The sequence below is a fragment of the Perognathus longimembris genome, chromosome 12 (genome assembly GCF_023159225.1).
Source record: "Perognathus longimembris pacificus isolate PPM17 chromosome 12, ASM2315922v1, whole genome shotgun sequence".
In the NCBI taxonomy this organism is placed as follows: Eukaryota; Metazoa; Chordata; class Mammalia; order Rodentia; family Heteromyidae; genus Perognathus; species Perognathus longimembris.
The window spans coordinates 6767002-6836790 of NC_063172.1; the positions used below are offsets into that span (position 1 = coordinate 6767002).

General features: G+C 53.1%; 2 protein-coding genes across 5 annotated transcripts in view; one reads left to right on the forward strand and one right to left on the reverse strand.

Moving 5' to 3' along the window:
- Positions 1 to 23611: 23611 nt before the first annotated feature.
- Ndrg1 (N-myc downstream regulated 1) lies at positions 23612 to 59978 on the forward strand. Of its 3 annotated transcripts, XM_048359231.1 has the most exons (17): positions 33222 to 33245; positions 33557 to 33634; positions 34226 to 34261; positions 44651 to 44756; positions 46340 to 46460; positions 48648 to 48710; positions 49463 to 49523; positions 51138 to 51224; positions 52889 to 52945; positions 54024 to 54127; positions 55657 to 55713; positions 56266 to 56317; positions 56994 to 57041; positions 57327 to 57362; positions 58048 to 58099; positions 59650 to 59724; positions 59785 to 59978. In XM_048359231.1, exons 1-17 carry the CDS (start codon positions 33240 to 33242, stop codon positions 59892 to 59894), a joined length of 1149 nt encoding a protein of 382 aa, XP_048215188.1. In that variant the 5' UTR covers positions 33222 to 33239; the 3' UTR covers positions 59895 to 59978. The 3 variants fall into 3 exon arrangements, with proteins under 3 accessions (XP_048215187.1, XP_048215188.1, XP_048215186.1); XM_048359230.1 differs by lacking the exon at positions 33222 to 33245 and adding an exon at positions 23612 to 23729 and having other exon boundaries at positions 59650 to 59978; XM_048359229.1 differs by having other exon boundaries at positions 33223 to 33245; positions 59650 to 59978.
- A 6659-nt stretch (positions 59979 to 66637) lies between these two features.
- The window catches only part of Ccn4 (cellular communication network factor 4), a 22216-nt gene continuing 19064 nt past the window's right edge, over positions 66638 to 69789 (reverse strand). For both annotated transcript variants that reach the window (XM_048359232.1, XM_048359234.1), the window contains one exon: positions 66638 to 69789. This exon is cut by the window's right edge and continues 499 nt beyond it. The gene's annotated coding sequence lies outside the window, so the exon portion shown is untranslated.

Genomic DNA, 69789 nt, shown 5'->3' on the forward strand with positions numbered 1-69789 from the left:
ACACGGGCCACCACCCAGGAAGGATGCAATCTATCCATCCTCCTGCTACCTCTGATTTCTTCTATTCTATCAGACGTCACGCATTTAAACAAATACTGGATTTCAGAAGCCATCAAAATAGGTCGCCACTCACAAGTCGCTCGATACTATTTCATCAGAAAGAAAAGCCGCCGATGTAGGACAAGTGACTCCCGCTCCCGGGTACCTCCTGTGACGTTCTGCGCGGTTGGAAACACGCTCTCAGCTTGTGACCCGCAACCCTTGGCAGGAGCATGGCGGTTGTGGTGACCAGGCCTGTGCTGAGTGTGGGAATTCCCAGCCGTGCAGGGAACTGCTGTCCTGTGAAATGTTGTTTCTGACACTCTTTAACGTAGAACTGTCTTTCCATGAAAATATAGTGCTTACGAATCTTGAAACAGAGACCTGATTTACTGCCTGGCAGAGTCGATTTTACCTGTTGACTTCTAGTTCCCTCAGAAACCACGAAAACATTTTTTTTCTTTTTTTTTTCTTTTTTGCCAGTCCTGGGGCTTGAACTCAGGGTCTGAGCACTGTCCCTGGCTTCTTTTTGTTCAAGGCCAGCACTCTGCCACTTAGCCACAGCGCCACCTCTGGCTTTTTCTATATATGTGGTGCTGAGGACTCGAACCCAGGGCTTCCTATATATGAGGCAGGCACTCTACCAGTAGGGCATATTCCCAACCCACCAAGAAAACATTTTTACCTACTAAGGTCTTTGTAAATGAGGACCTTTCCCGTCACTCTCTGAACCAATTCGCCTTTCTCTTACATTTTACTTAACCCCTAATTAACTTGGCCTTCTTAAATTTGTACATCCATTGCTGAAACATCATGTTTCTTGCCCTGGAAAAGAGTTAATCAAAGTAAATGTATTTCTGGAGTTGTTTCTATGATGTACATTGTGATCATTGTTTAAGAGGTTAACTCCTGACCTTGAAGTGATTTTATACAGCCATCTATTCATTGCAAATATGATGCTGAGGTCATTTCTTGGAACACAGAAGGAGTAGGGCAAATTTTTATGTCATTTTTCCAGGTTCTGTAAGCTTCTAGTTTCTATAATTAGAAGAAAATGAATTAATAGGGTTTATATTTACGTTCTCTCAACACGTAATCTGTATTACTCACCCTATGAGTGGATCTGGAGCTGTTTGTTATGCGAAATCATTGCGGTGTAGTTGACAATATTGCAGACTGTGTTACTTCATCGAATCCATTGTTTGATGATTGTATTCTTTTCCCATGGGTTATCTTGCGATTAACACGTTAGCATGGCAATATTTTCAAGTAGTGTTTTGTTCATTGGGAGTTTGGGTAGAATGGTTAGTGCTTTGCATGACACATCAAAAAACAAAAAAAAGCCAGTCTTTTTTTATTGTGACAGGGACCAGGGCTGAGGAAGAGCACTCCTGTAGCCCTTGAAGGGGTTGCCCTTCCTGCCGGCTGTGCCAGCCCGACTCCTCTCAGTCCGATGACTACATAGGACCACTACTGGGGAAGGAAAGGAACAGAGAAGGTTTGGTAAGTATCTACTGTTTGCAGGAGGATCTTACTTCATCTCTCCTCAGCACCTTTTGAGGTACGCATCACAGTCTCCCTTGTATGAGAGACAAAATTAAGGCTCGGAGTTTTCTCCCCAAGGTGCTATAACAGGTAGAGAGACTGAGTGAGTGAATCTCTTGCCTGCTGAGATCGCAGACATTAAGCTCCACGATCTGACTTCTGCTGTCACTATGACTTGAAGACTTGGAACTACTCAGGAGCGCAGGGTGGTGGAACTGCTTACTGTGAATGCCCATGGTTGTGGGACTTTAACTTCTTTGGCTCTGATCCTTCTAACATGGTGAAAAGTCAGCCCAGAGCCTTGTGGACTCACATGCCTTTCCAGAAACTTCTCCAAGCTGACAAAGGCTAGACAATCAGGAAGTTCCCATGTGTCGTACAGGGCAGCTCTGGGACCCACATGGCTGGCATCCTACACCAAAGCGGATTCCATCCATTTCCCATGATGGGTCCTGGAGGGACGGGCAGGATCTGTGCTGGGTGTTGTGCTGACCGGCCCCACTGTGAGCTGTGTGCTCACCACGACCTAGCCCGCATCTACCTCATGGGGCAGATGCTATTTCTAACCCCACTTTTCAGATAGGGAAACAGAGACTCCAGGGGGTGAATGTTACTCACTTCCTGTTACTATAACCAAATACCCGCGGCAATCAAGTTATAGAGGAAAGGCTGTTTGGGCCCAGCGATTTCCCATTCATAGCTGCCTGGCCTGTTGCTTTGGCCCTGTGGGGAGGCAGCTGGTCGCAATGGGGTATACACACTGGAACAGAATAGCTCCCCCCACGGTCCAGACATAAAAACAAGAGAACACAGGGTAGGAGCCAAGGTTCCATGCCCCCTCAATGCCTGGAGACCTTCCACTAGGTCCTACCCCCTCCCAGAGGCGCCATGAGATGAGGGGCATGTTTCTAACGCGTGGGCTCTGGGACGCGCTGGGTCCAGATTAGCACAGTGTAGAACCCGGAGCTTAGCAACCGCTTCTGAATGCACATCCTTGCCTGTGGGCCTTTGCTACCAAATGCAGGTCTTCACTAAAATATCTCAGTGAAGCCAGGCACCAGTGGCTCACGCCTATAATCCTAGCTATTCGGGAGGCTGTGATCTGAGGGTCACGGTTCAAAGCCAGCCCAGGCAGCAAAGTCCCGGAGACTCTTATCTTTAATGAACTACTCAGAAGAAGCCAGAGGTGGAGCTGTGGCTCAAGTGGCAGAGTGCTAGCTGTTAGCAAAAGAAGCTCAGGGACAGTGCCCAGACCTTGAGTTGGAGCCCCAGGACCAATAAAAACAAACCAAATCCAACCCAAACAAAAAACTCAGGTATCTACTTCCAGTAGATTATGCCCAATGGTAATATGAACGCCAAGAAAGCTGCCGTTCAAGCAACATGGATGTGTTTTGCCTCTCGTGTTCCACGTACCCTGAGGAGCTCTCGGGGCACCTCGGGTAGCCTGGAATCAGCGGACTGTGTTCCTTGTCTGCTGTTCTGTGGCGCACTGCTCTGCTACCCCAGGTCATGTCGTGACCCACCGTGGCTGTACGAGCTCCAGCCATGGCATTCCATCCTTGCCAGCTGTAAGGAGGAAGCCAATTAACTTGTGTATGAGTATGATCTTGCATTCTTGGCCTAACCCCTCCTAATTAGATCCCCTTGGCTCAAACTTAAGTCACATTCGAGAAAAGCCAAAGAACATTTATCTTGGCTTGTTATAAATTAAAAACAAAATCTGGCTCCCCATTCTGGAGCATGAGGAGGGCAATGAATGGATTAGGGCTACCTTTCCTTAAGTGACTCGGGCCTGTAGCTAGGGCCTGGGTTGGGGGCCCATTTAGTCTCTTATTCATTAATTCTTAAACATGTAAGAAGGATTTGCTCTGAGCTCCTGTGATTCTTCCACCTCCCCCCCCCCCAGACTCAGGACAATAGATCAAAGGGTCCCTGTCCCCTCAGCTCCAGGTCTAGGTGGGCATCTTATCTCTGACCCAAATGGGTCATCCATTTTCTGAGCGTCAAGTTTCCCATTGTCCAGTTGTTGGCTCTCATCATGGAAGGACTCTAGAATACTCTCCAGAATAGCTAGAATACTCTCTCATGGGTCATCTCCAAACGTGGGGGTGGAGGGCAGCAGGATGACAGAGAACCCGGCTTCCATGTGCGCCCCTGGGCATGCCCGCCCCTGAGTGCCACGCTCGGTCCTTTCCCTTGAGTGGCTCTCTGGGGAAGTGCTCAGCCAGTGCTTGATAGAAAGTGTGAGGGGGGGCCCTTCGTCTCTAAATGTTCACCTGTCACTCCGCTGGGGCGGGGGGAGCAGAGAGAGTCTTTGGCACTAGAAAGTGAATGCATTGTGGGGTTGATCCCTTCAGGGAATGGGGGTTACCCAGAGTTTAGGAGGACACCCATGCTGTCCTGCCTGCCTCTCTTGGGAGCCCCTGCTCCCTACTTCCTTGGCTGGCACCCTGGTCCCGTGGGGTCCTGTGGGGTCCTGTGGCTCTGTCCTCCTCTGTGAGAGACTCTGTGGACTAGCAAGACTCCATTCTGGGGCATACCTTACCTCTGCCCCGCATGGGCTGTGGTGCACCTCAGACTTTGCTCCTCAAGTCACATGAGCAAGTCCAAGTCACGACGGCCCGCCCGGCCGATGGTGACTGTCTGAAGTCATAAAAGGGGTAATCATTAGAGCAGACTAATCCAGCCTCCAGGGTGTCTTCACAAAGGAAACTCGGACCCACACAGGCTCAGAGGGAAGACCGTATGAGGACAGGGACTCTGCAGGCTTTGGGAGAAGCCAGCTTGGCTGACACATTGACCGTGGACTTTTCAGCTCCACAGTTGTGAGCAAATACATTTCTGTTGTTTACCCCCGCTTCCCCTCCCCACCCCCACAGTGCCTAGTCACACCTGCCTAGGCAAAGTGACATAAACTTTGTGACACTTTTCCACTTCAGCTCTCCGCCTCCTCTTTCCTTGTGTGTAAAATAAGGATCATAATAGTCCACCCTCCTGAAACACATTGAGGCTTTGCTCTAGAAAGCACTTGGAGCAGGGCCTGGCCCAGAATTGTCCTCCATGAGCCTAAGCTGTAATTATGATGATTGCTCCCTGCCTTCCCTGTTGGACCTCCTTACCTGGCCAAGTTCCACCTCTGTCCTCTTACCTGTAGCATGCAGAAGGACAGAATTCCGTGCTCGGGCAGGGGACACCATTGGTCGTGTCTGTGAGCAAGTGAATACGTGGTGACTGGGTGCAGGCTGCTGCCGATGCTAACGTGAAGAAGCAGGGACAAAGCAGGTGGCTGGCAGCTCAAGTCTGTAAGTCTAGCTACTCTGGAGACTGAGATCTGAGCCTAGTGGGTTCCCACCAGCCTGGCTAGAAAAGCCCTGCAATTAACCAGCAAAAAGCTGGAGATGGACATGCGATTAAAGAGGTGGGTGGCCATGATACCTCAAGCCAAAAAAAGCTGAGAGTGCAAGCCCGGCGCTGAGGCCCCACTGCCTTCACGTGTGTGCGTGTACACACACACACACACACACACACACACAGAAGCTGGGCTGAAAATCTGATGGTAAGTGTGAAAGACAAAGGCAGCGCTGACAGTCATGGTCCACAGTGTGAAGATGATGCATTTCTAGGGGAGGGGCAGCCACAGTCACAAGGTACCCTGCCCAGGAGGCAGGCTGAGTCAGGGCCACCTGCCACGTGGATCTCAGGAGACTGCAGGGACTGCGTGGGGAACCAGGCAGACGAGGGAGACGTGAGAGAACACCCGGGCAAGCCTGAGCACGGTTGTGGGGCTCCCAGAAATGCAAGCAAGATACCTGGTGGGCTGGGCTCCAGGAGAACAAAGCCTGAAGCCGGGGAGCGGGGCAGCTCAGCCGGGGCTGAGTAAAGTCCTTGACTGGAGTGACAGTTCTGGGCCTCCCTCCAGGGCTGACCCCAACCACACGGAGCCAGCCACTCCTCCAGGGTGGGGCTGCCCCCAGGGCCTGAGATCTCCTCTTGGCTCCCCCTTCCACCCTCCCACGAAGTCTCCGTTGTGCAGTTTCCCCAGCACTTACCTGTAGCGAGCTTCTCAGATAAAGACCCTTGTGTAATAGTTCCGTGTTCGCACAGACTTTTGAAAAGGGCTGAGGAATAAATAGGTATTGCTGGAGGGGGTGGGTGGAGGTCTAACCCCGTGACACCAGGGATAAATCCTTGTGATAGCAAGGCCCACCTGCCCCAGTGCCCCAGGTGGGGAGGGGGGAGGGGGGAGTATATTCTCTTCCATTTTCCTGTCTTTCATCCCTCAGCTCTCCTACGGGAGACAGTGAGATAACCAAACCAGGTCTGGAGTTTTGCTCAGCCCAGCCAGCTTTGCACACAAGCACAGGCCACCCCCTCTCCCAGGAAAGTAACCCACACAGATTATGACTGTATCTGACTTTGGGGGCTACAGTGCACAAAGATCTATCTCCTAGAGAAGATGACGTTAATGCCCAGCTATATTGGAGACCCAAGGCACCCCACCCAAGCCAGTGATTCCCTCCATCCTGCCACCCTTTCCTAAGCCACTTGCATGTGCAGCCAGCCCACAGAGAGTGGAACACGATGGTGAGCAGAGCTTTTCCCAAGGAGCTGGTGCTCCCAGAAAGTCCCAGTGGAGGAGACACAGGGGGCGGGGGACATCAGCCTTCTGGGCATTCCAGGAGCTCTCTGAAGCAGGGACCCATGGATCTATCTCTGTGGTCCAACAGACTAGAGAAAGGTTTTCTTTTCCTAGGGAATGGTCCTAGGCCACTGAGTCCACATAGAACTGTGTGGGCCAAAGAACCAGCAGACCAGATGGAGCTCCTTTGATGATGAAAATGTGTGTTGGCCAGGCCAATGGCCATCAGACACAAGGATTATTGAGTACTTGCAACAAGTACAATAATTAAAATTCCATTGGCTCCTAATGATTCATAGCACAGTGGATGCTGACCATTTGATGAGAGAACACAGGTCCAGGATTGACTCGGAAGGCAATTCCCTCTCAGTCATAGCCACTCGTTGTCACTGCCAAATGTCACGGGTATCGACCTGTGCTCTGAGGCAGCTAAGCATTGGGCAAACCAAGCCTCCTCGGGGAAGAGGTGCTGCCTGTGTCCCAGGGTCCCCAGAGAGGAGACCTAGTAGTCACCTTCATTCTCTGAGGCAGATGCAAGTAAGGTCTCTCTTGCCAATAGTACCCAAGAGCCCACCCCATTGTAGCACTGAATTGTCTCTTTCCACCTCCAAGAACGGCTCTTCCCTTTCTGGTGCTCTTAGCATGCGATCCTCATGCCTAAGGCCTTCTTAAAACAAAATCCAGCCGTAGCTGCGTCTTGCTTTGTGTTTAGTAGCTTGAATGTCTGGATGGATGTTTCTACTCCTGGGTCATGTTGAAGAATAACAAACCCAGCTCTCAGCTTGCTTGCTTAGCTGGCCCTCTATTATTTAAGCTAGGCCTCCAGCTCGGCTTTTTTTCTGGTTAATTGGAAACGGAGTCTCTCAAACTTTTCTCTCTGGGCTGGCCTTGAACTGTAATCCTCCAGGTCTCAACCTCATAAATAGCTAGGAATGATAGGCCACTGACACCTGGTTTAAAAAATAATCCATACCTACCATTGCACTATATTATCCTTCCTCAGAGGACTCTCAGTTTCCATGTAGAGAGAAGGGGGGAAGATCAGGAAAAGACATTTTAAACAAAAGAACAGTCTGGGGGGGGGGGGGCTGGGACCAGCCATTCACCCCAGAAGCCTCACAGATGCAATGATTGGTTGCATTGCATTGGATGCAATGGTTGGACAGCTCACACTGGGTCTTCTAGGGTGTCCTTTGGTGCATTCATGTCAAAGATGGACATCCTGAGGTTCTGAGGGCTAGACATTGTGGTCCGGGTCTGAAGTCAGGTTTCGGCCTGGGTCTTTTCAGTAGCAGCAGCAGCAGCTTGGGAAGAGATGACATCACGAAGCAGGAGGGACAGGAGAGGCAGTGACTTGCCCTGTGACTCGGACATCAGAGGAATCCAAGCTCCCAGCGGGAAACAGCGAGAGGTGATGACCTAGATCCTGACTCATACAGGTGACTCCAGAGATCCAGAGACCCATCCAGCCCCGCTTCCCAGACCTCCAACCTGCTGCGGAACACATACACACCTCTCCGTTTCTATTTGTGAGCAGCTTCAGGAAACCTCCTAGGCTTACTCACCTCATGGTTAGACACACCATCACTCCTGCAGTCTAACCCAGGGGCCAGGGAGGAGGTGAGATCAGCCAGAATTGCGAGCCAACTACATTCAGAGTCAGAAGACTCAGGCTCTGGGGGCCGGCTTAGATCTCTCTTTCTCTGTGGGAACCAGCTTCCTCACATGTAGGGTGCTGGCTGCAGGGATTTCCCCCACCTCAGAAATGCCTGCAAGAATACGTGATGAGCCCCTTGTCTGCGGAAGGTGCTGGGTGGGTTTGGAGAGCCAACGTAGGTTTGAGCGTCATCCGGACGTGCATCCGGACGTGGCTAGGGACTAGAGGAAAGAACCTCGCAGCCTGGGTGGCAGGGCCAGCTCTGGCTAGCTGGGCTGTAGTGACCAAATGACCTCACGTTTCCTGCCTTGACATGTCCGTCCACAGTCAGGATGCTGCCTCTTAAGTCACATATAGATTGCCAGTGGCTCACGCCTGTAATCCTAGCTACTCAGGATGCTGAGATCTGAAGATCTAGGTTTGAAGCCAGCCCAGGCAGGAAAGTCTATGAGACTTATCTCTAATTAAGCAGTACCAGTCTTAAGCAAAAAAAAAAAAAAAAGCTAAGGGGCAGTTTATGGCCCTGAAGTTCAAGTCCTAGTACCTATATATACAATAATAATAATAATAATAATAATAATAATAATAATAATAATGTTGCAGCCCTATGAAAATGGTTTACAACTGCCCTTGGCACTATATGTTACTAAGTGGGTCTCAGGGGCCATAAAAACCTCCCATCCAGGGCCTTCCCTGCCTGCCTCTCAGCTCCCAGACCCTCACAAAGGCGATGTGGAAGTTCCTTGGAGGCTGGGTTGCATGAGATTTGGGGTAGGGCTCCTGCATCGACTTTCAGGCTCCATAAACCACCCCCCTCACCCTTTACTCCCAGGAACCCTTCAATTTGGACCCTTTTAGTTCTCGTCAAGGAGGCTCACTGCCCAAGAGGGTCTGAAAAGAGAGGGGCAGGTGGGAGGTGGAAACCCCAGGAGCCAGAGACTACAAAGGCAGTCAAAGGAGGGCTGGATGTGGTGTCATCTTGGGGTGCTTGACTAATATGGGCCCTGACTGTGGGGAAGAAAGAGCTTTGAAGGGAGCGTAGCCCCCCCAGTTCTGAACGCAAAGAACAAAACAGTAAAGGAATTCATGGGAGAAAGGCAAGATCCTTCAAGAACATTCTGGAAACAAGAATCTCTAGATACTGTGCAGCAGTCGTCCTTCTATTCCCATGCAAACATGCTGATGGTATGGGGCCCTGGGACTCTGCCAGGCTCCTCAGCTGGGAGGCCTTGGGCAAGTCCATCTCCCTTCTCTCCATGGGTTTTCTTTTTCCTAAAATGGGGCTGGTACTTTCTCTGTAGGGTTGTTGTAGAAAGCAGATGGAAATTGCACAAAGTCTCCAGCACGTGCTAGAGGTACACGAGCAGGAGCTTTCACAACCTTCCCACTTTCAGTGTGATGTCACTGGCCCAGCCCTTGAGGAATAAAAGGCTCAGAGAAGGGAGAGACTTAACCCAGTTCCCATAGCTCCTCCCTGGCAGGGAGAAATACTTGGTAATTAGCCAGCCACAGTGGCTTCAAGTCTGGAGCTGAAAAAAGGCATCCAGGTCTGTAGATTAGAGAGAGGGGTGGGGTAGGATTTTGACTCCTATAGGCGGGGCATGGTCATAGGACAAGTTCTTGAAGTGATAGGGTTTGGTAAGAGGCCTTTTCCCACGTAATCTTAGGAGGCCAAGTGTAAACACTTGAGAGGAATGGCACCATTGAGCTTTTCCAGAGGAAAGGACACGTCGGTGGACAATGCTATTCTAACTCTCCCCTGTCCTGTGGGCAGGGAGACAAGTTGTGAGCACCCTGGAGGGATCACCCTTCCTATGAACCGGAAGTCACCTTGCAATGATATCTCACACTTGGACTTAGAGATTTCCCTTTTATTTACCCGACCCCAAAAAAGTTATTGACAGAGGTGGGGAATCTCCAGCCCTCGAGGTCCATAGACCCACAAGACCATTTGGTACACCGCAGAACAGATGCGCATGCTTCTCATGGGCTCCCTGTGACTCTCTCATTTCCTATGACCTGTGAGTGCTCTTATAATATCCCAGTGGCCCTTGGCAGAAGAAATGGTTCTCCACCCCTGCATGGGTGTGCGGCTGCACACAGGGAGCTGGGAAGAGTCCAACAGACAGACACACAGACAGTGAATTGCGGGCCATTCCTGCGGTGGAACCAATGCTCTGGGTCCTGAGCAAAGAACTTCTGTGGGCTGTTTCTCTGCCTGCCCCATGCCAGGCTGTTGCTATGGTCTTATGGGTTTATCACACAATGATTGCATTTTACTGCAACCCTGGCATTGTGCAATACATAATATTAAAAGATAATAAGAATAAATACGTGAAAATGTGTGGGTAGTGTTTGTAATGCAAAGATTTAAAAAAAAAATCATGTATGGCTGCAGAAAAAAAGTAAGGTATAAAGAAGTCAATATTGTAGGGTTGGCCCTGGGAGGGCTCTACGCAGATGCCCCCCCACCTGGTTAAGTCTCCACCTGGTTAGTTACCTGGGTAACCGGCATACCTGGAGGCAGTTACTTCCCCCTTCCTTGAGGCCACTGAAAATCATACCAACTCCCCTCTGCCCAGACACTGTGCCCTGCGTCCATGTCTGTCCTCTGAGTCTCTGCAGCTGGCAGGAGGTCACCCAGGATGAGGGGCTGGAAGTCAGACAGGCCCTCTCCCTTCAGTGGCCCCAGTGGGAGTCAAAGGCACAGACGACTGGCATTCCTGAGTGGGGAATTCCAGTCCTTGTCCAGGAGGAAGAAACCAAAGGACGCTGTGCCCAGCTATGGTGAGGAGGGGCCGACTGGGGTGGGGAGCATCTCAGAGCCATTTAGTTGAACTTCAGAAAAGCATGGCAAGGGAAGACAAAGTAGGGGAATATTAATGTCCCTAATTCCAACAAATTCAGCAGGATAGAATTCAATCCTCAGTCCAGCAACCGTCAGGCCTGTCTGAAATGGAGTTTAACACAAGGCATGTCAAGTCAGGGGACATTTCTCCTGTAATTTCTCCTGTAATCGGGGTTGCTTCAAGATCACTTTGCATGTCTTGGGTCAGGTCCCAGTTGAGGGCAGCAGAAACTTGGTGTTTGAAACCAGGTAGGAAATCCAATCAGTGTAGGGCTAACTTTTCTGATGACCAAGACAACCATTTGCATTCTTGGGGATGGCTCAGAGGCAAAAGGATCAGATTAAACATTAAGAAATGCCAAAGAGCCATTCCATCTCTAGACCTGGATGAGTGAGGGTAGTTCTAAGCCAAACGTGTGAGCGGAAAACTCGTTTCTTCATAAAACTCCTCCCTCCATCCCTCAATTTTATCTTCCCTTGCTCCCTCCCTTCCTCCCTCCATTTCTTCCCTTCCTCCCTCTTTTCTTTTCTCCCTCTTTCCTTGTCTTCATTCTTCATCTGTTCCCTTCTTCTCCTTTGCTCTCTTTTCTTTTCCTTCCTTTTCATCTCCTCTGTTCTCCTCGCCCTTCCTTTCCTCTCCTTCCTTCATCTGTCTCTTCTTTCCTCATTTCTTCCCTCCCTCCTCTCCTCTGCTCTCTTCTCCTTCCCCCCTTTGCACTGGTACCATCAAAGCACAGGGGTATGTTGGTGCCAGCCTGACTGGCTTTGGCAGGCGGGCAGGTTCAGCCAGAAGGTGCAGTTGCTGTCACCGTTGGCATCAAGTGGTCAGGTGAGGTAAGCAAGGTGGGCAGAGCATAGAGAGTCAGCAATTTCAAGTTGAGTTCCTGCCAGGTGGACTCCTCAGTGCTCACCAAGCCTCTCGAAGGAAACAAGGGGAACTTCTCCTGGCCCTTCCTTCCTCAGAGTCAGAGGCCCCTCACTGACTTAAATGTATTGGATATTCATGTGATTCCACTTGAGTGCAAGGACAAAACCAAGTAAAAGTGATCTGAAAAGTACAACTGAAAACTGGAGAAGCAGAGACCTAGAGGTACGAGAGCCCCTGCATCCAACCACAGTCGAAGAGAACCCTCCTCTGGGCTTCTCTGTTACATAAGTCAGTAAGTATCCTCCCCATTATTATTCAAGATATTTAACACATAGATTCTAAAGATAGCCGATTAAGAAAAGAGAAGGGAAAATGTAGTACCCTGGAATCACAAGCTAGCAAGGCCATGCCCATCCATGCTCAGCCTAATTAAAGAATGCCAAATACTATTTTATTCCTGAGGGCTGCTCCAAGCTGTCTAGAGTAGGTTAGATTCGTGGATCCTGTATTCCTACCAAGCCCTGTTGTGTTATTTTAAAACACTTGCAGGAGGAAGGTAGATGATAGGTTAGACACCTAGCATTTCCTAAGCCTTCCTGTGTCTGAAAGAAAACATCAAGCTTGTGTCTGCAGGGAGCTGAGGGTAGTGTGGAGGGGTTAAGGGAGGGCAACAGGAAACAAGGCACTTAGAGACCAGGTGAAATGCAGAAATACTACACTGGAGATTTCCAAAAGAAACACCAGACCCTAACATGGAATGTGCTAGGCAAAACAGTTCCAAGTGGGGACAGACCTCTCTCCCCTCCCTAGAGGGCTGCACAGCAGAGCAAAGGACAACCTGGGGCAAATCCATGGGTGTATGAGCTAGGCCACACTCTGAAAATTTGCCTGTGAAAATTTCACTCTGTGAACATTTGCCTGGAGCAATCTGTTCAGCCAGCAGATATAGGAGAGGGGAGTCCAGGTACTTCCCGGCTTGCTCACTGGGGCTATGGAGGGAGGTCATCTGAGAACAGGTCCCACAGTCAAATCTTTTGTCCAAGAGGACCAGAAGACTTAATTACCGCAAATCCAAACCCCAAGGACCTTCCCCCTTTCCATTGGTTAAACAAATGGTCACATTGAGAAGCGCTAGGAACCCAGGAAACTGATTGTGACTTACACTCAGACTCACAGATGTACAAGCTACAAGGACAAATCATGACAGAGAAGTCCAGATCTAACACACTGAGAGAGCTGTGGCCCAATTGAGGTAAGAGGAGATAGGCCAACTGCTAGTGGGGAGGAGCTGGGACAGAGAGCTGCAAGTAATCCCAGCCCAGGCTGCATTTGCTGCTTTGGGGTGACTTCTGCTCTGTCTTAGAAGGAAGGAGAGAATGGGGGAAATTATTCACTAGTAGGGAAGAGATTCTACCCAGCAGGGAAAACAAACAATCGTTTCTGGCCAAACTTGTTTGGATTTCAGAGAAAAACAAAACCACACAACCTTGTCCCCCAAGGAAACAGAAAAGATAAGCCTGGGGATAAAATCTGGGCTCTTTCCAGCCAGGAGGAAGTATTGTCCTGCTTTGTTTGATTATACTTTGTTTTGTACTTACCGTACAGTGTCCTTCCTCATGGTTATTTTTATAGAAGCATGCTATATACTTTACTTTCCTAACTTTATTAGTCCCTCTCTCTCTTTTTTTTTACTTAATTATTCATGACTTTAGGTTTTGTTCGTTTTAAGGTTTTCTGTATTTTCAATTGAAATCAGGACTGTACATGTGGTAAACAGCTCTCTACAACTTGAGACACATGCCTAACACCTTTAGTTTTCGTTGGGTTAAAACTTAACTTGTCATATAATGGTTTGAGTTCCTTTCTTTTACAACATTACTGGGGATATAATGAGGTTTCCAAGTATTTATTTATTTACTGCATTTGAATATATGGCTTAGTTTTTTAGTCTGGTCATTTTTATTGCTTCTGGCTGCTTTCTCTTCTCTGAGTGGTGATTGTGATCTTAGTATCAAGAATAGTCTAACTATTAAGAAACTATCAATAAAACTAGAACAAAGTAATATCACAATTACTCCCCAATAACCAAACTGAAGGTATCAACGTGATTGAAATGCTGAACCAAGCATTCAAAGGTCTGGTTCTAAAATGAATCAATGACCTCAAAGAAAATTCAGACAACAGATGGAAGAGTCAAAGAAGTTAATTCAAGTTATCTCTGAGAGAAAAAGCCAGCAAGGTGAATGAATCGCTATTCAATAAGGTGACAGAGCTCTGGCAGGGGGTCTGGAACAGAATAAGTGTTTGAAATGAAAGACTCAAGAAACCAAGTTAAAAAGTACACCGAAAAACATCACTAATAGATGAGGCCAAGCAAAAGAAAAAAATGTTAAAGAATATTAAGGATTTAAATATGAGGTTTCAGAAATATTACACACAATAAAAAGAATCACAAATAAACAGGCATGACAATAATTTTCAAGAGCTCTGGGTATGGACAAGAGACCAAGCCTCCAAATATGCAGTAGAAGAAGGAGCTAAGATACAAACTAAGGGCATAGAAAATCAATTTAATGACGTTATAGCAGAATTTCCCCCAAATCTAGGGAAGATAGGGACATACAAGTACAGGAGGGCTTTAGAACCCACAAAGAGATATGACCAGAAGAAAAAATTCTTAGTCCATCACATTATAGTGAAAATACCAATACTGCCGAGCACCAACAATGAAGGGATATTAGGATATACAAGAGGATAACACCAACTTAAAAAAGCAAAAACAGACATGCACACAGAAACCCTAAAACCAGGAAGTTGTATAGTTATATATTTGAAGACCTGAGAGTAAATATCTGCTAAGCAAGATGAATACAACAAGCATGCCAATCATTTAAGTCAATAATGAAATAAAAACCTAAAAAAAATCTGAACATACACAATGTAAAATGATTTTGACTACTAAATTAGCCTTGTAGAAAATTCTTGGAAAACATCAAGCATGACAAAAAGAACATGAGAAGAAGGAGGAGAAGGCAGAAGAGGAGGAAGAGTTCACAAGCATGAGAGCTTAGGAAAGAATAAATTTCATAATAGGAATAGCAAGGAAAAAATGAGAATTACAATGTATCAAACATGTGCAGCTCAGTTAACCAGCAATCTCTTAAGGAAAGTAAATAAGAAAGAAAACAATGAATAGCATTGGAATAAACCAGGAAAACAACAACAAATTACAGGAATCAGCAACTACTTAATAATAACTCTAAGTAAAAATGCTCTTTACTCTCTAATTTGGAGAAGCGGACTTGCTGATTGGATTAAAAGACAAGATCCAATTGCTTGTTGTCTGTAAGAAATACACCACATTGGCAAAGACAGAGTGTGAAAGTTAAAGACTAGAAAGTGCCATATCAGGGAAGTAGAAACCCCTCCATCACCAGAGAAAAATTTCAGGAATACATCTGCAATTATTTGATGAGCAGACAGCAAGATGAAATCAGTCAGAATGGACACAGATGGGTCAGTATCTATTGACAAAGGGAAAACCCAAGAAGATGCTCTCATCATTGTAAATGTCTATGCACGGAATGTAGCCACTTGATTTCATTAAAAAAAGTACTTCTAGGAATAAAAGGACATGTAGGCCCCAAGACAACGGTGTATGGCTTCATAGGCCACTCTCATCAAAACATAATCCAGACCAAAGATAATTTTCAAATTTCAGACCGATGTTGATGTTCATGACTCATGCCTATAATCTCAGCTACTCAGGTGCTGAGATCTGACCACTGGAGCCAGCATGGGCCAACATTAGAATGACTCTTAACCTCCAGCACGAGGCTGGAAGTAGAGGCATAGCTATCATGAGAGAAAAAGCTATTACGAACATGAGGCCTAGAGTTCAAGCCTCAGTGCCAGTAAAAGACAAAAGGGAAAAATCAGGCTTAAACTATACCATACTTCATATAGAATTAACAAACATCTACAGATATTCTACTGAACAGCATTATAAGACACAATTTTCTCAGCTACCCACGGAACTTTACATGAAGCAGATCACCTTCTAGGCCATAAATCAAGTCTTAATAAGTACCAAAAAAAACCAACCCTGAAATAATTATATGTATCTTATTAGATCATGATGGAATAAAATTAGAAATCAATAACAAGATAAATTATGGAAAATGTACAGACATAGAGAGACTGAACAATAAAAATTAGAACTTCAGTAGGTCATTAAAAAGTCAGAAATTCTTAAAATTTCTAAGATCAAAGGTTAGAGGTGTGGCTCAAGTGATAAAGCATTTGCCTAGCAAGCACAGGCACTGGGTTCAACCTCCAGTATTAAAAATAAAATTCTAGAATCAAAAACACAACTTAGAAGAAGTTGTAAAGGCAGTTCTAAGAAGAAAGTTTATAGCTATAAGTTCCTACATTAAAAATCAAGAGAGATACTAAACAAACAACCCAATGAGTACCTAAAGGTCTTAGAAAAACAAGAATAAGCCAAACTCTAGTAACAAACTGTAGAAATGATCCCTGAAAGTACAATCTTGCCAAATTATAAGATGGAAAAAATATAACGATCAGGATAGAAACAAATAGAAGGGGATAAAAAAGACTCAATAAAATAATGAGCTGGTTCCTTTGAAAATATAAACAAGACAGATAAACCCTTAGCCAAAGAAAAAGAGAAAAAAGACTATCTACAAAAATTAGGGATGAAATGCTACAAATATCATTCAATGAAGCTATGATTTCCTGGACACTAATACCAGATAAGAACAAACATCTTCATCAACAACAACAACAGGAACAACACTAGTGGGTGGCTTTAGTCTCTCACCCCCATCCAAAGATAGATAGCCCAGAGAGAAAATTAACAAGTTCTAGAATTAAACTGCACTAGTTTTTTTGTTGTTGTTGTTATAAAAGCTATGTAACAAAAACTATGGACCAAATTACCTTGATGGACATATAAGTAAAAATTTGAAATAAAACACTATCCAACCGAATTCAACAACATATCTTTAGAAAAAATATCACATACCCTGATCAAGTTGGTTTCATTCCAATCATGAAAGGATGGTTCAACACATATAAATTCATAAATAGAATATAACACATAAACAGAACCCAGAACAGTAATCACATGACTATCTCAATAGAGGTAGAAAAAAACTGACAAAATTTTCAACATCTTTTTATCACAAACACCCTAAAGTAATAAGTCCACCTCAACAAATGAAGTCTAACTACATATGACAAACCTAAATAGGGAAATTCTTTGTTATAATCAGGAATGGGACAAGGGTGTTCACTCTTTCCACTAGTATTCAATTTAGGGCTTGAATTCTGAGCCAGATCAACAAAGCAAAAGAGAGAAGTAAAAAGGATATAAGAGAGGGAGCAGTCAAAATCTGTTTGCAGATGATAACAATCCCACACTTCAGAGACTAAAAGACTCCACCAGAAACCCCTTAGATCTGATAACACTTCCAGCTGAGAGGCAAGATACAATCAACATACAAAGAGTTACATGTGCATTAGCATATACCAAAAACAAACACGCTGAGAAAGAAATCAGAAAAACAATCTTAACGTGTTTTCCTGTAGTACTTTTGAAAATGTAGGTCTTATATTAAGGTCTTTGATCTATTTTGAATTGATTTTTATATAGGCTGAGAGAATGCAGTTCACAATAGGCTCAAATAACCAAACCCAAACAACAAAACCCCTTAGAACAGGACAGTAGTGTTTCACAGTTGTAATCCTAGCTACTCAGGGGCTGAGGTTTGAGAATCATAGTTCAAGACCAGCCCAAGCAGAAAAATCTTATCTCCAACTAACTAGGGAAAGGGCCAGACTTGAGGTTTGGCTCAAGTGGTAGGGCACCAGCCATGAATGCAAAAGTTTAGTGTGAGCTGGAGACCCTGAACTCAAGCCTTCTATTAGCACAGACACATGTGTGCATACACACACACACACAAACACACACACACACACAGAGTCCTAGGAATAAATGTATTCTAGGAGTTAAAAGACTTCTGCACTGACAGCTACAAAACATAGAAAAAAGGAATGGGGGGAGACATTAGACCACAGAAGGTCTGCCATGTTCGTGGATAGGCAGAATTCATACTGTGACTATGGCACTATTACAGAAAGTGACCCACAGAGTCAATGAAAACCTCATCAAAGCCCAATGACAAACATTAAATATTTTCTCTCCTAGGTGGAATCTACATTTAAGGGAAAAAGATGATAAATAAAACGAAAGCACAAGGAGGAGTATTGGGGAGAAGGCGTAGCCAGTAGGAGGAGAGGAAAGTACATAAATGGGTGCAGAGCAGGTGGATATACCTGATGTAGATAGTGAACACGTTGTTGCTTGGTGCAATCTATATACAATAATAAAAATAATCTCAAGTGGAACCTGATTTTAAAAAACAACAACAACAACAACAAAACCTAGCAGAGTCTAAAGCCTCAAATGAAGCACTTGCTGCAATTGTGTCTGGGATAAATTGGAGGAAGACACTCCTTTTATTGTGCTCGTGATAGAGGACAACAAAATTACTCCTTACCTATCTTAGTCCTGGCTGCACTAAGAACTGGGTTTCTTTGGCACGGCAGACAGAAAGTTGTTGCACACTGTTTCTGAGGCTGGGGAGTCTGAGATCGAGGTGCCAGGAGATTCGGTCTCTGGGGACATCTATGTCTGAGACAATGTCTCTGGGACTCACGTCGGGGCTGGGCCTGGGGCCTCTCTGGGGCCTCTTTATAGGGCACTAATCTCATTCCAGGTCACCTAATCGCCTGCCCAGGCCTCTGCTCCCGCCACCTGCGGGAGATCAGGTTTGCATATGTGCATCCAGAGCATCCGGCATTCCCCACTTGCTATGCCCATTTGGGGGGCCATCTGGGGGTGGGGGGTCCACTCCATGATTCCTCCCTCTGGGTTGCTGGGAGGGAGCCTCCCCTCTCTGGGAAAGCACGGCTGGCTCTTGTGGCTGCAGAAAAGAAAACATCGCTAACAGGAGCCTGCTGAGGAAGTCCCGTTCACAGTGACAGGTGACTTCCTCTCTCTGGGACAGCAGGAGTCACACCCACCAGCTGACTCACAGGAGGGAGGGACAGGAAGTAGCAAGGCCTGGATGGGTGGTGACCATCCTATGTGTTTTCCAGGTGAGTGAGGTTCACGAGGAAGGTTTTCTAGGAGAAGGACACAAGTGTCCCAAGGGTCAGGGGAGGAGGTGACAGGGATGCATTTGGAGCAGGCAGGACATAGTGCCTAGGGTAGACTGTGAGATGGAAGAGAAAGGCCTGGACTCGCAGGGGACCGCCGCATTGGCGCCTCAGGGAAGGGGTGGTGGACTTGGCAGGTGAGTTGAGCTGTAGGGAGTTGAAGGCTGATCGCGGATGGTGAGCCGGGGGTCACGGCACTGACGCAGGCAGCTGGCTTCAGAAGCCAGGAAAGCCGGCATGTCCCAGCAGGGCTTCCCGCAGATTCACTGCAGGTATTTGCTAATCCATATTACCCCACCCCATCTATGTCCACCCCAAAGCTCAGGCCATACTATCTTTAGAGGGAGATTTTTGAGATGTAATTAGCTGAGAGGAGGTCAAGTTGAAGACTTCACGCTGAGGAGGGGGACGCACAGTCCCAAGATAAGGACATATAATGACAGAGCATCTCCAGGTCAGGGAACACCAAGGACTGTGAACAACACCAGAGCTAGCCGAGGTCAGGACAGAATCTTCCCCGGAGCTTTACGGGAGGCAGGGCTGCCCACACCTTGATGTTGGACTTCAGGCTCCCGAAAAGTAGAACAGTATGAGAACAAACTTTGAGGTTTTAAGCTCCCAGTTGGTGGGGCTTTGTTCTGCTTAACCATCCGTGAATGCTCGGACAAGCTGGGAGGAGTGAAGAAAAGTGCTCTGTGTGTGTGTGTGTGTGTGTGTGTGTGTGTGTGCCAGGACTGGGGCTTGAATTTAGGAACTGGGACTTGTCCCAGTTTCTTTTTAAGGCTGGTATTCTACCAACTCCACTTCTGACTCATTTTGCTTTTTTTTGTTGGTGTTACTGTTTTTTTGCTGTTTAATTGGAGATAAGTCTTACAGACTTTCTTTTCCTGCCCTAGCTGGCTCTGAACTGCGATCTTCATACGTCGGTCTCTGAGGAGCTAGGATTATAGGCGTGAGCCATCATTGCCCAGTCACACTGTCTTTTGATGAGCAAACGTTGCCTCATCTTCTTTGCTGCCTCAAGGACTCATTCTGCGTCTGGAACCTGGCCAAGCGCCTTCCTTCCTTTGGAAATGATTCCCTTTCACTGCTTTGCCCTTGGCTCACAGCTGTTATGGAGAACTGGGGTGACACATACAGGTAACGAGGTCTACCTGAAGGTCTGGAAGTGGACTTGGGATCCAGAGGCAAGCAGAAGATTCCTATACTCCGTCCAGCAATCGCGTCCTATTCTGGATCTGGGAGGGCCATGTCCCAGGGAACACTTACATTTTCCTTGCTTCTTCAAAGGTCTCCAGGCATGTGGGATTGTGTAAGATAACTGGAGGGCTGCTGCAAGACCCCTTCTACTGTGGGGGTGGCTGACATTTTCAAACCAAGCACTCCCTGTATACAAGGCTTTTTGCATGACCCAATGACCCTGTGAATTACCTCTAGTATTAGGTGTACCTTAGGAGTAAGAAGGCTGTGATGGAAAATGAACTCACCCCAAAATGTAGAGCTTGAGGCTGGCAGAGATAAGACACACATGATCCTCAAAGAGATGGCAATAGTTAGTAGCTTTTAGAGAGAGGGACTCAGGGAAGTGAGAGCTGTTGTTTTTCCTAAAAGGTTGTGTAAGATTATTCAACCTGGTCCAGGAGGAACTTGCTAAACTAGACAGTACAAAGGAAAAGGAAGAGGAGATGAGGAAGTGGGACTGTGTATAGGGACACTGGTTTGGAGAAGTTGGAACCAGAAAGGGTGAGAAAGATTGGGCCACAGTTACTGGAGGGGGTTTAGGATCCGGATAGGCCTGGTTTAGGATCCGGATAGGCCTAGTTTAGGATGAGCCATTTCATTCATGATCATGCTGGCCTGAATAATCAGAGACATTGCAGGGTAGGAGGAGAAAGAAGACCCAGAGCAAGCCCAAGGGCAGAGCTGGAGATTCATGGCCTTTCAGGGACTTCCTCATTGTATCCAGAGGGGGAAAAAAAACCTGAGGTTCTATGAGTCTGCTTACTAAATTTTGGTTGGAAAGCCCATGGACTTCTCTCAGCCATTTCCTCCCTGCACAGAGAGCTAGGGTGCCCTGTAAGGGGTAAAACCCAGCACATGAGCTAAAAACTCTGTGCTCTTCCTTGTGGATCTCAGCTGCTCCTTCTCTCTCCCAATCCAAAGCCCTCACAGATTCTAAGCAAGAGGGTTGAGAACAGAAGATCCCCATGGCGATTAAGAAATCGAATGCGTAGCCAGACGTGAGCGGCTGTAATCGTGGAAGCTGAGATCTGAGGATTTGAGATCTGAGGATCCAGCCCTGGCGGGGAAGCCCATGAGACTCTCGCCTCCAATTATCTACTAAAAAGCCAGAAGTGGAGCTGTGGTTCAAGTAGTAGGGTAGCCTTAAGCTGAGGGACTGTGCCCAGGCTCTGAGTCCTGAGTTCAAGCCCCAGTACTGTCACACACACACACACACACACACACACACACACACACACACTAAGGTATTGCTAAACAGAATATTCCAGGGGGCACGAGAGTAAAAAAAAACAACCTAATCTCACTCTGGGATGGATTTGCAGTGTATGTGCATTCCCTCAGCAAATCTAAGCCCATTGCTGACCAGTGGGAAATGACTTCCACAGCTCAATGTGGTTCCACGCACATTCGGCGCTGGGAGCTTCTGCTGCTTCAGCTGGCTGGGGCAATGCACAGCTCCCGCCTGACCTCCCAGTCGGCGAGGTCAATCTCCCACCCTGGCTGTGCATTCAGGATCGCAGATGTCAGTCTTCTCCCAACTGCATGGCCATCTTAGCCAGGCCTAGACCACAATGTCACCCTGTGCTCAGCAGATGGAGAACTCAGAAGACAAGGGAACCTTGGCAGGGTTTGCCTCTTGAGAGAAGGAGTGTGGATCCAAATGGCACTTTCCTCGCTGGCTTCAAGTTTCTTCCTTCTTGCTGGTCTTCTCCCTCCACTCTTCTCTTTCACTTCTCTTTCTCTTTCACTGACCCTTGACTTATTCAGTGTTGAAGATCTTCTAGAAGGTAGATTCCAAACCCAGCAATCACTAGCAACAACCTCAGGCTTCCGTGGCTGGGCAGGGCTGCTGAGTGCCTTCTGGGAAGGAAGACTTCCTCAAAGGGACGGGAACTGCTGTGTCCTGGCAAAATGCTCTTCCTCAACCAAAACACCAGGTGTCCATTTGTTCCTGGAGAAGTGGGCACCCTCCTCCATACTCTCAAACTTAGTGCTCTGCTCCTTTGGGAGACAGCATGCTCTAGGTGCTCAATAAGTGTTGGTTGAAAAACCAAACAGGGAGGGTACAGGACAATGGACATATAGAAGTGGGAGCCGGCAACATGGTCTGATAGACTGGCTACAAAGGATGCCAACTGTTTACTTGTTTGTTTCAGTCCCTCTGGGTCTAGAGTGGTGACCGGACATAACTGAGGAATGAATGACCAAGTCTGCTCTACTCAGGATGGAAGAGAGTTTGCCTTTCAGGCTTCTCTATGGGGCTGAGCACAGACCAGGCAGGCTCAAGCAAAGCTCATTGGCTGTTCTTGGATGATAGACTAAACAAAGGCCAGGGCCTACAGAGGGAAACAAGAGTGAAAGAGGGAAGAACAGTCCTGTACCTTTGAGTCTTCCTGGGCCGGATGAGGAAGGATGTTCACAGTTCAGTGGATGGGGAAAGAAGAGGCCTTCAAGATGACCCTGGGCACAGTGGCAGATTTGGGGCTGGGTAGGTGGCATTGGGAACAACAACTGAGCCTAGCTGTGAGTCTGCCTCTCCAGTTATATTTCTCCAATGTTGTGATTCTCAACGTGGCTTTGTGTTAGAATCCACCCAGGGAGCTTTTAAAAACCAGGGCATGTGTACACCCTCCTTGAGACTCAGATGAAAGTGGCCTAGGGTGGGGCCCTGTCAAAGGCGAAGTTTCTGTGGAGTTTCTCAGGTACAGTCAGGGCCCAGAAAGGCCGCCTTCTTGGGTCTGGTGAGCTCTGGGTGGAAGGCAGTAGTTACACAAAACCCCACCCACAGGACTGGTTGGAGAGGGAGCTCTGGGCCTTTCTGGAGACTTGCAAGGGGCAGGGGAAGGGTCCGGTGGTGGGTGGGATGCCTTGTGGGTGTGCTCAGAACCCAGAGGTGCGGGGAGGGGGCTTGGGAAAGGGGGGCGGGCAAGATGGCAGGGTGAAAAGGGAGTCAGGATTTCCGGGGGTGGTGGGGAGACACGGCAGGGGGCAGCCCTGGGAAAGCTGCGCCAAGAGGCAAAGACCTGGAGACCTGGAAGAAGTCTCAGCTCAGGGCTGTCAGGAAGGGCGGGCCGGGGCTGAGGCCGGGGCCCGGGAAGCAACTCCAGGCAGCGGTGGGGACCAGAAGGCCACAGGGAGTGCACCAGCGGCCAGAGCACAAGCAGGGTCGTGCACATGGACACACACACACATACACAACACGCGGGAGGGAGCGTGCACGTGGACACGCACACAAACATCGGAGCGCACGAGGGAGGGAGACGCGCGGGCCAAACGTCCCAGCCCTCCGGACGCGGCGCTGGGGGTGGGGTAGGGGGTGTGGACCGCCGAGCTGGGCCGGGCGCCTAGTCCCGCCCCGCCCCGCCCGCCGCGTCCCCACCGGGGCTTGCGCAACAGGCGGCGGCTCGGCGGGCGGGCGGCGGGCGGCGGGCGCGCGGCGGGCGGCGGGGCGGAGCGGGGAAGGGGTGTGTCCCTGCGCCGGGTGGGGCGGGGCGAGGCTCCGGGGCGGGGCCGCGGCGGCTATAAAGTGGCCCTCCGCCCCACGTAAACAAACCCCGCGGGTCGGCTGTCCGCCTCGCCCTCGCAGCCCCACCTGTGCGCCCTGGCCAGCTCCACCGCTCCTTTACCTTCTCCTCGGCGTTAGGTAAGCCCGCCCCAGGCTGTCCTTCTCCGGGGGTCGAGGAGGGGTCGTCGTCCTCGTCGTCGGGGTGCAGCCGGACCGCGCCCCCCCGCCCCCGAAGCTGCCAAGTGTGCTGGCCGCGATCCCCCTCCCCTCCCCGCCCCCCGCGCCCGCCCCAGCTCCCCAGCGCACGAGCGCGGGAGCCGAGCCGAGGGGCGCGCCGGCCTCGCCGCTCTCCCGGGGCGAGCCGGGGCGCGGGCGGGCCGGGGGGTTGGTTGTCGCTTAGAGCAAAGGAGGAAGGAAGACAGGTCTCCGTTCACGGCACCCTCCTCGTTCAGATCGGGAAGTGGGGTTCTGAGGGCTGGGGAGGAGTTGGCCAGGCAGTCCAGCAGCAACACCTGCATCTCCAAGATTCCCGGCCGGCGCGCCCCCCCCACCCCCCGGCACACCTGGTTCCGCCGGCCAGTGGACGCGGCGGGGAATTAGGGGTGTGTGTGTGTGTGTGTGTGTGTGTGTGTGAGGGCGTCTGGGAGGGAGCGATCGCGCCGTGGCGGGCGTGCAGACAGGGTGGTGGTGGGGGGGTGTGAGCGCGTGCGCGGCGCTCGGCCAGGGGACGTGGGTGTGTCTGGTTTCCAGCCGGGCTCCCCCCCCCTCCCCACCCCTGGGCACGGTGGCCCCTCCGCCGGCGGCGTGCGCGCGTGTGTACGTGTGTGTAAAGCCCGGGGTGCCTCGCGGCGCGTGCCGCGCGTCCGGGCGCCCAGTGTCTCCGAGCGTCGCCGGGAGGGGTGCGGCCCCGGGTGGGCGCTTGGAGGAGCGGCCGGGGGGTGGGGGTCGCGCTGGGCGGCGTCGGGGCGCCACGGCGCTGGCTGCAACCCGGAGTGGCGTCATGCTCGCCCCGGCCCACCCCACCCTCCTCCGTGCTCTCCTTTCCATCCCCAGAGTCTCCAGCCAGCCCCTCCTGCGGCCCCACCGCGGGAAGACCCGCCGCGGTCTCCCACTCAGCCCCAGGAGGAAGTTTCTGGTTGGGCCTGTGGAATGCTGGCGGGCTCTGGTGGGGGGGGTGGGGGTGGGATGGGAAACACGCTGTCATCGTCTCCATCAAATTAGCTGCTGAAGCTGGGATGTGTGGCTCTTTTTCTTATCCTGCCACCTCCCCTCCTCTCCCGTCTGTTGCCCCTGCTGTCAGCCTTCCCGCAGGTCCCCACAGCGCAGACCGCGTGGGTATGTGTGTGTGTGTGTGGGGGGGCTGTCTAGTTATTGAGTTATTGGCTCCCAAGAACAGCTCTTCCGCACGAGTCTCCTGGGTACATGAGCTTGTTTGGTCCCTTGAAGCATTTGGCAAAGGCAGGAGGTTCACAGGTCAGCCAGGGGGTTGGTGGTCCAGAGGGCCGTAGACATCCTTGCAGTGCATCTCTCACCAAGCCTTCTCTTTCCTCCACCACCCCGCATCGGCATTATCCGAATCCAAGCTGGGTTCTTGGGTTTCAAGGCAAGCCTGTGTGTGCTTCCTGTAGAGAAATTCTCAAGTCTTTTTTATTTTGTGCCAGTTTTGGGGCTTGGACTCAGGGGCTCAGGGCCTGAGCACTGTCCCTGGCTTCTCTTTGCTCAAGGCTAGCACTCTACCTCTTGAGCCACAACTTCACTTCTGGCCTTTTCTGCTTATGTGATGTTGAGGAGTCGAACCCAGGGCTTCAGGCATGCTAGGCAAGCGCTCTACCACTAGGCCACATCCCCAGCCCCAATTCTGGATTGAGCTTCACACTGGGAAATGGAAAAAACAAGGTACACCGAAGGGGATATCTCGGTGCCTGCTTCCAAAGGGGTCACCAGCTGCAGGAGGCAGTGGCCCAGAAAGCACAGGCTTTGTGTGTGGTGGCTCTGCCATCCCAGTTCGGGAAGGGAGAGAGAGTTTCCAGTGGAGGCTGGCAAACTTCCAAATAGAGTGCTCTGGGGTAGGCAGTGGCATGGGGATTGTCCTAGACCTGTGCCTTCTTAAGTGGGCCCTTGACTGACTGGAGCGTAGACTGTGCCAGGGTGAAGTGGAGGACTTTGCTGCTCTGCCTGGAGCCTTGGCATCTGGCCCAGGACCCAGCCCATAGGAGGGGTTCAAACATATGCATGGAGCAGCCTGAACAGACCTGGCCTTCTGTGCTTCTCCTCTCCGATCCAGGGTGTAGCTCCAAGTACACAGCGGACCCTCTTGGTACAGGCGTGTCTTAAGATCTCCTCTCCTGGTGAGTTCTTTCCCAGTGGCAAGCAAACCTGGGAGCCTTGCCATTGGTTGGGTCATTTGGAATGGAATGAAAACTCAACCCAGGACCCTGTCCAATCTCTGAGAATTGAGACCAGATCAGGGAGGCCCGTGCCCAAGGCAAGAGGAAGCAAGGACTCGGGAGCATCCCGGTGGGGATAGAACTTCTATTTGTCTACTCTAAAGGATAGTCGTTGTTTTTGCATCTTGGTCATGTTTCTGATAGAGCCACTGGAGGCAGAAGGCAGGTGAGCTTTTAAATGAGGTACTTATAGATGAAAGATTCACAAAGTCAATTGGCTGGGCACAAGTAGCTTAAGCTTGTAATCCTAGCTAGTTAGGAGGCTGATGTTGGGAGGATTGAGATTGGAAGCCAGTCCGGACAGAAAAGTCTATGAGACTGTGTCTCCAAAATAACCGACAAAAAGCAGGGCTGGAAGTGTGGCTCAAGTAGTAGAGTGGCAGCCGTCAGTGCCAGCAAACCCAGTGAGTATGAAGCCCCGAGTTCAAATCCAGGTACCACCTAAACCAAAAATCAGCAGACTCAGTTTAGTGTGAGATTAGGTGTTAGTGGCGCCACTGAGATGGCTGCCCTCTTCAGGATAACCCCACATCTGAACAGAGCTGACACCTGCCGGCCTGAGCTTGTCAACCAGCATAGCCCGGGAAGGAGGCACTGTGTTCTTCTGATAAAGCTCTTCCAGCCAAGGTGTGACTCAAAGGTCCTGTGGCACAGTCTGGCACAGCCAGCAGGTTGCCTTGGCATGGAAGACTCCGGCAGGGACCAGATCATCCCAGGTGGGGGCTTGGCTTCTCGCATGCACTGCAGGCTGCCCCTGTGACCGCATCTGGTCCCTGCTGGAGTCTTCCATGCCATGAAGGGGACCCCTGGCAAAAGGGGTGGCGCCGTGGAATCGCAACCCGTTCACAGAATGGGGTTCCCAGACAGCCTCTTCGGACCCGGAGGTCCTTGAATTTTTCTAACATTTTGATGACCTACTCACCCCTTGCCCACTCCCTGGTCTGGGTGCGAACTCCACACCTCTTTAGGGGAGCCCATGTTCCCCAAGCTGGGGGGTGGGAGGTGTCTCGCGGGACTTGAGTACCCTGCTCTTGAGCCTATCTTTCACAGAACCCTCACACGAGTGTTCATTTGAAGCCCCTGGAGAGCTCTGCAGGCAGGCCTCCCTCACTTCCTTCCCCAGCGACACCCCCTTGCTTCTGAGTAGTTTCTGGGGATCCCTCTCCACTATGTATATGAATAGGATTCTGAGGACATAGGTGATTCTGAGCACCTCTCAGAATTCCCCGGGAGCCCTGGACTGTCGGGCCTCCAGTCCTCTTCCCATGTGTCCTTCTGGGATCCGGCTGGGCTGTGTTTGTCGCTGCTTTTCTGTTGCCCTCTTCTACCTGAGAGCCCGAGGCTGCGGATCATCTGGAGGCCTCTGGCGACCGGGGATTCTTGTGCGGTGGATCTGGGGGTGGTGGAAGCCGGTGCGAGGATCTCGTGGGTGTGCCAGCGAGGGCTCTGTGTGAAGATCCGCTTCCCCGTTCTGAGCTGACCCGGTGCTGTGTGATTGCAGTCACTCGTCCCAGACCTTGCAACGCATCTGCCCCTCAGATTCACAGGAACCTCCTCCAGGGTGACCAGTGTCCTCTGGCCTTCCAGTCACCCCATCTGTCCCCTCTGACAGTCTTTCTGTGCCATAACCACTGGCCAGGACACCGCCGAACACCTCTAGGAAGGTGTAGTGTGGCGTGGAGAGGGCTGGCTGGCGATTCCCCACGCTCCTGCTTCCTGCAATTGTGTGGCGGCCAGCAGCTCTGCTCCCCTGACCTCGCGGTGAGTTCTGGGCTCTAGCTGACCACACAGCAATTCCTTTCCAGCTCCAGCTGGTCCCCAGAGGACGAGGGCAACTTTGGTAAGCCCAGGGTGGGGCTGGGTTGGCCTTCTCTTAGTAACCCCTTTGCTTCCGTTCCATGTGGGGTGAGATAGTGGGACCCGCCATACTGGGGCCTGAGGTCCTAATTCTTCACGCAAGTCTCCTGCACGTGACGTTCATACCGCTAGAAAGTGATTTCGATCACTGTGGGATTCAAACGCTGTTCTCCACCTCCCCTCCCCTCATCCGGAGAACTTTCTGGAAGGGCCAGCGAGTCCACCCATTCTGTTTGCGAGGTTGATTATGTAAGAAAAGGGCTGTGAGCTCAGGCACACCCTCCCCAGAGACCTGACTTTCGAAAGGTCCAGAAAACACCCAAGAAGCCCATGAACTGCCTCTTGGCCTGACTTGAGAGTATTTTTGGCAAAATGCTGAGGAAAGATAATATTGGCAGTAGGGGGGAGCGTCCAGGCATATCCCGAGGCCATTTTTCTCCCCAGTTTGCTGCAGACATGGAGCTTTTTGGGCCCGGGTGGGGGTGGGGTTTGCTGGATGGAAGAGTCGCCACGCCACCCGGCAGCAGCGCACATCCATTCCCCGCGCTCTCCTCGGAAAATGTGTCTGTAATGAGCTCAGAGGAATGGGCAGCCGGCTGGCTTTTGCGTGTTTCCAGGAGGGGCAAAGTCGGAGCCAGCGGCCGACGCTAACCGTCCTCACGAGCCTGCTTCGTGGTTCCCTCTGGTCTCCCCTTCTCTGCTTTGCTGGAGAACCCCCCCGGGAGGGGATGCTGCGGTCCACCATCCCCGGAGCTCCCCACCTGAGTCCCCACACGGAGCAACCAGGTTGGCTTCCTTCCTTGGGAAGAAGCCAGGTGTGTGGGCTTTTGTGTGTGTGGGGGGGGGGGGAGCCTCTGGCTGCCAGTCTGTGAAACGGACGTGCCAGGTTCCCCTTCCTCCACCTCCCCGACCCCCTCGAGCGACTTTCCGAAGCCGATGAAATGATAGCCCGTGTCGACATGCCACAGCCATTTGCCAAGGCGGGAAGGCACTGCGGAGAGAACGTAGAAACAGACCTTTCTCCGCAATGCGGATTTGGCCCAGAGCTGGGGCTATACTCATCACGGCTTAAGAAACACGGGGCGACGCTCCCCAACGTCTCGCACGCAGCAACATTGTCATTCTCGGGGGCATGGTGTCTAGACGAAGGGTACGACTGAGAGAGCTCTGTGTGTCTTTCGGACACTGTGAAGCCATTGCTAATCTGAGACACACAAACCTCTCTGTGCCTCAGTTTCCCTATCCTTCTTATAACAGAGAGCTGCTGGCGCCTCAGTTAGTGCTATCGAGCTGCCTGTAGCTGTGCTGCTGGCGAGTGGCTCCCCTCGGTCCCGGAGCGGGTCGTGGGGAGGTGGAGAGGTGTCTTGTAGGCCACACCCTGCCCAGCTCACCCCCATGGGAGTCCCAGGGGCCTCAGGAGGGGGAGCAGACTCTCCCGGTCTCAGCAGACCGGCATCCGAGGCTGGGAGGAACAGAAGGACCAAGGCAGGGGCTTTTCTGCCCAGCAGCTAGCCTCGTGTGCTTGGCTCCTTCCATCGTTTCTGTAGAACAGACCCTGCGCACGCACAGATTACGGACACACCCGGGCACAGAGATGTGATGACTTGCGCAAAAGTTTCGAAGCCGGAATTGTTAGTGGCGTGATTCCCAGGACAGGCACTGCCAACCAAGCCAGTGTCCTGGCCCTTGAGAGTCTCCTCCAGGCTCTCTGGCTGGCAGCCATCGCCAAGTACCACTGGGCTGCCTGAGCTGCCTCTGCCCCCTGCCCTCCCTGGCGCTGGGGCTGCATTCTTCCCCTCCCCGGGTGGATCCTGGCTCTGGCTGCCCTGCAGCTCTCGAGTTCCAGTGAAATGTCCACTCCCCTGGGGTTGGTGAGCGGAAGTGGTCTCTATTCGGCTTCTTGAGTGGTTGATTGGCATTGCCGATGGGGAGGGACTTCGGAGTCGGCGCGTTGGGTCTGCAAGGCTGCAGACTCCAGTTGCATTTGCTAAGGGTCTTCTGTGAGTCCCCATCTCCCTGGGGCGGCTCTGGGACTAGCAGTAGGCACACCGCCGGCGGTGTCGTCACCGTGACCAGGGGCCTCGGGGGGCCACCGGGGAAGGAGACCGCACCGATGTCATGAGCGGCTGTTTTCTGGGCTGGGTGTGCCGTGGTGCCCACTGCCGGCTGAGCTCGCCGGAGGAGGAGCTCCGTGCCGCCTGCCTTCTCTGAGTTTCTGGAAGTGGGCAGGTTGGGAATGGAAGAAGGGGTACCAGCCAGCCCAGCAGCTGGTTGTCACCTGGAGTCCTGATTCTGGAACGGGGTCTTCGCAGGAGGGGACCTTCCCTGACAGCTGGCTTGTGGGGGGAGGGGCTGAGAATGGTCATCGGACCTGGGGGGGATCAGCTGCCTCCTTGGGGAAGATGGTGATGATGGAGGCGAGGGGAGATAGAAGAGAGAGGAAGGGAAGGAGAAGAAGGTGTGTGTGTGTGTGTGTCTGTGTGTGTGAGAGAGAAACAGAGAGAGAGAGAGAGAGAGAGAGAGGAGATTAAATAAGATTTGTATCTAAAATAGTCTTTTGGATCCGTTTCTTACCGTGGGCTGCAGCCAGCCATTTCCACAGCGTCCCCACCACACCCAAGGGGCCTCTGTCACTTTCTGCAGGTACTTTTAATTGTCACACAGCCTGAGGACATGCTTAGAGGGAAGTGGACATCGTAGGATGCTCAGAGAAGCCCCCTAGCAAACAACGCGGGGGCTCCAAATGTCTCGTGCCAAGTCTGCGAGTCTCAAGACCTCTGCCAGGGGACACGGCTGCGAGGAACCCAGGGCCCCGTGCCTGCCGAGGGAACCCGCGGGTGCCCTGAGCCCCTGGCCACAGCCAAAGCCCCTCTGCTCTTCTTTTTATTTTGTATATCGAGCCTGCTTTGAGTGTTCCTTTTGTACAAAAGTATCTCAGAAAAAAAAAGAAGTTTGAAAGCTTTTGAAGCCAGGCACGGGTGGCTCACGCCTGTAATCCTAGCTGCTCAGGAGGCTGAGATCCTGAGGACCACAGTTCAAAGCCAGCCTGGAAAAGGAAAGTCCTTGAGACTCTTATCTCCATTTCACCAGCACACAGCCAAAAGTAGAGCTGTGGCTCAGACGGCAGAGTGCTAGCCTAGCCCGAAAGAACTAAGGGAAAGCGCGAGGCCCTGAGGTGGAGCCCCAGCGGAGGCAGTGGTACCGGGTATCAGAGCCAGGCACGCCCTGGTCCTAGCAGCACAGTTGTGGTGGGAGCAGCTAGCCTCTGCTTGCTGTAGGCAGGCTATGTGCTAGACCCCTGAATCTGGCCAGCATAAGGAGCAGTGGTCCTCTGCTGTAGGCCCGGTGTGCACAGCCTGGTTATCTCTGGGCCATGAACTGTACAAAGTAGATTGCAGGCAGGTCATCTGGCCCTTTATGACAGTATGTGTATGGACAGTTGGGCCCTCCTGTCTCTCCGGGACAATCGTCTATCTTGAGCGTTCTCCAGACTTTCTGCGTGCGTCCTCGATGTCCCTGCCTTGTGATGTTGGTGTCAGCCCATCCTGTGCGTGGTGTGGTGTTTAGCAGCCGTCCTGGCCCCTGGCCACTTGATACCGTGATAATCACGACAATCAAAATGTCTCCAGGCATGGCCACAGGCCCCCCTGAAAGACAAAAAAAAAAAAACAGCCCTTGTGGAGATAAACTGAGACCCCCTTGCTGAATTGCCCAGAGGGGGGCAGATCTGGAAGTCTTTGCTACTTTAGGAGAGTCAGTTGTCTTTCCACCGACTGTGTGCTGTCACCTGAAAGGTGGAGGTAGAGGAAGGAAATGAGGATGTGAGATGTAAGGGGTTTCTGCTGGGGGTAACTGAGGGGAGCGGAGGCTGACGTCCATCTTCTTTCTGTTCGGAAGGAGGGTGGGATCTTAGTTTCTGTAGCCGAACAGAACTGGCCAAACTGGCCTGAGCCGTACCATCCACTGAGTTCTGTTCTAGACCCTTTCTCTCGTGGGTTAGTGACAGTTGATGGCGAACCTCAATGAAGGTTTTGCTATTTAGCGACATTGCTCATCGACCCAGGGAGACAGTCATTTTGGGCCGGGTCTGGTAGCTGGAGGTAGAGGGCAGGACAAGGCAGGTAAAGATGGGGCTGAAGAAAGCCTGCCTAAATCACCCCCTGGGACAGTAGAAGACCCCTAACTTCACCCCCCGGCTACCTGCCAAGCAGGTGTGACTCAAAAGCCCCTGTGAACCATGTCATCTTTTGCTCTCAGCATGTGAGTGGTGGTGTTGCCAGTACCCAGAGCTTCTAGAAGGTTCTTTCAGCTGTGTAGGCAAGATGTCCCACGGCCAGGGTCTCGGGACCACAATCACGCTGAATTAGCAGGGCTGACAGACCCAGGGCTTTTCATTCCTCCTGCCTCCGGACTGGCAGCAGACCAGGAATGCAAATAAATATAAACCCGACTTTGTTTTCAGAATTTTCCAGAGCGCAGGCTCCGAAGGCTGCAGAAAGGCATTCTTGTGGGGTGGACATCTACTGGGGAAAGTCACACTGGGGTCTCAGACCAAGGCATTCAGTGCCCAGCGGGGTCACCCACGCGTGTCATGTGTTGGCACGGGACATAGACCAAGGTCGCCAGTTCTCACGGGCTGACCTCGCAGAGCAGGTTCACGCAGCCCCCGTGGACCTGGGGAACCGGTCCCCCGGAGGAACTCCGGGTCTGATATTCGGGACTCACACTCTCTTCTCGCTGGTGTTCAAAGGGCCCTAGGCAGCGAGTTGCCTGGGCTGTTTCTCATTGAGGGTGTCCACTCAGATACCTTGGGTCCTGGTGCTGGGTGTTGGCCCAAGTCCCCCGCCTTTCCCTCGCCCCAAACCTCTGTGCTGCCCTGCCATTTACCCTTCCAGGGTTTTCCAATCTGACTATTGGTCCATCAGGATGAATGTTTCCACGCCAGCTCCCGTAGATTACCTCCCGGAGATGTCACTTCCCGTAGATGTCACTCTCCTGTTCCAGTCTTGCTCCCCTGGGAGCCATTAGGGCCAGCATCCTAAGCTTGGTTGAATTCTCTCGCAGTCTTGTTTTGCCGGCCTCATTTCCTGGCCCTTCACACCTGCTCTGGGGCTGAGCCGGGGGAAGGCCCTGCCACTCCTCCCTGCCTCTGCCCTCCCTACCTCTTCCCTCCCTGCCTCTGCCCTCCCTGCTTTGGCTCTTGTAGCGAAGGTCTTAGTGAGTGCTCCGTGGCAGTCAGACCTGAGATCTGCCCTCTCGGTCCCCGGTCCATCTCAGCAGGCAGCTCAGAGTCCTGCTTAGAGGCCAGGTGTGGGTGTAGGACGGAGCCATAAGGTGCTGGCCTATGGAAGTGGCCATCATAGATCCCCTTTTCCTCATGGGTCGTCTGCCTGGGCTGCCTGCCTTGGGAATCATACTCGTGAGAAGCACCCTGGGTGCAGTGGGCAGGTCTGCCTTGATGGGGGAGGGGGGTGGGGTTGAGATCTCAGCCACCAGTTCATTGGAAAGGTAATTGTGCCTGTGTGTCTCGGCTTCCTCTCCCAGTACTGGTAGTCTGTGAAGCATGTTACGGGAGGGAACCGCTGAGCCCTGGCCTTCGCCTCCCTTACTGAAAGGTGTCTCCGCCAGAAGTCCTGACCTGTGGCCTCTTTCCCCTTACAGGAGGTGACAGCAGAGATGTCTCGAGAGCTTCAGGATGTGGACCTCGCTGAGGTGAAGCCTCTGGTGGAGAAAGGAGAGGTGAGTGGACCCCCCCGGCTGTCCCCGTCACAGGCAAGTGTCTGCCTGTGGTATGCAGCATGCATATTCACACATGTATACACGGTATGCACACATGCACGCACACACCCACACCCACGTCTTTGAAAGCAGAGGAGACTCTGAACAGTGGGACATGAACTGGCTTTAAAAATGCATGTCAGGGGGTGCAGGTGGCTCATGCCCGTAATCCTACCTGAGATCTGAGGATTGCAGTTCACAGACAGCCTGAGCAGGAGAGTCTGTGAGACTCTTTATCTCCAGTTAACCACCAAAAGGCTGGAAGCAGAGCTGTGACTCCGTTGGTAGAGCACCAGCCTTGAGTGAAAAAGCTCAGGGATGGCACGTAGGCCCTGGGTTCAAGTCCCAGTACCGGCACAGCAAGGTGTGCATCATCAGAATGATCAGTCCAGGCTGGACCAGGCAAGCCCGGGCTCAGGGCCGGCCTCCTGTCTCCAGCTCACAGCAAACAAGCACGGCACCCGTGGACGCTGCTCCCTTCCTCTCTGCAGTGCTCTGGAATGATTTAACGGAGGACACTGATTGTCTTTCTTGTCTCCTGTCTCTCCACAGGCCATCACCGGCCTCCTGCAGGAGTTTGACGTTCAGGTAATTAGAGAGCTTGGCTTCCTTCTCCATACCCTGCCCCCATCTGCTCTCTTCCAGTCCTCTTTCCATTGACTCGAAGTAGATGTCCATGGGGGCCAGAGCAGGCAGAGACCTGGGCTCAGCCAGATCCCAGATCCCCACTCTCAGGTGCTTCTCCTGCAGAACTGGGCGACGCTGGGCTTGCCGGGAGGAAGAGAGAGAGAGGGAAGATTGGTGGGATGTGGGCAGGCCTGAGACCCTGGGCTGGGAAGGCCTGCTGCTCTTGGCTTCACTCGAGATAGGAAAACAGTCTTCCTCCTGCTTGCTGGCCAGGACTGCGCGTGTCCATCCTGAGCAGGCTGGGCTGGCCAGGGGTGTGTCTCCCAGCTCGTCCGGGAGCCAGCGCTCCGAAGAGCAGGCTGATCTCTCGGCTGAGAGTGTCTGGAACCTCAGCAGCTGCAACCTGGGCTCAGATCGGCACTGCTCCGAGGGCCCCATGCTGTCCGGGCTCCAGGGAGCAGGGTGGGTCCGGGGCTTGTGTCTCTCACAAGAGGAGAGGTGAGCACGTGAGAGCCACAGGTGGGCTGAAGTAGGCTCACCCCAACTTGCTCTCATGGAGGCATTTGGCTTTCAGCCCCTTCCTAGTTCTGCACCTTCCTCCTTCTCCCTCTTTTTGCCAGTCCTGGGGCTTGGACTCAGGGCCTGAGCACTGTCCCTGGCTTCTTTTTGCTCAAGGCCAGCACTCTGCCACTTGAGCCACAGCGCCACTTCCGGCTTTTTCTGTGTATGTGGTGCTGAGGACTCAAACCCAGGACTCCATGCATGGTAGGCAAGCACATTCCCACATTCCCAGCCCCTGTGTCTCCGTCTTCTATCCCTTCCCTGAGGACCACTCTGCTCCTTCCTCCAGAATCTTCTCCTCCCTGCTACTGGTGAAGAAGAAGGTTTCCTGTGTATGCCCAGACTGCCCATAAGCCTCAGTCCTCTCGATCTCAGCTTTCCCAGTAGCTAGAACGAGAGATGTGAGCCTTGTTTCCATTCTTAAAGCATGGAGGGGCTAGGCGTGTCTGGCCAGTCACATGGTGGCTGCATTCTCACGTCTGCATTTGATGAGTGAAACTTGTCCAGGGTCAGGCCACCTCAAGCGAAGACCTCAGGCCATCTCAGTTTTATGGAAGAGTCAGCCCACTGCTGGTTTAGTGCCAGCGGTCCTTTCAAGCTCAGTGCCCTTGCATAGGTTAGTTCACATTTCTGAGCCTAGTTTCCCTTCATGTGTGAAATTAGCAGAGCAATACTTCTGGCCATTTGCTTTGTGCCTGGCACCTGGAATTGGCATGCTATATTTGATTTGGTTTGATTTAATGAAATGCACTTATTTAGTCTTTTGCCCGAGCCCTGAGTGGGGAGGTTGTACGTTACCTTTCGACTGGTGAGCAGATCTTCAGGTCACTGTGATGGATATGTAGGGCTGGTGGACACACGGGGCCATGATGAGTTCCCCCCTCATTGGGACTTTGGGGTCTAGGATCTCCTCATTCCTCAATTCTGGCTTACAGAGAACTCAGGTAACAGTGCAGTTGTCTTGTGCAGTACCATAGCTCGATAGCTCACCTCATCCTCGGCAAGAATGTGGGATGCAGGAACAGGTGGACCTTAAACTCTGGTAGCCAGGACCCCTGAGCCACCACATAGAGAGAATGCATGGTTAGACCCAAGTGTGAGTCTGGGTACACCTCCTCACTGGGGTCACAGGGGTGAGAGGGTCAGAGTCACATACACACAGCAGGGTGGTCTCTCAGCCGCAGCTCACCAGAGCTGGAAGCAGGGCCCTGTGTGTAGGGATAGGAGATAGACCGGGGATGGGGTGGGGAAGCTCCCTGGGGTCTACAAAGGGTGTGGAGGGCCTATGTAGCATGGGCTTAGAGAGGACAGCCTGCCCTCTACCCCCGCACCCAGCTGGGATGGGCTCACTGTCACCCAATCTGCCCATCCATCCATCCATCCATCCATCCATCCATCCATCCTCTGTGGAAGACCTGGGCCATTGTCACTGGCTCTGCTCAGCACCTGGGGCACAGGTCTGGGTTTTCAAGGAGCGTGGAGTCTCGCGATGGTCTCCAGTTCTCTTTCATCCTTATGTAAGAAGAGTGGGGGAGACACTTTGGTGAAGTAAGTCTTCTGAGGCCGCCCAGCAGTGTGTGGGGGAAGGGCCTCCACATCCTGAGCCTTTCCCTCCCAGCCACAGGGTGGCCTGGGAGGCCAGGGCTGATGCCGCTCCCTGTAGACTGGACGCCACACCGAGGGCTTCCTGGCAACCTGACAGGCAATATCCCATCCTCGCTCAGACAGGGAAACCGAGGCCGGAGCTTGCTGTGCCTTTACAGGGAGGCGGCTGGGGTGTGTGTGTGTGTGTCTGTGGGTGTGTCTTTCTGCTGACACCATTTTGATTGTCCCTCCTGAGGACACTCCTAATAGTCACGTCCTGTGGCCTGGGACCCCCCACCCACCCGCCAGGTGTCTCTTCCCAGGTTGATGTTGCTTTAGAGCCTTCCAGCCTCAGTTTCCTCATTTGGCAGGGAGGAGGGCTCCAGCCTCATGTAGGTGACGTTGCAGAGAGGACAGTGACGAAATCACGAGGGAGGATTTCCCACATCAGCAGGGATTTGGGCAAACAGGGCACCTGCTATCTACTGAGGTGGATGCCACCTATTTATTTATTTTAGAAAACTGAGGTTTGAGCTCAGGAGCTCGCACTTGCTTGCTTGGCTGTCACTTCTAGCCTGGCTTTTTGCTGGTTAACTGGGGATGATGTCTAGCATTCTTTTTTTGCTCAGTCCAGCCTCAAACCTCAGTCCTCCAGATCTCAGCCTCCAGAGTAGCTAGGTATAACCCATTGGCACCTAGTTCCACCTGATTTTTTTAAGGGTAGTAAAATTCACATAACATGCAACATGCCATCATATTCTGTGTGGGTATATAATCCAGTGGTATTAAGAACATCCACACCACCACACCTAAATGACTTTGTGGCCGCTGCCACGCATCTAAAGTACTTTCCGTCATGTAGAGCTGAGAACGCCCCTGACAAACAGCTTCCTGCCCCCAGACCCAGGCACCCGGCATCTTGATTTCTGCCAGTGACTATGACAATGGTAAGTGCTTCCTCTGCGTGGAATCACGTAACAGGTGTCTTTTTGTTGAGACCCACTTCAGTGTCACGTTCTTGATTTCCTTTCCTTTGAGAGGCTGAGCCACATTCCGTCGTGTGTCTGTCATGCTTTGCTTGTCCGTTTGTCCACTCATGGAGCCCTGGTTGTCTTGGCCCTTTGGCTCTTGTGGTGAATGCTGTTATGAACAGAGATGCGCAAATAACGACTTGAAACTCTGCTTTCAGTTTTGACAGGGCATCTAGGAGTAGCATTGGCAGACAATCTGTCTATAATATGGCTGTCATAGACGTTTTATGTCTTGGTGAAATATTCCGTGCTACACAGAGCTAGAGAATATTCAGTATTCAAAATTCATTCAAGCCAGGTGCTGGTGGTTCACTCCTGTAACTCTAGCTACTCAGGAGGCTGAGATCCGAGGATGGTAGATTGCAGCTAGCTGGAGCAGGAAAGTCCATCAGACTTTTATCTCCAATTAGCCACCCAAAAAGCTGGAAGTGGAGATGTGGCTCAAGTAGTAGAGTGTCACCCTCAAGTAAAAAAGCTCAGCGACAAGACCCGGGCCCTGACAAGCTCTAGGAATAGCACAAAAAGAAAACCCCCAAATCATTCAATACATGGTGAGGGAAAGAAAGGAGAGTTGTTGGTAGATAGGGATAGAAAATGGCAGCTATGACATGTATCAGAAAACACCTGGCCCATCATTGAGCTTCTTGTTCCCACAATGCCCTAGGTGTCTGTTCCCAATGGAAAGAGCTGGGGTGGTGTAGTACCAGCCATCAGCCAATCAGTGCCAAGCCTAAGGGAAGAGATGGGAGAGGAGCCTGAAAGGACTGTCTCAATTCAGTCTCCCCTCCTTTGCCTTTCATGGCTTTCCTTGCTCCGTCTGCTGTAAATGTCCCCTTGACTTTTAATTGTGGACGGAATCAATGGGACAAACGTGTGCTTCTTCAGCCGGCCGAGGCCATCAGCCTGCATTAATGTTTATACGCAGCCATGTCAGAAATCGTCAAGAGGCGCTTGTCGGAAAATGTCTCCCACTCCCGGGTCCTAGAGGCCTAGTCCGTCTGCTCCCTGGGAAGGTGACTCGCTTCTGTGTGGTATTTTAAACAATATTTCCTATTGGGATGGATGCCAGGCAAGCCCCCCCCCCCACATCTGGAGAAGACCTTCACCCCGGCGCCCCATCCGCAGCCCTCGTGGCTTGTAGAACATTCCTGTATGTGTTCTGTCCCTGGGTCCAGGTGGAGCAGAGGTCAGGAATGTCAGTTCTTACTGATCTGTGGGCGATTCCAGCCAAGGAGACACAGGACCCTGGTGACATGGGGACCACCTAGAGAAACTTCTGGGTGGGGTGACAGGTCAGGATAATGACCTGCCATCCTAGCTACTTAGGAGGTTGATACCTCAGAACCATGGTTCAAAACCATCCTGGGCAGGGAAAGTCCACGAGACACTTATCTTCACATCACCAGCACCAAGCCAGAAGTGGAAGTACGGCTCAAGTAGTGGAGCATCAGCCTCGAGCAAAAAAAATAGCTGAGCGTCAGTGTTCACGCTCCAAGTTCAAGCCTCAGTGCTGGCACACGCACATAGAGAAAAGAATGCAAGCCGTTTTCAATTTCCGCAGTGAGTCAGAACAACACACCCTAGCCGAGAAGCTACGTAGATGCTGTGGAGAGCGTCGGCTGCCTGGCTGGCTGGGGCACAGTCTGTCAGGAGACAGCTGGGCTGCCCAAGCTTTATCTCCCCTGATGACATCACCTGGGATGGCCTGTTTGGACCTGGGCAGGTAGATGGGTCTCGTGTGTGTGTGTGTGTGTGTGTGTGTGTGTGTTTGTGTGTGTGTGTGTGTGTGTGAGAGTGTGAGAGAGAGAGAGAGAGAGAGAGAGAGAGAGAGAGAGAGAGGTTTGGCTGTGTGTCCCCTTCCCAGCTGGCATTCTGGATTCCCCAGAGTTGAAGCTCTGTGTGTGTGTGTGTGTGTGTGTGTGTGTGTTGGGGGGGGAGGGTTAGCCTCAGGTGCTATGGCTGTAGGAAAGAGGTCTTGGCTGAGGAGGCTCCAGAATTGGGGACAGCAGCTCTGTTTGTAAATTCATTGAGTGGAGAGGTGCGAAGTATTTTGGGGTTCCAGTTTTCAGCTTTGTTTTCTTTGGCTAGAATTCCAGAGTCTTAAGACCGTCAGAGCAGGCAGATGTCTTTGAGATGGTCCAGCTCTGCTACTCCTGCTCCAGATGCAGAAATCTCCGCAAAGCTACTGGACACCCACGCCCTAGCTCAGGGCTGGCTCGCCGGGGGCTGAAATGTGAGATGAAAGAGCCAGTTTGTAGATGTACAAGGACTTGCTGAAGAGTGGTGTCAGGACAGTTGTAAATCTAGGGCCAGCTGTGCTTCTAAGAATGCAGGAACATTGCACTTGGGATGAATTCATTTATCATGAATGTTTAACAGCTGATGTGCGCGTGTGTGTGTGTGTGTGTGTGTGTGCGTGCATCTGTGCATACATGCTAGGCTTGAACTCCATATACAGGTCAGCCCTAACATACTCTTCCTTGGCTTTCTGGCTCATGGCTGGTACACCTCCACGTGAGCCATGCCTCCGGGCCCATTTTGCCTTGCTTCTTTTGGAAGTAAGGTCCTCTGTTATGCTTGGGCTGGCATCAGCGGTGATCTTCCTCCTCGTGCCTCCCCATGTCACTGGAGAGGAGGTGTCGGGTGTCCCTGCTCCAAGCCATCGTTTGAAACAGTTTTGGGAATTTCTTCCTGCTCAGGCTGGCCTTGAACTTCTACTCCCAGCCTCTGCTTCTCACGGTTGACATTCCTTGAGCATAGAATGGCCATCTGGAACTGCCACCCACCCTTTTCCTGCGTCTCATCCCAGCTTCCCAGCCTGTGGGAGACACAGAGGCTCAGAGAAGGCTTAAGGGGTTTGCTGGTGTTGCACCATGAGACTGATGACAAGGATGACTCAGTTTCCACCTCTGCAGCCAATGTCCATGAAACCATTTATGGGGGCGGACGCGGCAGGGCCGTGTCCACGCCTTGCCATTCCTAGCTCACAGGCCGGGTGGCTTTCTGTACCCCAGATCGCCTTTCCTGTTGCATTGTCAGTATTTAATGGCTTCCACCTGTGTCCTCTGTCTTTCAGAGGCTTTGATTTGATTTGGTTTCCATGGGAATCTGTGTTTGTGCTCAGCGGCGGAGCTCTCTGGGAAATGAGCTGATGTTACCCACAGGGCCTTTTGGATGGAGGAGACAGCGATGGGGTGGAGCCGGGCAGGAGCGAGCTCTGAGATCCCAGCTCCCCAGCCAGTGGAGCAGAGCTGAGCCCAGCTGGGGGGTGGGTGAGGGGGGGTGGGGGGTGCAGGCTGATCTTTCTCCTCTCTGCTTGTGAGCTGAGGGCTTCACAGGGAACCAGCCACGGTGACCTTTGCTGAATTTCTCTTTTCCACACAGTGGCCGCTTGTTTTCATGGCCTCCTGACTGGAGGTGGGCAGAGCTCAGGCAGAAGCTTAAAAATCTTCCACCTACTGTTTCTCATTTCTCATCCTCCACCTCCCCCCACCCCGTCCCCACTTCCAGGCTGAGCCACTGGGACACATCACACCCCAGTGAGAGGTGGCATGGCACTCACCTGGCTCAGGGAGAAAGTTTGTTTTCAACATAGTAGTGTCTAGTGAGGATCAGTGCTGCATCAGTTCCGCACTAGGTCTGTGTTCCCCGCGCCCTCCCCCAAGATAGATAAACCCGCGTACAAGGCGAAAGGTACCGAAATAAAAACAGTGACAAAGGAGAGGGAAGAAAAAAAACAAAACCCAAGACATTAAATCACATAAAATCTCTTGTTCCATTTCGTGGAGTTCATTTTGATAAAGCCTAGTTTTTTATGATCCTATGCACATAGCTATTGAACCCTTGTGATCTTCTAAGCACATTCTCCTTTGGTCTCACGGTGTGAATGTCTAGAGTTCTGTACCATTGATCATGTCCAAATGTATTTTTTTGTGTGTGTGTGTTTTGCTATCCTTTGGGTTTGCTTGTAGGTTGATAGGCACCCCATGCAAGCTACGTTTCTTTGGGGGTCTGGCTTGCTTCGCTGGAATTCTAAAGGTTGATTCCTCTGGACTTTCCGTGACACCCCAGTGAGTTCTGCTGACGTCTCAGCTGTGCAGAGCTGAGCCTTCTGACCGCCTTCAGGTAGAAGGGAGCCAGGGAAGGGGAAACCACTCAGCAGACACATCACTGCTTGGTATGCAGTTGGAATTCTGTCATGAAAAAGATGGCGCCAGAGGCTCTCATTCCCACAGTGGCCGCCAGATGTTCCCAGTGAAGGCGTATGCAACGTCAAGCCCTGTCCCACCCCTGCCGGCTTGCAGGGTGCGTAGACTTTCAGTCTGTCCGCATCCCCTCTGGGCTAGGCTCTGTCTATGCCAAGCCTGCCATTCCCTTTGGTGACTGGCAGTCTGGTTGTGGAGGCAGCTGTTAAGCAGATATCTGTAATTGTGGATGGTGGTAGGATAAAGAGAACAAGGGAACTGATGTGTGCGTGTGTGTGTGTGTGTGCACACGTGCATGGTGGGAGGCAGGAGGAGCCTCTTGGGGAAGGGGTGGCCCAAGCTACAGCCTTTTTGTGTCTGACTCTCCCATACATACAGCCCCCCCCCCCCGCCCCCACTCCTCCAGTGCAGCACAGGGAGTGTGGTTAGCAGGCTGGGAAATGCTGCTCTGTGCATTGGTGCAACCTGGTTGTGTGAGAAATGACCTGCAGCCATACAGACACTTGTTTGTCCTCAGGGAGCCCAGGTGCACACTTCCTCAATCCTTTCTATGGTGGAGAACAGGACCTTGAAAAGAACAGGCTTTGAACTTGCACCCTGCATGTCTACGATGGGTTCGGCTACTGCTCCGTCATCCCAGCTGTGTGAGCTTGGGCCGGTTGACTTGGCCTCTCAGTAGGATGGTCCTTACACTGTAGAGCCACGGGGGTTCCGCAAGAGATCACAGGGGAGATGCAGGGGCTTGCTGGGAGATGTCAGATGTGATCCACGCCACAGCTTCTCTCTCCCTCTCGATACAGTAGTTTCTGGACTCTTCAGAGTCGGTCAGAGAAGGATCTTGGTGGCCGGTGAGCCCCTCCGAGCAGAGGCCTCTGAGGTCTGCTGCTGAGCTCTGGTGGAACTGAGTTTACTCTTAACACCCTGGAGATGGAGGAGTTGGGAGGAGGCCCCGTGTGTCTGAACAAGGGGATGTCTCCTGACGAGCCTCGGGACCGGGGACTGTCTGTGTGACTGGAGGATCAGAGCCCTGCAGTCTGCTGTCCCGGGTTTCTGGTATCCTGTCTTTGTGGGAAGATGGACACGCGTTTCTCCCTCACAGACACTGGCTGATTCATCCCTCCAGGGACGGGACAGGACGTTCCTTTGGGGCTGGAGAGGACAATGGCTTGTGTTTGTGTGGACTTTAGATCTCCTGGTCTCAGATGTGGGCTGGCTTAGAAGTGTGTAAGTGTGTGAGGGGGTGAGAGAGAATGGCAAAGTATGGGGGGGGGTGGAGTCACAAGGACCCAGGGCCTCGTGATGGGGGTTCTAATCCTGGCTCTACCACCACCAGCCAGTGACCTTGAAGGAGACACGTGTGTAATGGGGTTCCCAGGCTTTGCTATGGCCTGAATCACATACCCTGCCTGGGTCTTGGTGAATCCTACAGGAACCTTCCCCCTCCCTGACTGAGAGGCATTCTGCACCTGAGTCTCCCACCTCAACACCCATATTCTGACACTGGAGTGGCCATAGCCAACATCTTCACTATCCAGACCTGCAGGATGGAGTCCAGGGCAGGGCAGAGTCACAGGCCCTGACGGTCACGCTTACGTGTTCCCAGCGTGTCATAGTTAGTGGAGGAGAAAGGAAGGAACAGGCTAGGACTGTGTATTGTCAGCGAGGGACATAGACCTTCCCATGGGTTTGGAGGTTTGTGTCAAGAGATGGGCTCAGGAATGGGGTTTCATGGGGTCTAGCAGGAGGCACAGGTTAGTGAAAAGGTCGCTAGGTCAAGGGAGATGGAGGGCTTTTCCATTGGGCCCACGATGGAATATTTACAGCCAGGCTTGGATTTCCCTGCCTGTGCCAGGCAGTCTGCACGTGTGGCCTGCCTGGTATCTGTAGGCACCTAGGAAAGCAGGGTGGGGGGGGGCAATACCTAGAAAGACTGGGCCAGGAGGGGAGAGGCCAGTCCTTCAGTCACACTCTGTGCATCCCACTGGCCTTCTGAGGTGGGACAGGAAGGCCCGCCCCATTTGTGTCACAGCCAGATGAGGAGCGGAGCAGAAAACAAATGCAGGACTCGGGGGATGTTGTTTCTTGGGGGAAGAGGACGCGCCATTGACAGTGTGCTCAAAGGTGGTACCCTGCCAGCCCCAAGTGCTAGCGTGGGCAGGGTCCCCGTCTGCCTGGGCTGGGTTGTGTTCCAGCTCTGCGCAGTGATGGCCGTAACCCAGGACCCCAGCTTGAGACCACTGTCTCCCAGATGGGAGGTGAGTGAAAAGCTCAAAGACTCTGTGCCAGGCGGGGGAGAGGGGATTTGAACCATGTGTGCACAGGCAGAGGGGACACCGCCTGGCTTGGCCTATTTTTAGAGGGAGCCATGTGGGTGATAGAAGACAATAAAGAATGTGGATCCACAATGGATTATTGTTCCATGGGGGCTTCTGGGCCCAACAGATGACTTGCATCTCCTGCTGGGGCCGGGGGAAGGCCTCACCCCTGCCATTGGGTTTTTTCCGTTGCTTGTCATGGGCAGGGGAGAAGGGCAGGGCCTGTGGGAGGAGAAGGAGGCCGGAGACGGGGTGCGCTCTGTGCTCCAGGGCTGTATTGTTGAGGTGGAAAGGCAGATGGCTCTGGAGGACGGGTGTAAAGGTATAACCCCGGCACTGCGCACGAGGCTGGGCCTTCCCTGTGCTGTGTGGGCATCAATACCGCCTTGTAGCTTCTTCCACCGCTTCCGGTTCTTCCAAGCCCTTGGGGGCAGTAAAGGACCCCAGAGTTCTTGTTTTCAAGTCGAAGCAGGGTACATGTGCGTGTGCCCACATGCACATCTATGTGTTTGAGACAGGTCTTGCTACATAGACACCTGCTGCCCCAAACCAAGTCTCTGGTGGCCCAAGAAGGTGTGTATAGTTGGGGACATGTGGGAGTCCCCAGTCAGTAATACAGTCACACGAACCCCGCCTATGTCTACTCTCTCCTAGGAACAGGACATTGAAACCTTACACGGCTCCATTCATGTCACGCTGTGTGGGACACCCAAAGGAAACCGGCCTGTTATCCTCACGTACCATGACATTGGCATGAACCGTAAGTGCCAAGGAAGCCCGGCTTTCCTAGTCCTTGAAAGCATAGAGGGCAAAAGCCCACGAGGAAGGACTGAAAAGTATGGGGGGTAGGGTGGGGCTGGGTGCTGTCTGAGAAACCTGGGCATTGTGGGAAAGCGTCAGCTTCTCTTGTTGCTTTTTGTGGACTGCTGTTCTGTGTTCACGGCCCACATCTGGCATCCCCATTCTTTAGTGCGTGGCTAGTGGGCCATCTTCCCCTTCTGCTGCTGTGCACAGTGCAGCTAGGAATGTTTAGATGAACTGGAACGGTGGCAGGCAGTGTTACTCCACGTGGCTCCCCTTTTCATGAAGGGGCTGGGATAGGGGATGGACCTGGTTGCCCGTCTGCCGCAGCAGAGGACAGACCTGCAGTTAAAATCACTTGGAACAGACGTGGGTCTTCCTACAGAGAAGTGGGAAGCACTCATCCCTTGTGAAATGGAGCCTTTCAAGAGGGGGGCTTGCTTGATTTTAGATGACGAACTCCAAAAAATAGCCTGATGGGCTGTCACTGGAAACTACCTTTCACTTCCTTCTCTTATCTCGTATCAACCCCATGTGTACCTAGCATTTGTACCTATTCCATATAATTTCCTTCATTAGATACTTGGCACATATTCTAGTTCATTGGACTCCAGTGAGGAAATGGAAGTACACGTGGTGGGTGTTAAGCCTCTGTTTTAGAGAGGCGCTGTTAGTTCTTGTGCACTAAATGCTATACTGAAAGACCCCCAGGCCCTCTGGAACTTAACACAATATATGTTTTTTGCTCATTCATGTAAACCCAGTGGTGTTGTCCCAGGTGGCCGTTCAAAGACCCAGGCTCCCTCCTGACATGTCACTCTATAGCTCTCCTCCTCGTCTCTGGCTTTTCTGTATCTGCTAAGTAGATGGAGGGAAAAAAGAGAGGAGCTTAGAGCACTAGGTACCAGGGACCATGAAAAGTTTGGCACTCCATGTTGGCCAGAACCTGGTCCCGTGACTTTCCTTAGGTACAATGGAGCATGGGAAATGTAGTCCAGCTATGAGTCTAAGAGGAAAGAAAATGGACAATGATTTGAACCATCACTGCCCCAGCACCCAGTAATTGGCACATTCATCTAAGGCCATATAAGTAGAAGGTTTATGCTTACTATGCTCCTTTTGTTTGAAAAATTGCACGTAGTCTGGCTGGTACTTACGACATGGGGCTGTAAGAAACATGGGGGGAAAAGTATCTGTGGATCAAGCCCACCTCTTACCTGTGCCATGGCAACCATAGCTGGGGAAAACACAGGGGCCAGACAGGGATCCCTTCCCTTCCATCCCCAGCCACAAGTTCAGGACTCCCTGCAGCACGGGCATTGTGCAGTGGAGGTGACAGGCCACCTCCACCCCTGTTTACTCACTCCTTGGCCCCACGACTTGTTCCCAGAGAAAGGTTGGGTGGGATCAGGGAAGACTTCCATCTTTCTTGTGAGCCCTCCCCTCCCCCCAACAGTGGTGAAACGCACGAAGAGAGCGGGCTTTGTCCCCTGGCATCTAACTTTCTCTCAACGCCTTCCGCCCTCCCCGCCTCTTCTCCAGACAAAACCTGCTACAACCCCCTCTTCAACTCCGAGGACATGCAGGAGATCACCCAGCACTTTGCCGTCTGCCACGTGGATGCCCCTGGCCAGCAGGATGGGGCTCCTTCCTTCCCCGTGGGGTGAGAGCTGGGGACCCTTGTGCCCGGTGGGTGGGGCAGGGTAGAGCCTGAAGCTGGATTTCAAGCGTTCGATCATTGTCAGATACAAAGTTTGCTATTTCAACCTTTTTTTTTTTTGTGGCTATACTTAATGTGTGTGCGTATGTATGTTTCTCCATTTAACTACTTTAAGGGTACAGTTAATGGCATTGGGGCATTCAGATGTTGTATGTGAAGCGTACATATCATGACTGTCTCCAAACTGAAATATACCTACCAACCCCTAACTCCTAACTCCTCTTAACCGGCTAGGCTGCCTGACCGGAGCTTAGCCGGGACAGACAGACCCGGAATAAGGTTTTGACAAGAACAACTTGTAGGGAAAAAGCCCTAGAAAGTACAGAAGGAAAAGCAATGAGGAAATGATAACGGATGGAATGTTTCCTGTGTGCATTGCACCTTATTGGTCATAACCCCATCACATGGTCCGTTATACACTTCTGGTTACAAGGGATCTTGGGAGTTGTGGTCCAAATGTGTGTCCAGGCCAGGAAATGGGCCACATTTTGCCCAAATGCCATTTGACTTAATAATCCTTGTGTCCAGTTGACTGTGGGTGGTTTGTCAGCTGCATTTTCCAGATGAAGAGATGGAGGCAAGGAGGCCAACTCCCTTGTCGAGGGGAGTAGCATTGGGCTGCCTTTTTGTAGAGTGAGCTTGTGGAGGTCAGGACATTTAATTTTCCCACAATGCGCTGCGGCCAGGCTTGCTCTTCTTCCCCTCATCCAGAGGGTCCTGGGCATGCACTAATGCTGATGAATGAATGATCCAGTCCTCAAATCCTCACAGCTGGACGGGCATCTGCCATGCAGGGGCCTCTCTGGGGCTACAGGCATTCAGAAAGGGGCAAGTCGGCACTTGAAGATACCATTTGTCATTAGTAGTCCAGAGGTATTTTTGTTTCTTGGTTGCAAGGACCTTGTTTTGAACTCAGTTTCTCCTTCTTGCTCTGCTGGCATTCGTTATTTTTGGACGGAGCCTTCAGACTTTTCTGCCCCAGTTGGCTTTGAACTGTAATCCTTGAGATCCCAGCCTCCTCCTGAATTGCTAGGATTAGGAGGCCTGAGCCACTGGCACCTGGCAGTATATTTAATTATTAACCTTTACCAGAGAAAAGGGAAGGGACGCCCAGCCGCTTGGAGCCAGGACCTGGAGTTGAAAAACAAAACAAAACTTATTAACCAAGGGATGCAGTTAACGTTAACCAGCAGATAAGGCGAGGAGGCCTCTCTCTGTTTGAAGGGCTTGGGGACCTCCGTGGGCCCCCAGGGACTTCTGTTCACTCGCTCTGGAGACCAAGGTAAAGATTAGTGGTCCCCAAAGTTGAGCCACATTTGTTGGGCTGGGACCTCCCTCCTGGAGTCGGAACTGGAGGCCTTTTCTGGTCCCCAGAGTCAACATCCTGTACTGGGACTGAGCCAGAAAAGCAAGGTCAGGGCCCCCCCCCCCCCCCCCAGTGTCCCCTCCATCTGGGGGAAGCTGCCCTGCCACAGAAATCCATGGATTCCCCTGAGCTTCTGTGTGACCTAGAGGATGTTTCCGGTGCTGCTCATTCACCGGGCTCCCCCTCCCTCCCTCCCTCCCTTCCTCCCTCCAGGAAGTCCTCCCTGACCACCTGAGCGGCACGGATCCCGTCGTCCTGTGTGCCCTCAGCCCTCCCTGCCTTCCTGTGTGGCTCATGGTGCGTCACACCCAGGCGGCGGGCGGCGACGTGGACTCAGGCCTGGCTCCGGTGCGGGCCCCATCTGCTAGGCTCACACGGTGTCCTGGCCTCAGCGCCGACGCCCGAAGCCAGTGCTTGCTGGACTCCTCCCTCCCTGAGGACCGTGGAGTCCCTGGTGTCTCGGCTGTCCCGACGCCACACAGATCACACAGCTAATCGTTGCTGGCCTCGAGCGCCAAGCAGTTTCCCACTGGTCCTGGTGACGGTGGACCTGAGGCTGGGAGGAGCTGATGCGACGCCCCCCCTTAGCTGTGGGGGGGGGGGGTGGCACTCCGTAGCTATGGTGATGACGGGTTGGGGGGGCCCAGCAGGGCAGGCAGTGTGTTGTAGTGTATTGTGCAGCAGGGGGTAGGTGCTGGCTGGCCCCTGGTCTGGATTACTGGGAGCTGGGCTCTCCATGAACTCCCTCCCTGTGTCTCTGTCAGGTACATGTACCCCTCCATGGACCAGCTGGCCGAAATGCTCCCTGGGGTCCTTCATCAATTTGGGTAAGAGCAAGGGGGCCCTCTTCCCCAGGTGTGGCTCAGGAGTGTCACCTCCAGCCCCACCCCCCTTTTCTTAACCGTGACCTGGTCTGACCACGAAGCCGGGGATCAGAGTTTAGCTGTGGGGTCAGATGGTACTGGTGACCTTGGTACCCACCCTTCCTCTCCCATCGACGACCCCCCCCCCCAGATCACAGCGGCCTCTCTTCTTGAGTGGTCACCTCATGCAAGGGCAGTCACCCCCATTCGGTCCTTGTCCCCCCCCTCCCCTCATTTCTGTACTTCTCCTTCCCATGGAATGTTCTGGAATAGAACATTCCTGAGGCCTTAGCTTGGCCGCCGACCCTCGTTTTACCTACGCGGGGCAGCGCCGAGGCTCCTTTGCTCCTCTCCTAGGGTGGTAAACCTCATGGCCCACACCCAGGCTATCCTTGCCTTCCGAGTTTGAGGTTGCAGAACTCAGCGGGAAGCGGCGGTGCCTTCGTGGGCCTTCTGGTCAATGCCAGATGCCCCTCAGACCCTTGGCAGCCACGAGGGGAAAGCAGGAAGGGTGGCGGGGGGGATCCTCCGGAAGGCCCTGGTCCCTGTGGGGTCGTACTGCTTGGTGTCTTCCCACCCTCCAGAGCACCTCCCGGCAGTGGGGTGCGCACAGTCAGGACCGGGGCAGACAGACAGAGGCCAGGGTTCCTCAGGAGCTAGCTAGGATGGGAGCGGTGGGGGGGAGGGGCTCCGTCACCTCCGTCCTCTGCTTCCAGGCTGAAGAGCGTGATCGGCATGGGCACGGGGGCGGGCGCCTACATCCTCACGCGATTTGCGGTGAGTGCTTCCTGTGTGTTTTGTTCTGTTGTCCGTTGTGGGGCTTGAACTCAGGGCCCGGGTGCTGTCCCTGAGCCTCTTTGTGCTCAAGCTCCACCCCTGGAGCCACAGCACCTCTTCCAGTCCTTGACTAGTTCATCGGAGATAAGGGTCTCACGTGGACCTCTATGCCTGGGCTGGCTTCGATCTCAGCCTCCTGAGTAGCTAGGATGATAGGCGTGAGGGAGCCACCGGAGCCTGCCTGCCTGCCTGCCTGCCTGCCTGTCAGTGCTTTTTAGAAATTGTAAACATTGGGCATTGCTGGCTCATGTCTAGAAGCCTAGTTGCTTAGGGGGACGGAGGTTCTAGGCTAGCCTGCGCAGTAAGTACCATGAGACCCCACTGCAAGAGAAGAAGCTGGGCGTGGCGGCCTGCACCTGACACACCCGGCAGGGGTGGGCAGTGCCAGCAGAAGGGTCAAGGTTCAGGCCAGCCCAAGCAAAGAGCCAGACCCTGTGTCACAAAGAAGCAGAGCCACCAGGAGCCGGGGGCATGGTTCAAGTGTAGAGGGGCCTGCCTAGCCAGTGTGAAACTCTGAGTTCAAACCCCAGTACCGCCCCCCCCCAAATTATGTCTTAAATAAACTGGATTCAAGAGTTAAGGAAGGCATGGGCAAAGTATCAGAGGCCCGAAGGAGAAAGTAAATAAGCTGTTTCCATTCCCAAAGGGTGAGCTGGCTGCCAGGGACACGTTCGGCACGTGCCCACTGGTAACGTGTGTGTGTGTGTGTGTGTGTGTGTGTGTGTGTGTGTGTGTGTGATAAATCTCGGTTGCACACATCATGGCTTTGGTCTCCATCTCTGTAGCGACCACGCTGGGATGTCCTGTCCTTTGCCCTGGGCCCTGTCCATTGAGCAGTGAGCAGGGGTCTCCTCTCTCGGGGGGTCCCAGTCCCCTTACTGTTTTGTGGTGGTCATAGGTTATTTGCAATTAGGTACCCCTGGATTTCAAACTAGACTCTGGCACGTGTTAGCATGACAGTTGTCCCTGTCCCGACCGTGTCATGAGGCCGGTGTCACCGTGTTTTTAGTACTTTGTCCCACCGTTGTTTCCAGACGGGGCTCTACGCGAGCCACGCGTGGCACTTGCACGCGTGCTTGGTGCTGAGCCTGGCTGGGTGGGCGCACACAGGACCCCCTGTTGGCTGCGGTCACACGCCCCGGTGGTCTCAGCTGTGTTGTAGGCACAGGGACATTTCCCGGGAGTCACGGACCTGCAATGCCTGGGAGCCCCTGGCTGGCTCGGCTGGTGGCTGGGGGGGCGTTGCACTGAGTCAGCGTGGCGGGGTGAAGGGACTCAGCTCCCCCTGACAGGCCTGTGGGGTGCATGCACTTCCTGCCTCCCTAGCAGCCTCCTCTCCACCGCTTTCCTGCGGCGGTGACAGGGCTGGAATCTCGGTTGGAGCTGCGCGTGATGGAGGGCACGGGCTGTGCTCGTGTTCCTGAGACCAGCTGTCTGCTCCAGGCTCTACCCTGACCGTTTTCTAGACGCTTCTCCCAAGTTTGCTTGGGGCGCCCCTAGGGTTTTTGGATCGCCTAGCTCTTTGTCTTCTTACCATGTGGGTCCTGTTCGCAGCTGAATCACCCCGAGATGGTGGAGGGCCTCGTGCTCATCAACGTGAATCCGTGTGCAGAGGGCTGGATGGACTGGGCTGCCTCCAAGGTGAGCCGGGGGGGGGGGGTGGGGGTGATGGGGGAAGGCGGGCCAGGCACTGGCTGAGGAGCCGGGGAGCCCCATCCTCTTCTCCCTACCCAACACCCCCAGCGGGGAACGGCCACCTTCGGCTTGGCTTTGATACCAGACGCTATGGCTGCCACCACGTGCTATGGAGAAGGGTTAAAGAGGTCCCTGCTGTCTCCGTCAGGGGACCCCTGGGAACTGCCCTTGAGCCAGCTTGATAAGCATCTGCCGGAGTCCTAAGTTCTTGCCGGGTATCTACCCCGTGGGGGGCCTTTTTCAGGTAGCTGACTGTCCTGAGCGAAACTTGCGGTGGAGGAGACGGGAGCCTCTTTTTTTTTTTTAACCTGGGTGCTGCTGGTGAGCAGCGCTTCTCGGCTGCTGCGGTCGCTCACGTCTGTGTGGCGCGGACCGTGTGCTGGCTCCCTTCTGCCTTCCTCTGCCTCCTGCGGCCTTTGGCAGCCCCTGCAGGAGGCAGAGGCCCTTCCGGCCTTCACGGGGGCTCTGTGCTCAGGCAGCATAGCTAGGACATAGGGCGACATGGCCTGCTATTCCCGGGGCTCCTGGTCTGGGTGGAGACGGGCCAGTCTGAGCTTCAGGACTGACCCCTGGGAGAGAAGGGCCTGAACGGCTCCCAGAGTTCTGCCCCCGCTGGGGTCCTGTGGCAGACCAGGATCCCAGGACCCTCCTATATCAAGGTTTCTTCTTTCCCATTCATCCCGAGCTAGCCATGGCACATCCACGGAGCGCCTTTCTTTCCATGTCTCGTTGTGGGCGTCTCTTAGTACATAGCTCACTTTATGGATCTCCGGTTGCAAACTCAGGGAAACCGTCTGGAGGAGAGGAAGCTAGCAGATGGTGGAGGGACAGCCGGGACAGGCAGATCCTGGGGTGTAGACCGGGCGGGGTGTGGGGGGGGGGCGGGTGTCATCCTCAGTGTGAGGTCAGCAGAGGTGCCGATGGCTGGAGCAGGGTGAGCATGGCTGACCTGGGTCCCGGTTCAGCAGCGCCTCACCACACACCACCTGTGCGTGGACTCTGAGAAAAAGAACAGGAGATACACCTGGGCCCGGCCTGCTAGGGGCGGTGTGTCCGGTGTAAACCAGGCCAGCCAGGGACGGCGTGTCCAGTGGGGGACCAGGGCAGAAGCCAGGCTCCAGCGGAGGAGGCCTCCCGGGCAGCTTCCAGGACCGTAACCACTACCTGAAGTAACTAGGTGGGAAGGGGTGGTGTTTGTCTCCCGGCGTGGGAGGTTTTGGACCGTGGTCTGTTGTTGAGCCTGCAGTGCGTACGAATATCGTGATAGGAGTCTGTGGAAGAACAGAGCTAGCTGCCCACCTCATGGACGGGAAACAAAAGATGAAAAGGAAGTCACAGTGTCCTTCAGGGCCAGCCCCCAGTGACCCAATAGACCTCCCGTTCGGCTCTTCTACTTGAAGGATCAACCACCTATCAAATGGTGCCCCGTGGAGACGGAGGCTCCAGTGCAGGAGCTTTTGGGGATGGCTAATCCTAGCAGAGCAGAGGGTGGGTGTCCTGCAGGGCATGGGGGAGCCACAGATCCACTCTGCCCTGGGGATGAGGCTTTGCCTGACCTCGAGTCACTCCCGTGCAGCCTGTTTTCTAACCCACCGGTCTCCCTCCTGCAGATCTCCGGATGGACCCAGGCCCTGCCTGACATGGTGGTGTCCCACCTCTTCGGGAAGGTGAGTGGCATGGCCCAGCGTCCTGCTCTTCCTGCTGGGTGCATAACCCAGGGCCCCCGAGAGTGGGTCACAGTGACAGACAGGATACCATAGTCAAGGGACGGTGCCGGCCATTCCTCTCTCTCTCTGCCTTTAAGCACAGGTCTCTCTAAAGTACCTTTACGGCACATGCCGTCTTTATGGATGTACGTTACATATCACAGCATGCGTTACGTTGATGATGTGCTGTCCTTACGTACGTACGTACATATTACATCGCGTGTTACACTGACAACGTGTGCCGTATTTACGTGCACACCTCACCTACCGCATCACGCGTACGTTGATCGAATGTGTGTCGACAGCATGGGTACACCTGTAAGGCCGTCACTGAAGTCACAGTAGGGGTTTTCATCACTCCCCACCCCCCCCACACCCATCCTGTGGTAATCTCCCCTCCTCTCATCTCCCCTCCTCCTTGCCAGGCACCTTCCACTCAGCCTCCCATCCCTGTAGGCTAGTTTGTGAGATGAGGTGGGGAATTCTAGGCCACAGGCACGCCCCATGCGGGTGCACTCTCTCACTCAACGTGATCATTTTGAGCTGCGCCCACGTTGCGGGCCGTCCCCAGCGCTTCACTCCGTTGGTGGCGTCCATCGGATGGGGGGATGACCCCGTTGGTCTCCTGTTCACGGCCCTTTGACAAAGCTTCGGGTGAAGCCCAAGGTCAGCCTGGTGCCGGGCTGCCAGGCAGAGGGTCCTGAAGTCTGCTCAGCACTTCTGTATCCTGTACGATAAGCACCGTTTCCGGAAAGAACTGAGGCTTACAGAGGTGAAGGGATCCCCCCACCCCCCCCACCCCCGCCGCCGCCAAGCCAGGGCCTCTGCTGGGTTCCATCTCAGGCAGTGGTCTCCTTCCTGCCACCAGCCAGTGGGCTCACAGGGGTCTGTGTCAGCCAGGCGCCCGTGTCCCAGCCTTCCCCCGCCCACAGCTACCTCTCAGTTGCCTGAGGGGGGCGTGGGGGAGGCAGCGGAGGATAGGGCACCGTGTGGCCCCCGGCCACCCTGCAGCCAGGGCCATCCGTCCCTGTCCCCGCAGGAGGAGATGCACAGCAACGTGGAGGTGGTGCACACCTACCGCCAGCACATCATCAACGACATGAACCCGGGCAACCTGCACCTGTTCATCAGCGCCTACAACAGGTGAGGGCGGGGCCCAGCCTGCTCCTCCGCAGGCCCGGGACGGCTGAGGGAGGGAAGGAGGGAGGGGGCAAGTCCCAGGAGCTGATGGGTGTGGGCGGGCCGTGGGGAGCTCTGCCTGGTGTGGTGGGAGCTGTGTGGGGCTCTGACCCTGTGTCCCAGGCCCTGGGGCCCGCGGCAAGGGGGGCATGGTCACGTGCTCAGGGTGGGAGCAAATGCCCTGACCTCAAGATAAACGCCCCGGAGCAGATCTGGGAGATGGAGAGCAAAGCACGGTGGGAGATGGGGCCCTCACCCCGCAGACCCTCAGGGAGAGATTGTACAGGTTGCACAGGTGCCATCTAGTGGTTCTGGAATCTTCCAGGGGCTCACCCAGCCTGAGGAGGGGTTATTAGGACCACGGTTAATTTCCTGCCGAGGTGGCGAAAGCACACAGAGAGGTCTAGTATTCAACCTGAGGCCACACAGCTAGGAAGTGGCAGAACGTGGTTTGAGTCCTGCTGGCCTGGCTCCAGATGCACTGGGACGCAAGCAGACACAGACAGGCAGAGGGCTGGGGGCGGTCTGCGCTGGGTCCTCCACGAACACCGGAGAGGCGCTGGCCTGGCCAGCAGGGGTGGAAAGCTCAGGTCCACAGCATAAGGAGACCATTGGCCACGACTCAGAGGCCTGGGGCCCGCAAGGGTCGGGGCCTGGACCGAAGGTCTCCTGCCGTCCTGCGATGGAGTCAGAGGGGAGAGGAGGGGGGCCTCGGGCCGGCCCTCAATACAAGCAGCCTGGCTCGGCTAGGTAGGCCTGTAATCCCGGCATGGCAAGAGGTCAGGGTTCAGGCCAGCTCAGGCAAAAGAGTGTGCGACTCTGTCCCCAAAAATAAAAAGAGCAGAAAGGGGCGGAGGTGTGGCTCAAGCAGTGGAGCTCCTGCCTAGCAAAAATATTGCCCCTCCTCCCTCCAAAAAAGAATAGAGGCCGGAGGTCAGGGGTGAGAGTAGAGGCCAGGAGGTCAGGGGTGAAAGTAGAGGTGAGGAGGTCAGGGGTGAGAGTAGAGGCCGGGAGGTCAGGGGTGAGAGTAGAGGCCAGGAGGTCAGGGGTGAGAGTAGAGGTGAGGAGGTCAGGGGTGAGAGTAGAGGCTGGGAGGTCAGGGGTGAGAGTAGAGGAGGTCAGGGGTGAGAGTAGAGGTGAGGAGGCCAGGGATGGCATCTGTCCCTGTAGTGATGACACGATTTGCACTCCTGCAGAAACAGTAATATTAACACTTTGGGGACAAAATGAAGTGGGTTCTGCGGGAAACCTAAGAGTCCTGCTGTACCCATAACCATTGTATGGGCACCCAGAGGCTGGGGGTGGAGAGAGCCCCGCGATGTCGCACGGAGCAGCTTCACGGGGGGTTTCCTAGGCCAGCAGGTGCGCCGTGGGGGCGGGGCTTCCCGGGGCTGCTCAGGTGCGCGGGGCTGGGGCTGCTCAGGTGCGCCGTGGGGGCAGGGCTTCCCGGGGCTGCTGGGCCCCCCTGCTCATCCTGTCTGTGTTGCCTGCAGCCGGCGGGACCTGGAGATCGAGCGGCCGATGCCCGGAGCCCACACCGTCACCCTGCAGTGAGTAGCTTTGCCAACCCCTGGGGTCGGGGCTTCCGCCCTCCTCCGCAGCCCTGCCTCCTCGGGGTGGGGAGCCGGTCCCTGTGAGCCCGGCACCCCTGGAATGAGCCCTGACCCACGCTGGAGCTCCCGGTGGGTGTTGGAGGAGCCAGTGCCCCCACCGCCTGCTTTTATGGATCCCCTCTCACGCCCGTAGCCGCGCTGGGCTCGGCTTCCCAAAGCCTAGTGGCACACGGGGCACACCCTGAGAGGAGGTGCGACCACGGGGAGCAGGGTCCGCCCGTCTGCTCCGGGGGCCACTTGTGAACTTGGCCATGTCTTTCCCTCTGCCGTTCCTGCTAGACTTTGTCTCCATCTTGATTACAAAGTGCCCCTGCCCTCCTTCCCAGACACACCGGGACATAGCATTGCCTAGCTGAACTTCATACTAAAGTGTAAATGACTCTCTGTCTTAGCTTCCATTGAACCAATCGGAGGATAAAGGGAGGGTGACGGAAAGGGGCCCTCCTCAGAGCCCTTGTTAGCTGAGTCCTTGCTCTGTCTCTGTCTTAGGTGTCCGTCCCTGCTGGTGGTTGGGGACAGCTCTCCCGCCGTGGATGCTGTGGTAAGTAGAGACCTACAGTCTCTGGGCCTAGTTCCGTAGCCATGCCTGTTGGCCCAGCCCTGGGTGACGTCCACCTCTCCTCCATCTCATCATTAGGGGGGTGTGGGGGAGGGCACTGTCTAGAGTCCACACTGGCCTTTGGGCAGAGACCAACCCTAGTCATCTCCACGGGCCGCGGAGCAGAATTGCCAGATGGTTCTGTAGTAAAATAGATAAAAATAAAAGAGCCAGGCGCTGGTGGCTCACGCCTGTAATCCTAGCTACTCCGGAGGCTGAGACCTGAGGATCAGGTCTCACACAAAGCCGAACAGGGCGCCGAACCAGCAGCGTCGCTGGCAGCCGCTGAATGCCCGGGACTCTCCCTCCCCTTGGCAGAGTCTCTGGTGGGCTTTCTGCCTTCCAGCTAGTCCTCAGGACAAGTGCTGCGAAAGCACCACCCGGTCAGTCCCATTTTAGTGGCGGGGAAACCGAGGCTCGGGGAAGCTAGGTAACCAGTCCCGCGTCGCACAGCTGGTCACGGCGGGGCCTAGGCTCCGAAGGCTGGTTCACCTCCACCCCGCCTTCCTTCCACGTCCGAGGGAAGCTCGAGGTTTCTCGAGGTGGAGCCCACTGGCAAGGCCGGGGAGGACCTTGACCTTGGCTCGGGGCCCCTAATTACGTTCCCCTCCGCGTGCAGGTGGAGTGCAACTCGAAGCTGGACCCCACAAAGACCACGCTGCTCAAGGTACAGTGGGGGCGGCGGGGGTCCGTCTGTGGCTCTGCATGCTGGGGAGGGTCCCCCCCCCCATATTGGGCGCAGTGGGCTGGGCTGGGCTAAGGCAGAGCTGGCAGTGAGAGGCTGCGAGCTGGGCGTGGCAGCCACACCTGCCGTCCCAGCACCGGCGGGGTGTGTGTGTGTGTGTGTGTGTGTGTGTGGACAGCAGGGGGTGTCTGAGGCCATCCCGGGGTCCACAGTGAGGTCCCCTGGGCAGCCGTGCCGGGCACTGACCAGCTTCTCTCCTCCCTCCAGATGGCGGACTGTGGTGGCCTCCCGCAGATCTCCCAGGTGGGTGACCCCCGTGCTCTGCCCCGGCGCAGTCCTGCGTCTCCCTGGCATCAAATCGTAGGGAGCCAGCTACTATTCACTAAGAATAAGCGTGGCCGGGCGCCAGTGGCTCGCGCCAGTCGTCCTAGCTGCTCAGGACAGTGAACTCCGAGGATCAGATCCAGCCAGGGCAGACAAATTCAAGAGACTCTCCTCTTCACTTAGCCAGCACAGAGCCAGAAGGGGAGGTGCGATTCAAGTGGAAGAAGAGCACCATCCTTGAACAAAAGTAAAAAAACCGAAAAGCTAACGTAGAGCACCCAGGGCCTGGGTTCAAGCCCCAGGACCAGCACCCACGAGGCAGCGGCCCAGGCTCACAGATCTGAGCCACTGGCTGCGTGGACACAGTTTGGTCATGGTGGGTGAAGATAGTGGTGTGCACGCCCTGATCAGGACCCTAGGAACTCAAGTGCATAGCAGAGACAAAAACAGAGCGTGTGAAAGCGTGTGTGTGTGTGTGTGTGTGTGTGTGCGCGCGTGTGCGTGTGTGTGTGACAATATTCCTCCATAGTTCCCCCTTGGCTTTTGTGTTTGTCTCTCAGCAGCCCGGTGGCCTCCGTCGGGGGCCATTCTCCACAGGCCGGGCTGGTGGCCTGTGGCTGTGCGTGTCTCGGTCCTTGACCACGTCCTCTCTCTTCCCTTGCAGCCAGCCAAGCTCGCAGAAGCCTTCAAGTACTTCGTCCAGGGGATGGGATACAGTAAGTACCGCGTTCTGCATCCCGCCTGAGAGAATCGCCTCAGCCTGGCCGGCAGGGAGGAGAATTCTCTCCATCCCCGCAGCCAGCGTCGGTTTGGAGAAGGTTGGGCGAGGCGAGAAGGACCTTTCTGTAGTCCTTGTTTGGGAAATATGACCATTGTGCAAGCATCGTCCGGGGTACTTACGCACGGTCTGCCCAGGTGTCTGAGATGCGACTAAGCACTGTCCTCCTGGGACCACCACCCTGTGTGCAGTTGGTGGGTTGTTAATGAAGATGTCGCTGCGCCGCATATTTCTGTGGGGGTGTCAAGGGAAGCGCTTACTTGTTAAAAAAAAAAAAAGTCACCTTAAGGCGCCATGTTTGTTGGCTCTCTAGTGAGGTGGAGAGTGAGGGTAACTAGCTTGGGTTTCCCAGGTAGATCCAGGTTCTTGGGGGCCCGCTTCCAGCATGTTGCCTTTGCCTGTGGTTTTCCCGCCCCGTGCAGAGTGATGGGTAGGGGTAGGAGCTGCGGGGGGCGTGGGGGTGTCCCCGGGGGTCCCCTGGGCAGCCTTGAAGGCCAGGCCTCAAGCTCCTTCCCCTCTGCTTCCATGGTGCGTTCTGTTTATTGACTGCAGATCAGCTCCTACCCCTAGTTTGGTACCGGAGCCAGGACATCCCGTAGGACTTGGGGGACGTAGCAGGAAGAGCTTCTGGCAGAGGGATTCCCCAAGAGAATGAGGCCACTCCTCATTCGGTGGCGGGTGGCCCTGGGCCAGCCCTTGGCATACCCGGTGTCACTAGACTGTCCGCCTCCCCGGGGGAGGGAGGATGCAGTCATCGACACCCACCCCCAGTGTGGGGATGAGTGATATTGGCCCAGGGAAAACCCGAACCCCAGAAGTAAGTGTGACAGCCCCGAGCCGTCCTGGGTTCACAGCCGGGCAGACACGAGAGGGTCACAGTGAAGGTGGGGTCGGGCCCACCAGAAAGGCACGTCGGGAGCCTGCCTCCCCCCTGCATCCGTACCCGTGCGCTCTTCTTATTGAGGACACCAGCCCCCGGATTAGGCTCGTCCTAATCCCGGCTGACCTAATTATCTCCGCAAAGACCCTGCTTCCAATCGAGGTCACAGGCTGGAGCTCCGGGGCGGGGGGTGAAGGGTGGCCTGCCATTGCGTACTGATAATGACAGGTGCCCGGCCGGCCCCCAGCCCGGCCCAGGGCGGTGGCCCTCTCGGTGTCAACGGGAGGGGCCGCGTCAGACAGCGAGGTGGGGGAGGGGCCCCCCACGGTCACGTAGCTGTCGAGCAGCCGGTAGAATTGGGGTTCAGACCCAGACTGGGGTGCGGGCTGCTGGCTGTGTGACTGCTACAAAGGTTTCCCCTGTGTGGGTCTCGCTGTGCCCCCTCGGAGTGGAGACACAGGGACCCCGGGAGCCCCCCGGGGCTGGATGGCCACGGGGTGGAGATGGGACAGGCCTGCGCGGGCCCAGGCTGGCAGGCGGGTGCTGGGCACCCATAGAGGTCCCCGATGCCCTAACCCCCCCCCCCCGGGTGTGTTTGTTTTCCCCAGTGCCCTCGGCCAGCATGACCCGCCTCATGCGGTCCCGCACGGCCTCGGGCTCCAGCGTCACCTCTCTGGAAGGTTCCCGCAGCCGCGCGCACACCGGGGAGGGTTCCCGCAGCCGCGCCCACACCGGCGAGGGAGCCCGCAGCCGCTCGCACACCAGCGAGGGAGCCCACCTGGACATCACCCCCAACTCGGGCGCCGCAGCCGGGAACAGCGCGGGACCCAAGTCCATGGAGGTGTCCTGCTAGGCGCCTGTGCCCTGCCGAGACCCCCACCCCCCACCCCGGACTCTGATCTCCGTAGCAGCCCTCCCCTCGGCCCTCCTCCCCCCCCCCCCGCCCCGCCCCGCGCACCGCCCTGCGCTAATGCCATATTAATCCAAAGCTTATTTTGTAAAAGTGAGATCTCTCCGCGGCAGACTGGGTCTGTCTAGCGCCCCTTCTCGTGGGAGGGCGGGGGCTGGGGGGGGACGACGACACCGAGGGAAAGAAGCAGCTCACTGTCCTATGTCCATTAACCGGTGGCCTGGTGGCCCCTCTCCTTACCCGCCCTGCCCTCAGAAACACCACCAACAGCTGCCAAACCCAGCCCAGGTTGCCCAGAGCATCCCGGTGCACCTCCATGTGGCCAGCCCGCCCAGTTCCTGTTTCCTCTCCAACCAAAGACAGCGGGAGCCTTTCCTGGAATAAAACCTCATCTTGATTTGTGGAGGGAAGGGGGCCGCCCAGCCTGGGTAGCTATTATTAAAGTAGGCAAAACAGGAAAGGGGGAGAACAAAAGCGGACTTTAGGTGGGGGCTAAAAGCACTTGGAAAAACAAGTTCACTGGGTTGGCTCGGAGAAACCAGTTCTTCAAAGCTGACGCGTCCCGTGCCGAAGCGCACGAGCTTGTTTTCTTTTTTTTTTTTCTCCCCTTTTATTCTGACCTCTTTTGTCTTTTTTAACTATACAGTGAGAGCAGGCCGCAGATGCTGCTGGATTTGTAGAGGCAGAAAAACGTGCGGCGCGTTAATGCTTTCCCTGTCTCAGCCCCTCACCTTTGTGAAGGAGGAAGACTGGTTAGATCTAGGGTAGCATTCCTGAAAATGGAGGAGACCCTGGCCGCGCGTGGGTGTCCCTGGCTGGCACGGGTCTCCACGCAGGGGGAGGTGTGGCCGGTGACGGTTCCCGAGAGGGCCTTCCCTGTGACTGTCCTGGAATCTGGGACGGTCTGATCGTAGGTCCCAGCCCGCTTCCCGGGAATCGCATGTGATTGACAGCTGCACGTCTCCAACCCAGCCAGCCTCTCCTTTGTCTAGGGTTTCCGTGGGACTGTTTGCTGTCCTGGTGATCCACGTGGGGAGCGGCCTGAGGAAGTGCATTGCACGGGGCACTTCCTGCCCTCTCCGGCCCCCCCTACCCTACCCTCTAACCTCCTCTGGCTGAACTGGGTGACACCACTGACACTGCTCGTTCAGTGATGACAGCCCAGGGTCAGATCTCTGCTGACTGCCTTTGGTTTTCCTCTTGGCTAACCACAGATTTTCCTGTAGGGTGTTGGATCGGAGGGGATGGAATATGGTGACTCAGCCTCTGGGGTGGGGTTTGGTGGATTTCCGGGACCCGGGAGTCCATGGGAGGAGGTAGTCATGCCTTCAAGGTGGCACGGGGGGCGGGGACTCAGCGTACCTGCCCGTTACCATCTTGGGGGCTTCCCCTGACCTTGTGTACATAGAAAGATTGGGGATCCAGGCAAGAGTGGGTGAAAGCAGGCCGGAAAGTATTGTACAAGTCATTCCGGAGGAGTTTCTTAATGAGATATTTGTATTTATTTCCAGACCAATAAATTTGTAACTTTGCAGCTTCTTGTGTCTTTTCCCTGTCCCTGAGAGGGTTCAAGCACCGGGACTGGAAAAAAAAAAATACAGAGGTTGCAGCGTGCATGTATGTCAATTTCCACTACTGTCACAAAGTACCCGGGGAACGCAGTGTAGCTGCGGAAAGGTTTGCTGTGGCTCACGGCGTCGGCGGTTGTGGTTCTTGGTCCGCAGGTTTCCTTGCCAGTGGGCTTCGAGTAGGGCAGGACATGGCAGCTGGAGGATGAAGCAGAGAAAGCTGCTGGGAGTATGGCTGCCAGAAAGCAGCCAGAAGCAGCAGCCAGGCAGGGACAACTTTCTCTGCTGCTGTGGGCGCGAGAGAGCTAAGATCCAGGCGGCAGAGAGGGGCTCCGTGTTTGGCTGTATTGAGAAGCATAGCCCAGGCATTGGGTGGGGTCCCGCAACTGAAGTTCCTAGAGTACCTCTCACAGCTCAGCTGCTGGGGTGGGGGGTGGGGGGGGAAGAGGGTGCACCACTGAGTTAGGGTGCTCCTCCAGGATTCCCATTAACTACACGGGTTCTCCCTGGTGACATTAGCCTTATCACCTGGCTGGGAGAGTGTTGGGGTTCACCACTGTCCAGGTGCTTTCCTGTGTGTGTCCCATGCTTGCTCTTCGGAAGCAAGTCACACGGTGCGGCCGGCGCTCAACACCCCTCATCGCGGCCATCCTGCCGTTCTTCACGTCTGGGATTCCTCGCTTCTCTTGGGAGTTCTCTGTGGTCAGCTAGACACACTTCTGAGGCCTGTGGGATGGCGCTGTGCATGCGTGTGTGTGTGTGTGTGTGTGTGTGTGTGTGTGTGTGTGTGTGTGTGAGTCAGTGCATGTGTGACCCAGCTCACGGCCCCGCTGACCTGCAGGGCAGGCCTGGAATAACGCCAGGGCCACGAGCCAGTCCAGACAGGTGAGGCAGTCCCGGGCCAGCGTGGACGGGATGTGTGTGCTCACGGGCCGTGGCCTGGTGTGCTGTGTGGCTAGGAAGTGTGCATGGAGAGATGGCCTTGGGGTGGGCTGGCGGTTCCACAGCCCTGCCCCGTCCCGGCAGAGGACAAGGACTCTTTGTTCCGTGGTGAAACCCCTTTGGGTCCCTCTCGAGCATTTGAAACACATAACATCTGACCTATAAAATTACAAGAGAACCAGGTTATACCGAAGTATCCTGACCCAACGAGACAACTGTGGTATAGCTACACAAGGAGTTTTGTTAAATTAAAGGCAGATTCCAACCACGGTGATTGGGGAGGGGGTGCCTCCAATGGACGGCGGGGACAGAATGGCTGCAGAGTCAGCTGGCTCTGCCCCGTCCGGCTTCGGAAAGCCAGGGAGAAGGTCGGGCTATTTGCACTAAATCTGGTGCCCTGGAGCTCGGTGCCCAGAGCCTGTTCTGCTACCCAAGTCTGTTTCAGTTCCAGCCACTTGTTTTGGTGTTGAGAGCTTGGCCTTGCATTGCTTCTGTAGCAGTCAGGAAGCCAGTGCGTGCTGAGCTCAGCCCTGAGTGTCATGCGCAGAGACAAGCCAGGCCTCACGCACACCAGCCTCTTTCTTTCTAAGATGCGATTGTGCTGTAACTCTGAAACATGAAACGGTGACCGACCGTAACCCTCCCTGATCTTTCAAGTTCTTGGGTCCCAAACCAGCCAAGTCTCTCAAGAAGAATCTAATTCATCCAGCTTGATTTAGGCGTCCAGCTATGATTTGGCTTGTGTTACCTCTCTTCTGTCCCCCCACCCCAACCCACACCCCATACAGCAGCAGCTCCGTGGAAGTGGTGCATTTGTAACCACTGAATCAGCCAGCAAGTTCGGTCTGCACCACTGAAGCCTCTGGGAGCCAAGTCCAGGTGTCAGCGCCTGCCCTCCCCCCTCCCTGTTCTGAGACTCCTTGAATATCCAGTCTTCCCCAGGAGGCATGGATGACCCGCAGAGAGGACACACGCCACATCCATAATGCAAGCCCATGGAGTCCACCCGCCTCCTGCAATCTAGTGATTTCTTACACGCATTCGAATCATCATGGCCCATCCGAATGCCTAATGTTTGACTAAATAATTCCTCCGCAAAGAGGAATAGTGCGCATCATACTTTCTTTCTCCCTTTTGTTCTCTGCCTGTAAGGGTTTCTTCTTGCCTCTGGCATCTGAAAACTGAAGCTCAGAGGGATTAAATGACTTGCCCAGCCATGTGTAAAGAGATCATCCCCAGTCTGTCCCTTGGAACACTTCGCTGAGGGCACGATCGGTTCATGTCCCCACTTACTGTCCTGGGGTCACAGAGTACCAGTGAGTTGCTGGAACCAAGACTGTGTGGGTGCGTGTAATATTTTGATTGCCTGTGGGTGTCTTTGTTCCTCCATTAAACAGCCCCCCACAGACTCCGGCGACCTGCTTTTAGGGTACCTTTTATCTGGTTTTGAATTTCTTTCCTTCCTGCTTTGCTGGCAAGCTGACTTTTTCTCAGTGCTATTGATATGCCTGCTTCGAGCTGCATTGTCTCTTTTTATGGACTGGACTAAGGAACTCACATTGTTAGTACCGGGTCAAAAACAACAGTTTCCAAGATGTGTTGCATAGGGTAAAGAAATCAGCGCGAGAAGGGGTCCGTACCAGCCTTTTCTTCTCTGTAGAAAGTTCTACCTGTACACACAGCCCAGATTCAGCTAGAACTTGGACTTCTGAATATAAAGGGCATCTTCACGTTTTTATTTTCTTAGTGGGGTAATGGCGAATATTGGCATCTCATCTGGGATGGAGTCTTGCTATGCTGTTTTGGCTGGCTTCACAACCCCAGGTTCAAACAGTCTCAAGGCGGTGGAATTACAGGTGCCGTGAGGCTGAGCAAGCACTACATGCTTCAGAATAAGATTCCCCATACATTCCCTGATACTATTTTCTTTCTTTTTTTTTGGCCAGTCCTGGGCCTTGGACTCAGGGCCTGAGCACTGTTCCTGGCTTCTTTTTGCTCAAGGTTAGCACTCTGCCACTTGAGCCACAGCGACCCTTCTGGCCAGTTTCTATATATGTGGTGCTAGGGAATCGAACCCAGGACCTCATGTATACGAGGCGAGCACTCTTGCCACTAGGCCATATCCCCAGCCCTTGATACTATTTTCTTGAAACATCAACCACCTGATACTCTTGTGAATTTCTCCCAAACTATACATTTATCTCAATCTGAGGCACCACTAGGACCTCACCATCAACTTGCAGTTTTGAAACAAGCCAGAAGATAGACACATTCTTGGAAGTGATTGCTGTGACAATTTTTTTTTATGTTGTTGGAATTGAATCTTTCCATGGCTTGTATTGGATTATCATAAAAGTTTTTTTGGAGGGAATGGATGACAGCATTTTGGGCAGAAAGGATCAAAAGGGACGCGGACTTCTGCATGTCAGCGTATACAGCGTTTATATGCTCTGTGCTATGCAGGAAAAGGCAAATACGCCCTTTCTGCCTTAAAGATGCTGGGTTGTAACTCAAGTTACAGCAAAAAAAAAAAAACACTCAAATAGGCCGAGTCCCAGTGGCTCAAACCTGTAATCCTAGATAGAAAGGAGGCCAAGAGTAGGAAGATCATGATTCAGTGCCAGTCTGTGCCAAATGTCCTAAGGGCTTTCCCTCAACAGAAAATGCTGGGTGTACTAGCACACATCTGTCACCCCAGCTACAGCGGGAAGTGTGAATAGGAGGCTCACGAGCTAGCTCAGTCTTAACAAAAAGGGGAAGTTCCTTTCTCAAAAAAACGGAAGCAAAAAGGGTTGGAGGCATGGCTCAAGTGGTAGAGCACATATCTAGGAAGGATGAAGCCCTAAATTCAGTCTCTAGTACCACCAAAAAGAATCCCCAAAGCACCAAAGTGAAAAACACTAAATGGCTGGGCAGTCTACGCTTAAAGTAAAAGAGCACTTATCCAATTTAACATCGGCGATAATTCTTACTATTTTCAATCAGGACTAAAGTAGTTAAATGTATGGATACATACAGTGACACTAGCTCTTACTATAACTTGGTTGACTACCCCAGCTTCTACAAAACGGAGACTCATCTAATAACGAATGTGCTTATTAAAGTGCTGATTGTGTTCTTGTTTCTCTCTTCCCGTTTCCCCCGTGTGACGTGAGTGTTACTGATAAATGGTTATGATCAATTTGTGCCCCTCTGAGCTGAGGAAACAGACTGAGATGTTTAGGGAGGAATTCCTGTAAGAATATATAACGATCTCCTGGGTCCCCAACAGCGGGGCCATTTCCGCTACATTCTGCTCTTCCCTTGCGCCTCTCTAGGCTCTACCTGGCTCAAAGACAGATGGTAACAGATACCCCACCCAAGTAGCCACCTCCTCCTCCCGAGCTGCTGCCATGTGCCAGACACTGTGCTATGCAGATCTGGGCCCCAGAACCTCGAAGTACTCACAGTTCAACTAAGGATATTGAGCACTAATGAGTTAGTGAATGAGTGAATGCTTGGAATTCCACTTGAGATGAATGGTTGTAGGTTAACCAGACTCCATTGACAACTCTAGCCCTCTCAGAATGATTGTCTCTCAGACCATCTCCTAATGTATTTTATTTATTTTTTTGTCATGGGGATTTGAACTCTGGGCCTGGGCGCTGTCCCTGAGCTCTTCAGCTCAAGGCTAGCGCTCTACCACTTGAGCCACAGCGCCACTTCCGGTTTTCTGGTGGTTCATTGGAGACAAGAGTCGCATGGACTTTCCTGCCCGGGGTTGGTTTTTTTTTTTTTTTGGCCAGTCCTGGGGCCTTGGACTCAGGGCCTGAGCACTGTCCCTGGCTTCTTCCCGCTCAAGGCTAGCACTCTGCCACTTGAGCCACAGCGCCGCTTCTGGCCGTTTTCTGTATATGTGGTGCTGGGGAATCGAACCTAGGGCCTCGTGTATCCGAGGCAGGCACTCTTGCCACTAGGCTATATCCCCAGCCCCCGGGGTTGGTTTTGAATGGCAGTCCTCAGATCTCTGCCTCCTGAGTAGCTAGGATGACAGGCGTGAGCCACCGGCTCCCAACCCATCTCCAGATTTTTTAAGCTATGTTTATTTTTAGGTATAGGCTAAGACCTACTTTCCAGCATTTGCACTTTGATGCCTCATAACAACTGAATACAAGAGAAAAATCCAAATCCAGTGAGTGATTTTGCTGATGATTTATTGCTTTAAGGAGGAAAAGCCATAAACAAAGGATTGGAGCAATGAAAACTTTCCACATCAAGCAAACACGTCCCATGCTACACAGATGATGAGAAAAATGAGGAATAGTGTAAGACCTGTCAGATTGCCCAAGAGTGATTATTCCTCTCCTGGGAAATTCCAAGGCACTTCTCCCTATGTATCATTTATTCACTTACAAAAATGGCAGTACACATATTTAAATACGAAATCACAGTTTAAAAACTAGATACATACATACATATATACACACATACGTGTGCAAGAACACAGTCGATCCTTCTGACCATGAATGAATCCCACTAGGCAGCCTATCCTCATCATGGTGGCTTTGCATCTTTAAAAAAAGCAATGACGTAATTCAGCACGCAAGTCAGGCTACCTTGCTTCTCCTCAGCCCCTCTGCAGACACAGTACAATATTAAGGAGATGGGTCGGGGGCCGGGCGAACAAACCTATCGTTCAGATCTACTTTCTCTTCTCAACCTCTGAAACATCTTCAATCACCCTTGTGGACCTCTGTTCAGCAAAGCGCCTCCTGGAAAAGTTGCTCCGATGACTTGGGAGCAGGATCATCAGCCGAGTGTCAAAAAGATGGGCCAGGGCTCTGCTAATCCTGGGTTTGGAATCCCGGCCTTCCGTGTGCTGGTGGGGAGAACCTTAAACGAATGATTTGCCTGTGAGACTCAGCTAGCTCATCTCTAACACGGGGCACTGGCAAGGCGGGGGTCTCCTGAGTTCACCGTGAGGAGCAAGGAGATCAGGCAGCCCGTACCCAACAGCAGTCCTCTGACGAGGGTGGCATGCCAAGGGCCCCCACGACAGCTATCCTTCCAGCAAGAACCAATGGATGGTATGGGGAGCATGGAAATCCCTCCTTTTCCCAGAACACCTGAGGAATTTGGTCTAGCTACTGATATAAATATCTTCATTGAAGGTTAAGTAATTGTGCCTTTCCTTTATCCTAGAGCATAAAGTTACAAGGGACCAGGGCAAGATCTACTGGATAGATTTGAACCCTTGTCAATGGGAGTCTCTCATGGGAATCATCCGGGCTCTTCCCGGAGAAGCCCCCCGCCCCCATCCCCCAAGCTGTACCTTTGTACAACAGAACAAGCTTGGGTTTGAACTCCAACTTCTTCCTCTTTGAGTTCCAGAGTTTCTATTTCTAAAACGGGGAAGAGAAGTGTAGACTCGAGCATAGTGATCACTGATCCGACAACGTAAAGTTTATCACCAATAGGATGCTCAACAAATGGAATTTCCAGAGTTTCCAGAGTCAGGATGCAAATCTAATGCGAACCACCTAGCTCTGGAGTTTGTGCTGAAGTTCACAGGGCTTCAATGTTAATGGTTAGTGTTGCTATCATGAACCACACAATGGGTGGAGCTTAGGGTAGAGCTTCACCCTGGGGTGAGTTCTCTTTACGTGAGAATTCTTAAACATCCCCTCCTTTGAAATATTAAGTCTCTTCCTGTGGCACTCAACATAAGATTTTCCCTGATTCTTAAAAAAAAATAGATTTTTCACACACCTGGAAGAAGAGCACTTCTAAGCCAATTAAGGAGCATTTCTAAATCCAAGCAGGAGCTTAAGCACAATTTATTTGACTTGCCCTTTTGTGCTTCATGCAGGGCTCTGTCTACGTGAGGTCACCTAGGCCCAGTCCGTTTTCCCTTCGCAAGCAGCCCTCTTTATTACCCGTCAGTACGCAGCGATGGGCAGACATATGCTAAGCACATGCTGGGAGCTGCTTCCGATTTTCAGGAGAGATAGTTTATAGGGGATGCATGGATTTTTCTCTAAGCTACCTATTTTGTAGGCTTAGGCAACTCAATGTCAGCAAATCAGATACTCACTCAGGAAAAGGAGCTAGAAGGACAAGGATAAGAACAACAGAAAAAAAGCAAGAAGATGCTTACTACCATATATTTTCTACCCTGACCTATTTAGAAACAGGAGAAGCCGGGGGTTACGAAGCTAGACCGCGTGGATGTGATGACCCACGCTGTTTCTTTACCTTTCTGAGCTTCCATTTCACATTTATAAGAACAGAAATAACCAAGGAAACTCCCTAACGTGACCGTGGCGATTCGAGGAGCAGGTACATGTGAGACACGGAGGTACTAAATGAAAATAATGTGACGGCCACTGGTGTATTTTACTAACAAAATAAATAATAGCCCCATTTCTATTTGCAGCCACCTTCTCTTCCTTCCAACCCCTCTTTGGTTTTTAACTCCCATGAAATACATTTCCAAACCTCTGATCAACCTCTCTCCTCACACCAGAAAATTGAATTGTGTGGATCTGTAGCTCCTAAGGCTGTCAAATAGGTCATGGCTGCAGACAGAGATGTGTCCTGGACTCAGGGGGGTTTGGGGTTTTACGAACGTGAACCCTGGAAGCCACCCGGGCTAATGAAGGGTGAAGCAGTGTTCAGTTGGACCCATACCCAGCCTGGAAGATCTGCTTTGTGCTTCACAGGGGTCTAGGGCAGCACTGAGCGCTCTGGTCGTTTGCTGCTTCTGAAACAAGCTGGCTTTGCCCCGTCTGGAGGACCGACTGGGGGCTCCCCCCCCCCCCCCACAAACAACAATGGAGCTTTATCAAATTCACTCCAGGGTGGGATGAACTCACTTTGGACCCTTCACAGTTGGGCGGGGAAAGAGAAATTTAAACTTGACAAGGCTCAGGTCAGTGAATTCCCCTTTCCATTAGAAATCATAAAACTACTTATTGCACTGGGAGAATATTTGGTACTCTTGTAGCGCACGTATCTTTGGAGTCATAGCTACAAATTTTGGTGTGCTGAGAACAGAATTGACTATTAGAGTGCCATATGACAGAACCCAAACCATAGCTTATTCTACTATGCCAAGTTCTATCCATCCTTCTGAATGGATCCCAAAGGTCTTCCAGTTTGGCACCCAAAGAAGAAATTCAGGATACTCGATCTCTAGCTCCTTGCATTCCTTGGGACAAAAGCAATTTCCGCGAGGACTTCCAATGGCTTGAATGGGTTGGATCGGTCTTGGGTCTTCTCCAGAGTAGGCAGAGAGACAGACCTTTTCTTTGGCATGGTACAGAATGTCACCAAGGAGGGGATCTGTA

Bases quoted from the DNA above. Each gene is read 5' to 3' on its own strand.
- Ndrg1 (XM_048359229.1), top strand. The intron at 33,635-34,225 runs GTGAGTGGACCC...GTCTCTCCACAG, and splicing joins CTCTGGTGGAGAAAGGAGAG to GCCATCACCGGCCTCCTGCA. The intron at 57,363-58,047 runs GTGGGTGACCCC...CTTCCCTTGCAG, and splicing joins GCCTCCCGCAGATCTCCCAG to CCAGCCAAGCTCGCAGAAGC.